This window comes from Silene latifolia, chromosome 11, assembly GCF_048544455.1.
Source record: "Silene latifolia isolate original U9 population chromosome 11, ASM4854445v1, whole genome shotgun sequence".
Lineage (NCBI taxonomy): Eukaryota > Viridiplantae > Streptophyta > Magnoliopsida > Caryophyllales > Caryophyllaceae > Silene > Silene latifolia.
Genome location: NC_133536.1, coordinates 187,352,336 through 187,424,424, shown reverse-complemented (window position 1 = coordinate 187,424,424; position 72,089 = coordinate 187,352,336). Strand labels below are relative to the sequence as shown.

The window sequence follows — 72,089 nt, the reverse complement described above, 5'->3', positions numbered from 1 at the left end:
AGCACCAAGAATGAAATTTTATGTATGATAGTATTGTATGTTAACTTTCCAATATCACTGTTTACTCGCTTGATTGACTCGACCAATAAGCTTGTAAAATTTGCCAATCAATGTGCATTCGTCATTCGTCATTCGACCAATATTTCTTGGAAAATATGCTATTTGACATGAACCATATGTGAGCACCTAAGCATCTTCATCTTTGTAACCTGAGTAGTAATGTATAAATTAGATTGACAAGCAGATCCTGTGAATGTTATTGCATGTATTGATTGATATGAAGAGTGTTTAGATTAATACTTAAATGTCTTAAGTTATTCAACGTGGCTTTTGCTCCGATCCGTGGCGATGTCTTCAGAGCGTGCCCAGAATCGTAGCTTCCTTGAGAGAGCTTGTATATTGATTGTCTTTAGTAGGGATTAGTTAACTTGAACGTGAGTTGTGAATCCTTTATCCTCTTTCAATTGTTAGCAGTAGTTTGAGAACTTTTGTTATAATAATGAAGGTTACGGGGACGTAACCATGTTTAAGGAGGGTAGGATTGTAAAATCTTTATACTTTCATGTGTGATTTCTCAGTTTGGCTATATTGGTTATGCGTTGTGTGGGTTATGTTGGAGTGTTACATGATGTGTTTCTGCTATGGTTAAACTTCGGGACGAAGTTTGTTTTAAGGAGGGTAGACTGTAATACCCGGTATTTTAATATGATATTATATTAGGCCGAGTTACCAGCTGGGTCGTGTAGTGTATTTGTGACTCGGGTAATTATGTGACTCGGGTTTTAATTAATCTAACTAGGCTAGGCCCGTATCGTCTTAATAGCACCTATCCTATATGTATAACCCATCTAACCAAACCCTAATCTCCCTATCACCATATTCATTTTAACCATGAGAAAAGAGAGAAAAGAGAGAAGAGGGAGCCGTGTGTGAAGGGAGCCGCGTGAGGAATTGCGAGGCGATTTCTCAGCCTATTCTCATCCTATTTCGTAAGTAGACTATCCTGTTACCTCTTTATTCAATTATTAGCATAATTATAGTAGTATTGGGATAATTTTCGTAACCCTAGAATTGGTTTGGGGGTTTTTGATTATAAATTGTATGAGATAAATGAATGGAATAGTTACAGCAATTTACAGATTCGTTGGTCTGTGTTATTTGAGTGTTTTACCTGTCTTAAAGCCGTGGGATGCAAAAATTTAAAGAAGAGGCTCATGTTTATTCCAAGCCTAGTTTATGCCTGTGAAAATTGGTAGCATTTCACCGTGTAGTTTTTCCTGAAGAAATTATTTGTGAACGTCTATCTAAAAAGTCCGCAAATCAGTAGAGGCTGAAAGATTAGTTCTAAAACATAATTTAGATATTGAATTGGTGCTGGGTCTTTTTCATATATTTAATTTAAAGAGTTTAGATGAGTTAGGCGTTGGTTTTACTTAAGAATCATTTGTCAAACTCGTTTTATGAATCAATACTTTTTATGCGACGGTTTCTGTCAGTTTTTGGAAATCAGACTGTAAACCCTTGGTAAGTTTGGAATTTGAGAAAAACACGTTAGATATAAATTGTAGCTAAGACTCATGGGGTTCCAATTCAATTGGCCTTGCATCAACTCGAATTTTCTGGAATTAGTTATTCATTTTATACCGAAGTCGCCATGAGCAGGAAAATCGGGAAAAGTCGTGTTTGTTCTTTAAATTGATATTCCTATTAAGTTATGATGAGTCTAGGTTATGTGCATGATTAATTGACTGAGTAGATGGTAATTATACATAATTATGTTATGTAGGTGATGGATAAGTGAAGGATCATAAGTGATTGCTTGTGTGTGCTTGGATTGCGAAAAGGTAGGGAAATACACTTGACTTATTATCGTTGATGTTGAATTGTTTTGACTTGTTTGTGTTTCGTATGACCAAACTGTGAACGTTGACTTGCTTCGTGGCTGTTGATTTACGTTATGATTCATATCTTTGGAAGGTGATTGACTGAATTGATCGTATTGAGTATGTTATCACAACATTTGGTAACCGGCATGATTTTATGATTGATCAGTTCAAAGATATATATATTGTGTTGCATTAATTTCTTTTGAGCATTCATATGCATTGGAGATGGAGGATGTTGTGGTGATGTGGTGTGGTGAAGATGATGTTGTGATAAGGCCCGGGGCGGGTTCTGCAGACTTGCCCTGGTGTCCTCACAAGCGAAATGGGCAGCGGATCGGCTACGGTCGATATATAGTCTAAGGGGATCGGTATGGCTGGGTGTTCCGGGTTATGAGATATGAGTTGAGATGGAGATGGAGATGGAGGTGACGGAGGAGCATGCATATCATATTTTGTTGTTTCATTGTATTCCCTACTCAACCTTGTGGTTGACCCTGTGTATTCGTGAACACCTGTGACGATCCAAATATTGGGGAGCAGGCTTGACAGGTTTATGAGATAGGCTGGGAGCTTGATGGGCGTGAGACACTGGATCAGAAGACTTAGTAGCTAGATCATCATTTAGAAGACTTTCACTTTCATTTATGTTAGTTCCTTGTAATTTGATGTAAAAGAGGTTTTGTAATAATTAAGTTAAAGTAATTATATATTTTGCCTTGGAGTTTAATTTGTTATTGACTACCTCGGAAAACCGAGATGGTAACAGTCCGGTTTATTAGGGAATGCCTTTCATAAATCGGGGTTTTACATGACTACCAAGGACCATTTGTATCATCTCAAGGGAATAAGTAAATTCTAGTAGCCGTTGACTATGTATCAAAGTGGGTAGAAGCAATTGCTACCCCAACCGATGACGCAGAAATGGTTACTAAGCTCTTTAAGAAAGTGATCTTTCCAAGATTCGGAGTCCCTAGAGCAATTATTAGTGATGGAGGAACACACTTCTATGAAAAGAAGCTCACATCCCTTTTGAAAAAGTATGGTGTTCAACATAGAACCGGTTTGAGGTACCATCCTCAAACAAGTGGTCAAGTCGAAGTTTCTAATAGGGAGATCAAGCAAATTATTGAGAAAGTTATTAACAAGACTCATAAGGATTAGAGCATGAAGCTTGATGATACTCTTTGGGCTTATAGGACGGCCTATAAGACTCCCATAGGATCCTCCCCTTATAAGCTAGTCTATGGAAAGGCATGTCATTTGTCAATCGAGTTGGAACACAAAGCCTTTTGGGCAATCAAAGCTCTCAACCTTGATCTTAAGATAAGTGGAGAGAAGAGGATCTTGCAAATTCAAGAGTTGGAGGAATTCCGACTACACTCTTACGAGAATGAAAAGATCTACAAGGAAAGAACCAAATTGCTTTATGACAAGAGGATTAAGCAAAAGGCCTTACACAAAGGAGACAAAGTACTTCTATTCAAATCCCGATATCGACTTTTTCCCGGGAAGTTAAATTCAATTTGGATGGGTCCCTTTGTGATCACCAAGGTGGGAAAGTATGGAGACTTTGAGATAAAGTCGGAGGATGAAAATAAATTCAAGGTCAATGGTCAAAGATGAAAGCCTTACTATGAAGGAGCATTCATAGGTGAAGTTGAGGTCATCCGCCTCGAGCCTCTGCCACCATGACAAAGCCATCAAATGAAAGAGAGTTTGATGGAGTCCTCCCTAAACCACCACTTGTAAATATACTAACCCTTCTTACTTGTATTTTAACTTCAATGCATTTGCACTTTACTTCCTTATAGCATGATTTTGGCATGAGAGTTGGTGAGGGAGTGCTACTAATCTTGTGTGACGAGTGTAGGATATGGTGATTCAAGTGTGGGAAAGCACCCTTGTGAAAGAAGGAAAAAGAAGAGCAAAAAGATGGATCCCCACGGGCTAAGCTCGGCTTGTGAGAGCTGAGGAGAAACTGGATCAAAAATTCTACCTTGTTCTAAAATCCGGGCGTCCTACTGCTGGGACGGAGGTCTCAGATGTTGCGACGGGTGTACTGATACCAATCCAGGCATCCCTGACCGCTTTGCCAAATAAATTTTTCCTTGGAAGAAAATCTGTGCGAACTGACAAAAGGACCCCCATCCCAGCCACCATTCAGATGATGACTTTTTCGCTGTCTCAAAATCCGGGCGTCCTGACTCATGGGATGGGCGTCTTAAGAACCAAGACGGGCGAGCCGACTCTAATACGGGCGAGCCGACTCTAATACGGGCGTCCCTACCTGCTCGTGTAAGTTTTCTACAAGAAGAGATCTGCCCGTCCCGACACCCGTGCCACTCTTCTATTTTCAAAAACAAACCCTTCTTTCCACCACACACATTAAGACACCAAATCCTTTCCTCCTCAATAAAAGAAACAATTCTCTCCCAAAACACTCAAAACACCCTGCATCTTTCAATAAAAATACCCAGAACCTAGGGTTTCAAAAGGATCTACAATACAAAGATTAATCTTCCATCTTAGATAAGCAAAACTTTTGATCTACATTCAAGATGAAGACAAGGGGATCCTTACCAAAGGAAAAGAGAAGAACAGGGTCATAAGGAGCTCTTCAACTTCTCATCTCAACACATTAAGAAGGGAAAACGAAGAAATCATCGATCTTTCAAGGTTAAATGAGTTCTCAAACATCAAATTTGTCAATGATGTTCAGCGAATCGTCTTTTACCGTCTCTTAGGTAAGAATATTCTCCCAACAAAATTTATTTGCCATGAGACATTAAGGAAATTCGAGATATATCACCAAACCGAGGCACTGTTCGAACTTTTTGGTCTTTCAATACTATTCCACATGCATGAGCTTACATATCAACCATTAGTTCTTGAATTCCTAAGTTTCATGAAAATCTCCACCCTAAATAAGACGATTTGTGTTGAATTCCGACTTGAGAACACAACAAGAATGATGACCCTTATAGAATTTGCGGATGTATTCGGACTTGATGTATCTCCTACTCATTCCTCAAAACCCGGGAACTATAGTGTAGCACTGCTTTGGCGAGCATTGACGGGCCGTGATTTGTCCAAATTCAAAGATTGTTCGGCCTCTTTTATACAAAATCCTATCATCCGGATTACTTATCGGTTTATAGCAAGTACTCTACTTGCTCGTCGCGGCCCCTCAACTGTAAACGAGCTTGACCTCACCTTCATGGAATCCTACTTAAAGATACAAGGAAGGAGTGGTTATCATTTCAATGCCGCATTGGTACTCCTAGAAAGGTGGGCGCAATTTCGAAATGGAGATGATAGTGGAATGATTCATATTGTCAATGGTGGGTTAGTGACTAGACTTGCCAAGTACTTTAACCCAAATTTCAACAGCAACAACAAGTATGTACCTCTTTCGGGTTTTACTAAGATCGATGAAATGTTACTCTTCCAACATCATCATTGGATTACATACGAGGGTTATGAACGAAGAATAAAGTGGTTGACCAAGGGAAGCATCCCTCTTTCTCTTCCAATGGAAGGTCTATCAAGGGTTTCACCTAGACGGGGTGCCCTTTCCCGGGTAGCATCCTACCTTGTACCCACTAATTCAAGACAAGCAAACCATGCCCCCACCTCCCACTTAACAACAAAGTGAGCCCCAAGTGACCGGTCAAGAAAAGATTACCATCCAACCATACTCCTTTCCATATCAACCTTACAATCATCCTAACACATTCACCCTTCCCCGAGATGATTTTGCAACGGGTCTACTCCAAACCTTGCACCGCCAACAATACGAAGATTGAGTGGACAGCTATTATGCTCTTTACCCTCAATTCCACCGGATGGCTCATCAAGAGCAGATTAACAAAGAGGGGATGCTCCCCTCTTGGGCTCAAATAGAAATTTTCTTCCCAAATTCGGAGAATGCAAACAGTGGAGCACATGGCAATAGAGATGGGGAAAGAGCGGGGTCAAGTGGTGGCAACACGGTGGAGGTCAATAGCGATGGTGATGAATTTATGGATTTTTATGAAAGTAATGAATCAAGAACGCATTAGGATGACGATCTTGGAGGAGAGGATGACACCTAGTGAAGATGTTCATTGGCTTGGTGGAGCGGGCAAGAGGCACCCACCATGGCTTAGGTGAAGCTCTTCAATTCCCTGTCACTTTTTCATGTTAAAATTCACATGCGTTTCTAACTTAGTTTATCATTAATTGTTTCGGTTCTACCATTGTTCTTGTAAAAATTAAGGACTATTTTCCACCTTAGCAACACCTAGGTGATGATAAATATATTGTTCCCATTTGCAAAATCCAAAATGACAATTAGAATTCATGCATTGCATTCATCCCTTGTGCATGAACTCCCCCTCTTTTAGCACTAGAAATAGTGTTTTGTTTAGTTTGGGGAAGTTCACTCACAAGGAATGCGAGTCAATTCAAATTGGCTCTCCGACTAATCGATAGCATGCATCATATAGGATAGATTAGATTGCAACACTTGTTATATATGTCATAGTTTGCATTATAGTTTAGAAATCATGCATTTTCATATAGATTGCATTGCATAATTTCCTATCGTATTGGCCATTGAGGACAATGCCCATACTAGTGTGGAGATGGGAAATTCTAAGACTCAAAAATAAAAAATGATAAAAATTGAAAAATTCTTAAAAATCCATTAAAATTGAAAAATTTCCTAAAAATCCAAAAACATGTTCATTCCTTTGTAGTGTAGAATTGTATATATTTTACATATATGTGTTTGTTTGTCACTCTTATCACATTGGATCGATTACGCCACATTTGAGGCATGAAGGAAATAGAAGACCACATGGTATGATCTTTCCAAATCTCCTTCCTCCTTTTATATGTTAATGACAATGTGGCTTTATTTTTGTTGATGCGGTATAAACCAATGTGTTGTTAAGAGCTTGCATTTAGTTTATATGGCATACTAGTTTATAGAAGCATTTGCATTAGGTTGTACATATGCTAGTTGCATCATGGCCTGTAGTTGCATTTTAGGAAAATTTTGTGAAAACATCTATTTGGGAAGCTTGATAAGTGTATATAAGGCCCTTGTATATAATTTTTCTTCTTGAAACTTTGCTCATTAGAATACCTCCAAAACACCCTAGGATATGTCATGCTAGTATCCTTTGACCCATGGACTAAGGCCTAGTCAAGAGTACCTTGTGGTGTGATGACTCCTTGGCTACCGTTTATTTCAAGGTGACCCTTGAAACCATGCAACCATCTTCCACTTCTATCATCATATTTTGTCACACAAAAAGGGAATGGGCACAAAAATCTTCAAATTTGAGTTCAAGTATCAAAATGAAAATCAAAAAGTTTGCACAAATTACATCAAAGAAAAGAGGAGTACAAAAATAAGAACTCCTATGCTTCAACAAAAGCACCCTCATTACAAATTAGGGTGACTTTGAAAATGTTCAAATAATGCAAAAAAATCTTGCCAATTATCAAAATGCCAAACATCAAGGAAATGGCAAAGAAATGTCCTTAAAAGTCAAATACCACAAGAAATTGGGGGGAATAACAAATCAAAAGAAAACTACTATTATGAAACTCAAAGTCATACTGATCCCTTTTGATGCGTGTCTAAAATACGATGTTTTACACCCTATTTCACACGCATTTTAGAGCTCAATTATGTAGTTTATGCTACTATTTTCCCTATTTCCGTCTACTTTCGTGTTCTTGTGTAATATTGCAGAAACGCGAAGAATCCAGCGGAAAATGAGCCAAATCCGTCCCTGAGTACTTGGCATATTTTTTGACATAAAGTATTTACTCAAGAAACGAACTTGGTGCGTGTTTCGAGGCCTGAAAGATAAATTTATGAGAAGATGGCAGAAGCAACTCCAGTAGAGGCAGTCGATCAACTGACATACTCGGTCGATCGACCAAGGAAGCTGAATCTTAAGTATCAAGTCAGAAGCTACTGTTCACATCGTGCTTAGGTCGATCGACCACTGTCCTCGGTCGATCGACCGCTATTTTAATCTGACGCAAATTTGGAAAACGAGAAAGCCCAATGTAATTAGGTTTTAGGAATAAAAGTTACGTAAGACTATCTATATAACGTAACCTGAGGTTTCAGAAGAGGATATATCGAATTAATTAGGGTTCAATACAAAGAAGTTGAATTTTGGATTATTTCATTAGTCTAGATTAGTTTTCATCAATAAAGTTTTCTTTTCGCATTGGGTTTTGGTCTTTTCTCTTCAATTCTTCTTTACGGTATTCCTCTGTTCCTTTGTTCAATTTTGTTGCTTTAATTCTTCCGTAGTTTAGAATTGCTAGTTTAGATTTCCCAAAAGCCAAATCCTCGTTTCATGTTAGTTATTTATTTAGTTAATTCAATTATGAATTCAATTGCTTTATTTGTTAATTCTATTGTTGTTATTATCACCATCATGAGTAGCTAAATTCTACGTGCTAAGATGTAGGGGATATGTAGGTTAGACGGTTTCGACAATAGGTAACCTGTTATCGGGCTCCGGTCAATCGACTGACTTCGTTGGTCGATCAACTGGGTCCGTAGGTCGATCGACCGCCCTGCATGGTTGATCGACTGCCACGTGTTAGATTAGCTTGGACTTAATTAATTTAATTGCTATATTTGACGAATCGAGTGCACGCGAATAGTTGAATGCTTAGGAATTGACCGACCCGATAGATCGAAAGATAGGGGAGGGAAGTAGACTACTTAATTAAGACGACTAAGTTAATAAGATCGAGAGATAAGTTAATTTACGCTTTAAGTATCATTAATCAAGAACGAAAGTTAGTATTAGTGAGATTTAGAGACCCATAGCTTAGGCCGAAAGGTTGTTACCTGTTAAATTGGACCGAGAGGACTTTTTATTTTCCCGTCTAACATGCTTAAATCAGTTTACTTAGAGTTACTGCCGTCGAAACTACAGTGAACCGACCATCTTAGCATCCTTTTAATATTTGATTTCATCTATTTTCATCTACTGCTCATTTATTTGCTTTAGTTTAGTTTTGATTTTATTACCTTTAGTTATAGAATCATTCAAATCAAACCCCCCAAAACGGTTACTTTAGACTTAAATTAGACAACTTTAATTTGCTTGCCTCCTTGTGGTTCGACCCTGACTGCCACTATTTATAGTAGTAGTTTGGATTATAAATTTTATTTTTGGTACTCTACGACGGTATCACCTTTTATCCATTTGATTCCACTTTTGTGCATAGTGGAGAGGGGACGACCCTTCTTCTTGCCTAGGAAAGAAGGGGAATTCCGCGATCCTATGGTGTTTCTAACACCATAGGGAGTCTACTCTTGACAAAAGCATTTAGCAATATAATTGTCGACAAAGGTACCCTAGCTTGACACAACTTGGAGGTGATTTGTTGGTATCCTCCTAGGCTTAGTAACTTGAAGAAACCATATCTATAATGGAGTGTGTACCCTTAGATTGCTTCCCTCTTAGATAATTTCTGTCACTTAGATGAGGAAAGTGGCTATTCTTTTTTAGATGCATCCATTACTTATTTTTGTGTGCTTAATGCTTGGATGTATCTCCATTTTGGCAAGCCTCACCTTGCCTTGCAAGAAGGCATCTTACCTCATGGATGTCTTGTTGTGAGTTGAAGGGGCGGAGTGAGACCCGCTAATTATCTCACATCGGCTATATTAGTAGGCTAGTTTAAATACAGGTCATAGTTTTAGTCAACTCTTTACTCGGGACGAGCAAAGGTTCAGTTTGTGGATGTTTGATGTGACTCACATTTGTGCACATTTAGCCCCCAAATTAACCTCGTTCCCATGATTTCTAGCGACTATTAGGGTCATTTCTTATCGTTAGTTTCCCATTTTGCATAATCTTTGAGGTTTTGTGTCCTTGGTAGGAGACGATTGCTAGTCTTGCATTTATAGAGCAAAATGGAGCTAAATGGTTCGCATCTAATGACCAAGCATCGAAGAGGAAACCAAGACTAAAGGCCTAAGCAATAAAACAAGTGAATCGGGGAACGATGAAAGATCCCCATGGCCCTAAGACAGTCCCCACGGATTGTTAGGAAGTCAAAAAAAGGAGAAGGAACCCTGTCCCAGGATCCGGGAGTCCCGAGCTCAGCAAAAGCGTCTCAAGCCAGGTTCCGGGTGTCCCATGGCTTGGCTCGAGCGGATCTTCTCACAGGACCCGAGCATTCTTCAGCCAGGACGCGCGTGTCCCTGAGGGTCTTGCAACTGAGCTTGCTCGTGTCCCTATGGGACTTGCAAATCGTCAACTTCTCTTAGGGTCTTAATCGTCATTTAAGCCCCTGGTAACCCTAATCCTTGTACTTAATTTTAGTATAAATACCCTATTATACTACCTAGATGGGAGGCATCTTGTAATCATCTAATAATCATCTCTTAATCAAGTATTAATCTCTCTTAATTTAGTCTTAATCCAAGTTGTAATACACATTTCAATATTACTCACATCTTAATCTTTCCTTAATCTCTAAAATTCTTCTTAGTTTTAGTTGGGTAAATAGAAGATTATTTGGGGTTTATTGGAGGATTGACAACCTTCCATCAATCATCAAGTTTACTTCTATTATTCTTTGCTTTATTATTTGGATCATCTCAAGTAGGTATAATCCCTTTTACCTTTGCTTAATTATTGTTAATTACATCACTTGTTCATCATGTTTTGCTTTGTTAATATGATTGACATCCTTATTAGCATGTTAAACTTGATCATGAGTGAGTAGTCTCTTAAACTAGGGGTAATGGGGAATTAGGAGAAACAATCATGGGATTAAATATATGCTTAAATTAATATGCTTTTATAATTGAATGCTTGCTTGTTGTGATTTCAACCTATGCACATATTATGTTTGATGAAATGCTAGACTATGAAACCTTGCATTTTCTACCCATCTCTTATCTTTTCAATGAGGCTTGTAAGCTATAAGCTAACTCAAGCCTTGTTAGACCATGCATAGAGTTGAATAGGAAGAGACTAAGTCGACTTGTAGGTGTTGTAAAGTCTTGATCGACTCAGCTCCGGGACCTAAATCTTCCTAGGAATTGTAAGATATACACTAACTCGATTCCATCACAACAATTAGTTGTTTACATCTATTTGAGAACATATTTGTACGATCAATTTCCATAATTCCTATATGAACCCATGACACCTTAGTGCCCTTAATCGATTGTTTACAAAATCCCTTTAATTGCTTTACTTTGTTTTCTTAATTTACATTCATCTTGTTGATTAGTTTAGATTACATCTCATCTCAACCCAAATTTGTGACACCCTAAGACATAAACTACTTGCAATTGAAATCCTAAATCAATACCCGTCCCTTGGGATCCGACCTTTACTTACCACTCCACTAAAGAGTAGTTTATAGAGTTAGAAATATTGTTTTGGTTGATAGCTTTAACGACGGGCATAAAATATCATCGAGCCATTCACAAATGCAAATATATAGATGTTCATGTTAAACTCGGAATAGATAATATTGTCAATTGCTTAGGTCTTATGACAACCATCTCTCGGCCTTATTGTCAACCATAGAACGGGTCCTAACGAGCTCTCGCTACGGCTAGGTCGGTCTACTAAACACTACGCCAAATAAGACATCCAATAACGGTTAAATAATGCAAATTACCGTTTTTAAATAGAAACACGGGACCGTTATTGCAACGACGGTTGTTAAATATATACAATGGTTGTACAAATAACAAGCAACCGTTATATAACATCAAGAACCGTTGTTAAATCTTAAGAACGAGATCAAATCCATTGTCGTAGTTTACTGTTGACAACGTCTTATCGTTCCAAAACCGTTGTTAAATATTATATATGATAACGGTTCATTTCGTTATCTTATTTAATTGAATGTAAAAATTTAACAACGGCTCTATTGGGTGCAAAACCGTTGTAATATTCATCTGTTGACAACGGTATGTAACCGTTATCTATTTATATTGATAAAATTTTGTCAACGGTTCTGCTTAAATAAACCGTTGTAAAATTTTTGAACTCGACAATGGTTATCGTTCGTTATCTTATATTTTTGGCGGTTTGAATGGGAGGGAAATATGTCAACGGTTATTTATCTAAATAAAACCGTTGTCTAATAATTGTTTGCAACGGGTTGTTTTTAACCGTTATCGTTTTTAATTTGTTTTTTTTAAATGATTTTAGCATGTTCTAGCAGCTGCTGAAATGAAATTTTTTCAGCAGCGTTTGTAGCAGCTGTTGAAATGCTATTTTTTCAGTTGCTGCTGAAAAATAGCATTCCAGCAGCTGTGCAGCGCAAAAATTCAATCCTGTATCAAAATATTACACCCCGCAATCAATTAAACCCAGTTTAAAAACAGTACAAACAAGATGATCAACAGCAAAAACACAACTGCTATTGAGAATACAAAAGAAACCAATACACAATGGATCTATATATACACATTCGTACATAAAGCATGAGAAAACTATTGAGACCTCGCTAATGAAACAACATAACTGTCCCACATATTTCTCATCTGGTTGATTTACTCTAGCGAATATTCCGGGGCTTTGTTGAGTATTTGTGGAAACTACAATTCAAAATATACATAATCAAAATAGATGTAATACATGGTGGAAGTATACAGAATTGAACTCAATTTACGTCTGAAATAGTTTTTAAATCACACTAACCCGTATCGGAATGGTAGATAGTTTTCTATGGATAACCTCCCACATGGACTGGCAAACATAAAAATAGCATTGTTTGTCGTCTGGTGCTTTAGGAGACTATTATATAAATCACACATAAATCAGCTGAATCAGATAATCAACCTCTCGCATAAACATTAATTAAATGATACGAGTAATTATTAAGAATACACTTACTAATGGTGTGATAAAAATTGGGAACAACGTCGCTTTCATATTTCCCAAGTGGACATAATCTTTTTTTTGCTTCAAAAATACTAAATTATAAATATACACACATACCATTATTATTTGCATATATATATATCTCTCAAGTCATACAATAACAAATGACATTATTAAAGGTTGTAAACTTACTCAATTATCATCCTTACACAACTGTCAGAGGGTTTGCCTTCGCGAGAGTCAATCTAGTACACTATTTTTGTTTCCACTTGAATTGCCAGTAGCACCCAATGCTTCCTATTCAATTTGGAACATTGAACTGTTAGTTCATTTACACGCATTTAAGCATGTTAGTAATAAATTTATAGAACCGTGATTCATTACAATAATCACGTACTATACATACATATTCTCATTGTAGGGGGCAAGCCATAGTTTTTTGGACGACATCAACCGACGAGCGATACTATTGATTTGTACATCATATGAAATTTTGTGCACAGAGAACGCTTTAGGACTCAAGAATCCGTAGGCGTGAAATGGGACCATATTCTCAACGATCTGATTATTCAGGTACCTATTACGCCACATGGAACAAAGCATGTTTTTGTAATTGATAATTTAAACAAACATCATTATTCGTAAATAAAAATGACTAAATAGTTTTATTAATAAAACTTACTTCATCCAAATCAAAATGTGAAGAGCATCTAAATTGTCAAGGTCGACGAATTCCATCAGTTGTTTCGGGTCCAGTACGGCTACATCAGCTGCGCCCATAATTTCCTGTTCAATGTTAATCATGACTACATCCCCTCTAGGTGACTTCCTTACAGCCATGTTGTGCAAAGCCATCAGCGAAGCAGTTTTCATTTTTTTCTTATAGTCACACGATTCATAATAAGAATCATAAGCAGGCTTGACTGCAACAACTTCTGTTGACGTAGTAGTAATTGCTTTAGCTGCTCCCATGGCTTTGCTTAACTTATGCAAATGTAAAGATTAAAGTACTTACGATGTGTTAATATTTGTACCCTAATATATTTAAAGAACAAGTAATAATTAACGTCTGCATATAGGTACCTCGGGGATGACAAAATTGATGAGGTTGTTAGGCCATTGCACATAAGAGCTCAGGGCTTCTTTCAAATATGTGACCTCTTCAGTAGGAAATGGTACTTGTACTTCCCCATACCCGTCTTTATATAATTGGGACACTTCCACTTTACTTCAATTGTGACGAAGGGCTATACCATGAACCTTAACTTGTTGAAGCCGGTCGTAAGCGAACATGTATCCCCTGGCAACAGCAACTTTCTGTTTTCCCTGTAAATAGAATAGACGACAAGGCACCTTGCAATCGCCCTTCACGAGAGCTTTAATCAATTACTACACATACATTCACTACCTTTAATAAATTTCATAAGTAAAAAACGTGTACTGAGATGAATAATTATAAACTAACAGCTATTACCTTTTTCGGTGTAAATAAGAACGTCTGATCATCAACTACCTCAATCTCTTCCTGTGTCACGGCCTTACTGGCTTCCTCTTCCTCTTCAATTACCTGATATCGATCCTCGGCTCCCACCTGAGTCTCCTTTGTCATTTCCTTCTCCCTTGCCATGTCCTTATCGGCTTCCTTCTATACATTAACACTTGTCCATATACCACGTACTAATTTTCCGAATCATATCACATTGTATATATATAAGACATAAATATTATTACCTCTTTTTCCTCCTCCTCATCCTCCTTCTTCTCCTCCTCCTCCTTCTCCTTCTGCTCCTCCTTCTCCTCCTCATATGCTTCCTTTATAACCTCTTGAACCATACCCAACTCTTTTTCTAATGGATTTTCTCCGGTTTCCAACATTCTCATCATCAACCTGGCTATTTTATGTAGCTGTGTAGTAGGATTAATTTCAGCATATATAGTTATAAATTATGTTGGTTAAAATACAGTATTTATAGATTACCTTCTTGGAATCATCACCACTTCGATTAGTTTTCCCAAAATACTTACTGATACCAACATGCGTCGATACCCCTCTCACACGACCTGAATGCTCTGCTTTGCCGATTGCCCTAGCAAGAATATCATCACGTCCTTCAGGCTTCCATTTTCCTTCCTCTACCTCCTTCTCACAGATCCTCTACATACACATAAAACCATTAAGCAACACACAATTATATAACTCCGACTACCAGTGGTAGGAGTGATATATTTATTCAAACATACAATTTTCTCTTTGATGTCCTTATCATATTCAGTTTTCGCCTTTCCATTCTTAGGAGTGTGACCTTCCACCCAAGCGTCGTGACGACTGAATTTTCCAAGCTTTGCCTACAATTCATTCATCACATTGATATCCTCTCAAAATATGTATGACTGCGATGAACATATATAACATCCGAATAAAACACCTAATAGTCTAATACTATAAGAATTATGTAGTACTTACAAGTTTCTTCTTAATCAATCTATAACCACCTCGGGAGCCGTAAAAGACGGTCTTTTTCTTTGAAATGTTCGCCTTGTTCCTCTCACTCATAGCCTTCATCAAATAAATTGTATCAAGAAACGTAAGCATGACCAAACACTAAACTAAGTATACTTCTTTACTTATTATTATTAAGTTACCATAAACTTGTCAGACTGCCTATAAGCGATATAGTTATCCCAATGGTCTTGACTGACATACGGATACTTCTTTGTTGGTGGGTTCTTGTTCATCTCCACGGTTTCCTTGTTGAACAAGTGGTTCTCAGCCATCTTTAACTTCCAAGAACTGAGGGCTTCCCCTGTCTTTGTTTTTAGGTACTTATCATACTTTTCGGGGACAATGTAAGCTAACTGCATATATGATGAGCATAGTTGGTACAAGTATTTCGGCTAATACACATATCAAGTAGTAACTTAATTTCAACTAAAACATTTATTATTGTATATACATACCTTTATTCTATTTATTAGCATGGTGTTCCGTATTTGACTCAGTTCACAGATACGCGGCATACCGAGAGGCACATATTATCTTACACAACAACCAATCCAACTCCCAAAATACCGGCATACTCACCATATGGCAGCTCCGTATCTTTATCACATTGTAAAGGATTAGGTATCTTTGAATTTATTGATTCTAGGGAAACCCTGTGGCGCATTCAACCCGAAGTGTGTTGCAAATTATTCTCATCACTTGAGTCGTCGCCTAACGCATTTCCATCGTTTCTTTTGTGCTTTTGGACCATATCTAAAGCAGAAATTAATAAACAAATAATAAAAATGCATACTTATAAAAACAAACAAATCTACCGGGAGGAGGTTTATTACTTCTTTAAAGAGGAGAATTCGGATTAATCTGGCGGCGGCATGGCGATGATGATGATGACGATGACTGCGACGGCGATGGGTAGGCTGGTGGTAGAGGGGAAGTTCAATGTTTGAGAATATTATGTGGGGGAGGGGAAGCTCAGAGTATATATGTGTGAATAATACAACACTTCTTGCAAGACCTTGTTTATTGGAAAATAATAAGCACGGTATAAGAAAAACCGTTATATTTTGTTTCCAAACAGACTACGATTTTGTTTGAAATCGTAATTGATTCGTACTATTTACAACACGTCATAAATAACTGTTGTCTGTAATATTTTCATGTTGTTTGATTTTCCCGCAAAGAAATAAAGCATCATTTTTATATACATAACAATGGCTTGAACCGTTATAACTGTATACGTCCTTAACAAAGGTTTGGGTATAACCGTTTTATTTTATATTTCATTGTGTTTGATTTTACCGCCAAGAAATAAAGCATCATTTGATATATTCCAGCTAATTACAATATGTTTCTTAGAAAATCTTGCTTATTTCCATTAATTTAAAGGATTACAAGTTTACACATAAAGAGTACAAACTACCACCATACATAATAAACTAGGTAAATAACAATTAGAAGAAGAAATTTGACAATTAACTTAAGCTATGCCTCATTATTTTTGAGTTCTACGATATACATGGTTAACTTCTTTCATTCTTCTTTTGCCTTCAATATTTCACTGTCATTTCCCCGCTTCGTTTCTTCAAATTGATATAGTATACTTCTCACTTGAGTAATCTCGATATCCATGCTCTTTTTCTCATTCACTAACCTATTTATAACCTTCCTCTACCATTCAGTCATTGGTTCATCAACCCACTTGAAGTAATTGCATCCACGCATTTTAGTCTCAGGATTATAGAATTTACAGGTAAGAAACTTTCTTCCCGTATTTTGCAAAGTCCTAGAAGTCCGCAATGCTACCGTAACTGAGCAATTACATGTCCCTGTTGAAATAGAGGAAGAAGAAGAGCTACCACTTGACATAATTTGAGAGAGAGTGAGTGAGAGAGAGAGAGAGAGAGAGAGAGAGAGAGAGAGAGAGAGAGAGAGAGAGAGAGAGAGAGAAGAGAGAGAGAGAGAGAGAGAGAGAGAGAGAGAGAGAGAGGGGGTTATTTAAAATAATGCTATTCAGCAATTGCATAATTTAACATGGTTCTTATAAGAACCGTTGTAATTATCTTATTAATATCTTCCAATTTCCATTTATTTTTAGAGGTGTTTGTGAACTAACACGGTTTTTATGCACTACCGTAGTCATTATATTATATGTTATTGTTTCATTCATTTGTTTGTTCGCAAGTTATTTAAAATATATGTTAATAAGCATTTGCATGTAATAAAGAGTAGAACAATATATTAAAACAAGCATATTATACAATAGAGTAAAAAAAAATAGTACAACAAGAGGAAAAAAAAAGGAAACACAATAAAAAACAAAACAAAAACACAAAAACAAACAGCTAACTAATTAGTACATTAATCAAACACCCTAACAGGAGTTTGACTAGGAGGTGGGTACTGAGGATAAACATGATTATAAATCATGCGTACTACATCGGCATCAAGACGGGGATCAAAATGAGGCACTTCTTCGTCTTCCCATGATTTCGGTACATTAATAAAATTGTACGGAATGATTCTTCTCATCAGATGATCGTCCTCAGCGGTGGCAACCCATAAGTGAGGCCCAGCGTGAACATAACGATCCCTAGGGTGGTCACTATAATAGTCACTTTTGCCCCTTTGATGGTCACGTGATGCATACCTTGCAGCGAGTTGTTTTGCTTGGCGAAAATCGCCAAGACCATCCCCTCGAAACACGATCAGAGCATGTCTAAGAAACCCACGACTAGAATTCCAAGCCGGGTAGAGTGCCCTAATATTTGAAAACCCATTCTCAATGAGGATGTCCCTCAATGGGATAAGAGACTTAGTAGCTGGCTTCCCAGCAGCATCGCGTATGACTGGGATATTGTGAATTATGCACGTAATCGGGTTGACATAGCGGGTTACCGATTGCTGAGGAAGTACGACTGCGGATGATGAAGACGACGACATTCTTGTAATTATGATATGTATGTATATGTAGATTATTTAAAAAGTGAAGTAGAAAGGGTAGTAATAATAAAGTGATTCTTATTGTTACTGGAAATGTGATGCTATTTATAGTATAAAAAAGCTATAATTAATTGGATTAATTTCCTCCATACGTTACATTCAAACTTGTATTAATTGTGCATGCATGCATGAGGTGAATAATGGTCAAACAACTAATAATAATAAGGCATGCATTGGTAAAACCACAGACTTTTCAGTTTTGGATCTGTATTTAAAATGGTTATAAGAAAAACCGTTGTTTATTGGTGTAATATGACAACGGATTTACAAAAAACCCTTGTTGATATATGAAATATGATAACGGCTTAACAAAGAACCGTTATCTTTTTGTGTTATACATACGGTCAAAGAATCAATACTCCAATATTGAATTAAAAAAAAGTAAAAATTACAGGGCATGCATTAGTCAAATCACAACCACTAGAAAATCACAGATAATTAAACATTTTTTTAAAACGGATTCTGTCCAACCGTTGTTGATATGTGAAATATGATAACGGCTTAACAAAGAACCGTTATCATTTTATGTTATACATATGGTCAAACACGCAATACTGCAACTTTAAATCAGAAAAAGTAAAAGTTACAAGGCATGCATTAGTCTTGTTAAGTAATTGGACCGTTGTGTTTTTACTAATTGGACAACGGTTTTTTGATAACCGTTGTGTTTCTTGTTAAGTAATTGGACCGATTCTTGTTTAGCTTTTACCGTTTTCTCTTTTCAATTCTTAACTTGTTAAGTTTCCAATTCTTATCTTATTATTATACCGGTTCCAATTCTTACTATCTTATTATACCGTTTCCAATACAACCCAAACTCATTATAAGTAGAATTATAATTTTCACAATCTTAACTTGTACAGTTTGCACTTTCCAATTCTTAACTTCTTAAGTCCTCCATTAATTTTCCACATCGATTATGTCGTCAAGTTCATCAACTTACAGTGGTTCATATTAATCATCCGATGATGATGATGATGAAGCATCATATGAACCTCTTGTAGGACCCCAAGTAGATTTATGTACGCTAAAACCTTTACGTGCATCATTCACAATCTCCCATACACAGAGGACGGGCATAGAAAGGCTATACTCTCGTATAGCCTTGACTGGTTAATAGGTTTTATTCGGTTAGCCGGATTGAATTTGGTTCAAACTATCTACCCGGACAATGATGCGCATCATGGCTTCGAGCGGTGTGCCCTCATCGAGTTTGGCGGGGGTGAGGAGCGGGAATGCTTTGGTCAGGCTCGTAAACTTGAGCGGGCATTCTATAACAATGACTCTTCGAGACTCTGGTTTGATCAGGATGAACAGCGGGTAGGCCCATATTTATGGGTTGCGAATGAATCTGACCGTCTCCTACTACTTCCGATTCTGCACCGCCAAGGTCGCATTGTCGAGCAGGGGACAGTGTCGTTGCAATGGGAAAACGACTGTGTCGATTGGGCTTAAGGTGAAAGAGACATATATGGTGATATTGTCTCTGAATTCTAGAGGATGGGATAACAAAAAACATACTCCCTCCATTCAACTCCACACTACACATTTTTTTTTCACGTTTCTCAACGCTTGTTTTAAGCGATTTTTTTTCTTTAGCTTGATATTTTAATGTACTTCTAAAAACCTAAGTCATTATAATAAAATATTGAAATTTTTGTGGTGATATTATCTCTGAATTCCAGAGGATGGGGTAACAAAAAAACGTAACAAAAAAACATAAATAATTAAACTTTAATTCAAACCACCACCATAATCCAAATACAACTTATAATGTCAAATAATAATTAAAGACTTAATTATTAGAATCTGATGAAGTATTAGGATATTCATTATGAATTTTGGTATAGAGCAAGTCGTAGATCGGCCGTTCATTATCACCGAGAAGCGCAGGTGGAATGGCCTCTCTCTCCCATGACATAGGCACGGTAGCAAGAATGTGATGCTTCCTGCAATGTTTCAGCAGATGATGATCAAGATGGGTCGCAACCCATATATAAGGGCCTTGTTGTTTATCATCCGAATAGAAGTCCTCTTTCCCCGCATCTTCCCCCGCAAATCTAGCCCCTAATTCTTTCCTGAAGAAAACTATCATGGCAGTTGCTTCGTCAAACACGATAAAAGCGAAGCCTACAAAACCTTGCTTGTTTGTAGTCACAGGGTACACTTTTTTAACCGCGGTGAAACCGGAGTTATGAAGCATTTCCGTCAACCACCCAAAATTAGGGTTTAAACCCTTTCCATTCACACCATAATGAACCGGAAGATTATGGAGAATGCAAGTAAAAGGTTGTGCATAACGAGAACGTGATTGTAGCTCACCAGCTATATTTTTTTTAGAGATATATTTAGAAAGAAATTAGAGAGTAAATGTTTGATAATTTAGAATTTGACCTAAAACATTATGAAGACATATTTATAGAATTATTTTGGTCAAATTGAATTTTATTAGTCAAATTGAATATTTATTAAAGTTCAGTTTTGAATGCAGTAATCAAATTGAAAAATCTAATCAAATACTGACAACGGTTGAATTGAAATACCGTTATCTCATAATAGACAATAATAACGGTTACAAAAGATCCGTAGCAATAACATAACAACGGGTAACAAAAACCGTTGCTGGTGTTAATTTAGTAACGGTTTTCGAAATGCCGATATATTAAACCGGTAACGATTTTCTAACAATCGTTGATAACAGTGATTCTATAACGAGTTTTTGGAAAACGTTAAAAGCTTTTGACAACGGTTTGTTAATCAGCCGTTGTCAAATTATAATAACAACGGTTTTCGAGGAAAACTGTAATTCCTATTAGCGCGGTCTAGGTTTCCACCAATATTTGGAAAATGGTAATCTAACTGTCGTTATTAAATACATTAAACTGTTGTGATACGCTCCTTATTGGTTGCCAGATTTGGCGTAGTGAAAACATGTTTAGTCTAATTCATTTTCGCGCCTCTCAACTTATAAAAGTGAATTAACAAATTAATCAAAGATAGTGATCAATTATCAAAGATTAGCAAATAAAACAAGCATGTGATAGAAACTATTAAACAATATTATGTCATCCTAATTTAACATTTACAAATATTAAACATGCATGGCATCCCTAATCCCTAGACAAAAAGGACTACTCACTCATGTTGGAAATTAAATTAATAACAATATATGAAATGGTAAACATGATAATAATAGAAATATAACTAAATGAAATTATAAGAATTATAAATATGCTAAATAAATATAACATACGAATTAGTGAAACACTAAATAAAAGGATATGTAAATGAAATGCTAGAAATAAACTAATGATGATAATAGTTGATAATGATATGTAATAACAAACTAATGTGAAATTGCTAATAACTAAGTTGCAAATTATAAAACAACGATAATGAAGAATGTAATAACGAAATAAACAAGAAGTGAAATTACCGTAATCAAGAGAATTGGAACTTGAACAAGAAGAATTCAAATAATAAACCCAAATGACTTTGAATGGAAATAGTATATTATAAGAACCAAATGCTTAAGTAAATTGTTTATGACAAAGGAAATGCTTAATGAAATGTAAACTAATTCTGAAAACTAGGAGAATTTGTGTGCTAAAGTATGTAAAAGGTAATGTAAAAGTGTGTCCTAAGATGACCTACTAATACCCCTTATATAGGAAATGAAGGGTGAAACGTAAAATTCGTGGAGCATGGTCACCCCGATCGGGGACAGGCCACCCCGATCGGGACGCTTAATCTCGGATTAATTGCTTTAAATTCTTGATTAAATGGCATATGACATCCAATGTTGCGTGTTAATGTTTCATAATTTCTCCGGGTTAGAGCATCAGATGACAACCTATGCTTGCTAATTGACTTGGTCTTCTTGGACTTTGCTTTGGGCTAAATTTCATTTCTTTTTCTTGCAACAACCCATGTCAACTTTCATGCTTGGGATTTATTTACTCAGATTTCTCCAAAATGCCCTTCCTTTTGCATGATCTCATCTCTTTTAGCCTCGTGAACTCTTAGTGCTTGCACATTCGATGGGAAAAAGCTATAAAAGCTACATTTCCTACAAAGTACAGTAAAAACAAGCAAAGACACTAGAACACGGAATTAGCTCACAAATACACTAATAAAAGTGTGATATTCAATTAAAATCGAGCTAAAATAGGGGGTAAAATCGTATATAAATTAGACACATCACCCCAAGTCACCATAGTGGTGTAGGAGTGGGGCGGGGTGTAACACCCCTATTTACCAAATAACCTTTTGCAAGACCTTCTCTATCAAACTCGGGTGCTACCATCTCGGTTGCCCGAGGTAGTTCATATCAAATAGACAATAAAAGAACAGTTTAATAGCTTTATTAACTCAATAACAAAAGTACTTATTACAAATCAAATTCAAATCCAAAAGTCTAGCAACAGAAAAATATAAATTAACCAAATATAACCGTCATTTAAACTAAGTGAGACTCAGCAATGTCACGCATCCTCCAGTAACCCCAGCAACAGGTCATGGCAACAACAAGATCACTTGTTCAGACTCACTGCTCACCATTTGTCGGCAATATCAAATGGATCACCGCAGACAAGTAAGTTTAAACAAGAATAACACAAACACCACACAAGGTCAGTACAGATTCAACCACGATTACACAAGATACAATCACATCCACAATCTACACACAAAATCGTCATAATTCTCCGTCACCCCGTACTCCATAGTAACTTGTGTTTAAACCACAACGTGGACACCACTGGCTATCATCACAACAAGATGTCGGTGGTATGCTAGAGTTACATGAAGTAACAGTTTGGTTAAGTAGTGTATGTGCGAAATTTGAGGACGAAGTTCATTTTAAGGAGGGAAGACGTTAATACTCCGTATCTTTTGTAGGAGTACTTGGTCGAGTAATTGGTTGGTACTCGGTCGAGTGAGTGCTACTCGGCCGAGTGCACTTGACCGAGTAAAGCAGTTCAGGTTTGACATTTTTCTTAATTGTGTTTACTCGTGTGTTATATTATATTACGCCTTAAATATACTTCTAAACCTCATTTTAAACTCTAGGTCATCAGTTTCTAAACATATTCTCACACTTTCCCATATTCCTAATCATCTAAAGAGATAGTCTTTGTTCTTCATCAAATCGATTTGAGGGAAATTCTTCTTGCTTCTAATCTAGCCTAATTTAATTGTGAGTAAAACTTTACCTTCTAATTATTCTTAATCATCTTTTAGTGTCTGAATTATCATATGGTTATGTTAGAAGGTTGTGCATAATCATCATTGATTAGATTAATAAAATTAGGTTAAATAGATAAAGGTTTGAGCAATTTACAGATTCATTGGGTTGCCTTATTCGATTGTGTTCGTTATCTTAATGTCTTTGGGTTCGAAAATGTTTTTAAAAGACTATGGTTAATTCCAAGTCTAATTTTGTTGGGGCTGGTGTCCTTTACAGTTAGTGCAAGGACTTACAAATCTCTAAAAGGATCAAAGGGCATACTTTTGGTATTATTATCAGTTGATCCACGTTTATCAATAACGGTTGGCTTGCTAGATAAGTTTGACGTTATTGTCATACAGATGGCGGTGATCAACTGGTCCCTAAAAGTCACACCTATAGGATACGTTTGAGAGATGTGACCGTATGAAAATACAGTCATGTTGATGCCAAATTTGACTAACTAGTTAGTCGGAGTTATTGACTAGTAATTAGTCAAAACGCGATGTTGAGATATTTTATTTAATACGGATTAAATAAAATGGGCTAAGGCGAATTAAGCAGTTAATTCGTAAATTAAATATAAACGATTATATTTAATTAATGTATATTGAATTAATTATACAATATCGTCTTTGTCGGACATGTATTAATAATTCAACTAAATCGTGTTATTAGTTGATGTTTTAATATCCGATAACCGATGACGATTTATAATAAAAACCGCATCATATACATTTAGCAATTTGTCGAGCCGGACCACGAGTTAAAATTAGGAGGAAGTGAAAGCCCACTCCCTCCCCTTGGGCTCTCGGTTTGGCCGAACAAGACAAAAGGAGAGAGCCTCACTCCTTTTGACCTAAGCAATTCATTTGTCTCAGAAATTAGGGTTTCGGAGCATTCTTCTCTGAAATTTCTAGATCTCACATCGAATAACCTCACAACAGCTCTCTCGATATTGCAAGTCAATTAGAGAGCATTTCTAGCACAAGGGCATAGTCTCAGACGGTCTTGGGTGCAACGATTAGGAGGAAATCTCTGTTGATTTCTGTTCTTTACGCCGCGCATCAAAGGACCCGAGGTTGATTCTTAATCTTTATCGTTTTCTATTGTATTTCGTTTATGACCATAAATCACATGTTATATTTACGTTATAATCCCTAAATTTAAAGGGTCTTATACGGATATTACCCTACAAGTGGTATCAGAGCGAGGCCACGTAAATTTTCATTGTGATTTTTCATAAATCGATTTGAAACGATCTTGTTATTGTACAAAATCTACTCGGCTGGTAATTTTTTTTTACACGGCTGTTTTTATATGTTTTGTAAACCGTGCCTTGTGATACACGGATGATTTCTTTTCACATATTGTTATTTTAATCGATCATTATAGCAATATGTTCATGTTTTGCAATTTGTTGATTTAATTTTACTCGATTTTAATCAAAATTGCAATTGTTTTGTTTCGACAAAACTGTTTTCACGAGGGTTTTGTTTTTCCAGAAACTTTTGTTCTCGATCGAGCATGTTCTTACTCGATCGAGAGGTTTTCTGTCTTGTTTTTACTCGATCGAGTCCTTTTTGTATTTCGATCGACCACTTTAAAACCCTGATCGCTCGATCGAGACCTCCTCGTACTCGATCGAATCAGCAGTTTTTTGATAAAGGTCCTCGATCGACCTCGTGTTTAGTCGATCGAGCAATTTCTGATTGGCAAACCCCTCGATCGAATGGCAGCTTCATTCGATCGAGCCTTTTTCTTCCTCGATCGAGAACTTTTGTCCCTGGATCGAGGTAATTCGTTTTGGCAGGGTGTAAATGTTTAACTCTTTTGTTTTAAAATTTTCTTTTGGCCATAATATGTACTTTATACGGATATTGTACACTCGCTATGATTGTGAAACGGTTCACACACGTACCATTGAGTTATTTTAAAGCGTATTTAAAGTAACGGATTGTAATAGATTAAAATAAACTGATAGAAGCGGTTTTATCACATAAATTTTAATCGTTAAAAAGGTGGTTTGGATAAATTTAACATAATTATGGAATTATGTTACGAATAAATTTGTTTTAGATGATGCATTTTATTTATCGTTTTGTTGAATGCCTTGAATGCTTTTAATAACGTATTTATTCATTTTTACAAACGGTTGTAACTTAGTGTGGCCTTAGTAGAACGTGTTACCGTAATGATGGAACACGATCTTGGTTGTATTTTGAGATCTCGTATCTCCGTTTTGGATTTTTCACTTGTAATTACAGTTTTTGTATTTAGAATGTAAATAGGTTTATATTTGTAAATTTTAAATTGTAATTTTGAGAAGACCAAAGACGGAGAACCGGATGCTCACTCATTTGCATGGACAAAGATGGAACATCAAGACAAGCTTTTCGGGTCCAACGGTGGATTCCAAAGTTGTATTATGTTCTTTTTACTAGGATAGGCCACACTAGGAATTTTATTTACGTATTGCATTTTTAATTTATTTTTCGTAACGATAATATGCATCATATTCCGCCTAAAACCAAACCACCTAATTATTGCATGAAAACTGACACATATAGAGGTCACGAGTTAGTTTTCTTTGACATTCTCATGTCACACGATCAATTCCAAGCCATCACCTAAATTAATTCATTCACGCAGACGCTAGTTATTCGTTCACTTAATATGAATTAAAATTAAGTTGATGGGATCTTCCTCGTATAAACAAAAATTGAGAATAGTCTTTATAGGTCAAACTCCAATGAGTCCCTTCTTCGTCGGTAGGCATAATATGACCCCTTCTACGTCGGGTAAGTTGGAACTGATTGACCTATTTTATCTCAACACTATGGTCACTCGTACGATCCTGTGATCATGGTGGACTATAGATAGGATTTACGGAAATCTATCGACCAAGAGTTCTTACGGAAGAATTAGCTAAACAGTTGGCTTATCAATTTACAGAAATTGAGTCTTGGGATCACTTGTATTATTCTTGAGGGAGATCAATTATGCAAGTGCAATGAGTCTACACGTTAAAATAAATTTTAAATAGACTTAAATCACCTCGATGAGTTGCTTATTTCGTTTTCGTTTTTCTTTCTTTTTCAGTGTAGAACACGATCTATTAAACTACTAATAACGAAATGGCTGGTCCTACTAACGACCCAATGCCAAGTGCCACATTGGACCGTGAGTCCTGGCTTCGGATCTTCATGAATCAGATGAATCAGTCTACTCGACTGAAGAATGATGGATCAAACTTCGCGGACTGGGAGGCGGCATTACGAAATGCTGCCGCTGCTGACGGGATGCTCAAATATCTAATAGAGCCCATCCCGCCAAACCCAGGTCCCACGGCTAGAGCTAATGAGATCGCCAAGTTTAACGATTTCTGTATGGAAGCGGGTGCGATTAAAAACGTACTCATTTTTGCAATGGAACCCAATTTGCAGAAACGCTTCATAGCACATGGTGCAAACAAGATTTTCACCACACTCACTAAGGAATTCTCGAAAGCACCGAGAATCGTGACCTATGAGCATACCACTCGCTTCTTTGATGCGAGACTCCAGAAGGGCCAACCGGTTAGCCCACACATTCTCAGCATGATTGAGAATGTCGAGAAGCTGGAGACGCTTGATTGTAAAATCAGCGAGAACATTGTGATTGACCGCATGCTTCATTCACTCCACGATGGTTTTGCGCTCTTTAGAGCGAATTACTATATGAATGATTTGAAGAAAAGTCCCCATGAACTACACTCCCTTCTCGTACAGACCGAGAAGGACATGAAGTTCAGTGGGAGTATGAAACAGGATGTTCTCGTTGTGTCAAACAAGGGCAAGGGTAAGGGCAAAGCTAAAGCAGACCTAGCAGTAGGTAAGGCGAAGTTTAAGAAGTCAGGTTCAGGCAAGAGTGGGCCTGGTGAGTCAAGCACCTCATCAGGCGCGACAAAGAGCAAGAATGAAAACATGGAATGCCATCATTGCCACAAGACTGGGCATTGGAGGCGTACATGTCCTGTCTATCATGAGGACATAAAAGCAGGTCGCGTTAAACCTGTTGGTATGTCTTCTTCTTCTACTTTTATTCATATGATTGAGATTAACCACGCAAGTTACGGAACTTGGGTACTAGATACTGGTTGTGGTTCTCATCGTGTAATCATCATGTGCGGGGGCTCGAAACATCGAACCCCTCGTAAAGGGTGAGGTGGACCTGCGTGTTGGGAATGGCGCACGAGTGGCTGCCGTCTCAAGGGGAACATATGTGATCCAGCTTCCTAGCGGATTTGAGTTATCTTTATATAACTGCTATTATGTACCCAGTCTTTCTAAAAACATTATTTCAGTTTCTGCACTTGACAAACTTGGTTTTTCATTTGTAATAGAGAATAATACTTGCATTTTCTCATTACACGATATGATTTATGGCAAGGCAGTCTCCATGAACGGAATTTATGTTTTAGATCAGACCACCGAAATATTACACGTAATGAACAAAAAGTTAAAGGTTGGTGACAAAGATCAAACGTATCTATGGCACTGCCGTATGGGACACATTAATGAGAAACGCGTAAAACAGCTCATCAAAAATGGAGCTATCTCGGCCTTTGATTTTCAATCATTTGGCACGTGTGAATCATGTCTCATCGGTAAGATGACTCGGATTTCCTTCAAAGGTGTTGGAATGCGCGCTGCTGACCTATTAGGACTCATACATACGGATGTATGTGGGCCTATGTCAATCACCGCACGAGAAGGCTATAGGTATTTCATCACTTTCACGGACGATTTAAGTAGATATGGCTATGTCTACTTAATGAAGCACAAAAGTGAATGCTTTGAGAAATTCAAAGAATACCAGAATAGGGTACAGAACCTACTGGGTAGAAAGATTAAAACACTACGTTCAGTTCGTGGTGGCGAGTATCTTTCTCACTAGTTTGATCAACACCTTAAAGACTGTGGGATTGCCTTACAGTTAACTCCACCTGGAACACCTCAATTGAATGGTGTGTCCGAACGGAGAAATCGAACTCTACTTGATATGGTTCGATCCATGATGAGTCACACCGTGTTGCCTGACTCATTATGGGGTTATGCTCTTCTGTCTGCCGCTCTAATACTTAACCGAAGTCCGTTTAAAGCTGTTGACAAGACTCCATATGAACTATGGAAGGGATCGGTCCCTAACTTGTCCTTTATACGGGTTTGGGGCTGCGAGGCTTATGTCAAGTGGAGACACGAGGATAAGCTCCGCCCGCGATCGGTCAAGACATACTTTATAGGTTATCCTAAAGGAACACTTGGTCATTACTTCTATTCGCCAACCGAACAACGCGTTTTTGTTGCGGCTAGTGCGACATTCTTAGAGAAGGAATTTCTCGAGAATGCAAAGAGTGATAGAACCTTCGACCTGTCGGAGATTCCAGAACCAAATACCGAGCAACCATTGGAGGAAACAGTTCCTTCAATCCCGGCTCCGGTTAATATTCCTGAGGAACCTAGGAGGTCGGGAAGAGTCTCTATTCCCCCGGACATATACATTGGTATGGTCGAGGAACATGACATAAATGACATTCTACTCTTAACGAGTAGTGAACCCGCAACCTATAAAGGTGCCATGACTAGTTCTGACTCAAAGCTATGGCTTGAGGCCATGCAATCCGAGATGGACTCCATGTATGAGAACAACATATGGGATCTTGTTGACTTACCTGCTAAGGTTCGTCCCCTTCAATGCAAATGGCTTTACAAGATAAAGCATTCTGTGGAAGGTCAACAAGATATCTATAAAGCACGACTAGTTGCTAAAGGTTTCACCCAAGTGCCAGGTTTGCACTACGATGAGATTTTTGCACCCGTAGTCATGCTGCGTTCCATTCGGATAATCTTAGCGATTGCCGCTCTTCATGACTATGAAATTTGGCAAATGGACGTGAAAACCGCCTTCTTAAACGGCTTTTTGGAGGAAGAGTTGTACATGGTACAACCCGAAGGTTTCATCAATCCAGAACATCCTAAGAAAGTATGCAAACTTAAGCGTTCTATTTATGGACTTAAGCAAGCATCTCGGAGTTGGAATCATCGCTTCGACCAAGTGATTAAAGAAAATGGATTTACTCGATCGGTCGAGGAACCATGTCTTTATATCAAGTCGAGTGGGAGCAAGATTGTCTTCCTAATATTGTATGTCGATGACATACTCCTGATTGGGAATGACATACCTCTCTTAACTTCGGTGAAAGTATGGTTGAAGAACCATTTCCAGATGAAAGATATGGGTGAGGCACAAAGAATTTTGGGCATCCGTATCTATCGAGATAGATCACGACGGATATTATCTCTCAGTCAGGAGTCTTACATAGACAAAATCCTAGAGAGATTCAGCATGACTAACTCCAAGAAGGGGTTTCTTCCTATGGCTCCAGGGGTGCATTTGAGCAAGTCTCAGGCACCAGAGACACCGGAAGAGAAATAGCGCATGACACGGATTCCTTATGCCTCGGCCATAGGATCAATCATGTATGCCATGATATGCACACGTCCGGATGTGGCATATGCATTGAGTATGACAAGTCGATTCCAACAGCATCCAGGTGAATCACATTGGCTGGCTGTCAAGAACATTCTTAAGTACCTACGGAGGACTAAAGATTGGGCATTGACTTATGGAGGCCCTTAAAAGCTATGCACAACCAGTTACGCAGATGCTAGCTTCCAAACGGATCGAGATGACTCGAAATCTCGATCCTGGATTCGTTTTTACTCTTAATGGCGCTGCAGATCCTGGAAGAGTTCCAAACAAATCTGTTACATAAACAGATTCTACGACCGAGTCCGAGTACTATGCCGCGTCTGAAGCTACAAAGGAAGCGATATGGATGCGTCAATTTTTACATGGACTATCCGTAGTGCCTAGTTCGAATGACCCGATCACCATCTATTGTGACAATAGTGGTGCCATCTTCCAAGCTAAGGAGCCTAAGTCTAGCAACAAGTCTAGACATGTACAACGGAAAGCTCATCTAATCCGAGATTACGTGGAGCAAAAGGAAGTAGTGATAGAAAAGATTGCTACAGATGATAACATAGCAGATCCTCTCACTAAACCATTACGACAAGATAAGCATGAAGGACACGTTAATTCCATGGGAATTAAACGTGTTCCTAAGTTGTAGTACTCTTTTATGGATTAGATTCATTTTCTTTTGTACTCTATACAACATCATCGTTTTGATATTTATATATTTTGTTTTTCATGTGGATTTGTACGACAAATTTTGAACACCACAAAGTGAACTGAACAAACATTATATTTTTGGTCCTTAATTGCCCACGTGAGCTGATAACTCAAGGTAATTATTTTGTGACGTTGGTAGATGGTGGGTTCAACGAGCCATAAGTCAAAAGGTTGACTGACCAATCACAGAGGCGATTTATACGGATATTTCGTAGGACACAATTGTGACATCGACGTGGAGTCCTAAATGTTTTCTAACATTCGGTGCCCGGTCGTGGATAGGACCTCCATGGTGATCCTAAGAGTCGATTCTTTTGACTATCGACTGTCTCTTGAGACTAAGGAAGATTTTGGGTGACTTTGGTTTCTTTCTCACGGTCATCCGTAACAGGGGGCCAAGTAGATTTTTTCTGGGTCATTTCATGCTGTGCTTAGATCGGAAGGAGTCGAGTTGAAGGAAATATTCAGCCTTTATCAGGTACTCGGTATTTCTCAGGGCCACTCGAGGAGTCAGAATCGAAATGCATGGCCATGCTCGGATACGGATTCGTTTTATCAGTTAAATTACTCTCTAGTCGGGGAAACCACTCTTGATACAGATCGATTGTAAAATACGACTTTTGCGGATCCGGATCTGCAAATTGTTTTACATTGAGTAGGAGAAATTTTAAATGAATATGAGAATCGCTTATCGCACATACACTTGTACGGACAAGTGGGAGTTTGTTGGAGCTGTGTCCTCCAGTTAGTGCGGATAACGTCATTGTACATACACTTGTACGGACAAGTGGGAGCTTGTTGGGGCTGGTGTCCTTTACAGTTAGTGCAAGGACTTACAAATCTCTAAAAGGATCAAAGGGCATACTTTTGGTATTATTATCAGTTGATCCACGTTTATCAATAACGGTTGGCTTGCTAGATAAGTTTGACGTTATTGTCATACAGATGGCGGTGATCAACTGGTCCCTAAAAGTCACACCTATAGGATACGTTTGAGAGATGTGACAGTATGAAAATACAGTCATGTTGATGCCAAATTTGACTAACCAGTTAGTCGGAGTTATTGACTAGTAATTAGTCAAAACGCGATGTTGAGATATTTTATTTAATACGAATTAAATAAAATGGGCTAAGGCGAATTAAGCAGTTAATTCGTAAATTAAATATAAACGATTATATTTAATTAATGTATATTGAATTAATTATACAATATCGTCTTTGTCGGACATGTATTAATATTTCAACTAAATCGTGTTATTAGTTGATGTTTTAATATCCGATAACCGATGACGATTTATAATAAAAACCGCGTCATATACATTTAGCAATTTGTCGAGCCGGACCACGAGTTAAAATTAGAAGGAAGTAAAACCCACTCCCTCCCCTTGGGCTCTCGGTTTGGCCGAACAAGATAAAAGGAGAGAGCCTCACTCCTTTTGACCTAAGCAATTCATTTGTCTCAGAAATTAGGGTTTCGGAGCATTCTTCTCTGAAATTTCTAGATCTCACATCGAATAACCTCACAACAGCTCTCTCGATATTGCAAGTCAATTAGAGAGCATTTCTAGCACAAGGGCATAGTCTCGGACGGTCTTGGGTGCAACGATTAGGAGGAAATCTCTGTTGATTTCTGTTCTTTACGCCGCGCATCAAAGGACTCGAGGTTGATTCTTAATCTTTATCGTTTTCTATTGTATTTCGTTTATGACCATAAATCACGTTATATTTACGTTATAATCCCTAAATTTAAAGGGTCTTATACTGATATTACCCTACAAATTTATCCATATCAATTTTCGTAGCCAGATTCCTTGTGATTTGTCCTAGGTGATTTATTTATAAATGTGTCGCCGAAAGGTGTGCAATTCTGATTTGGTTGTGGAGAATGGTTTGAAACCCTAATTTATATGTCGATTCAGCTCTGGGTCTTTTTCATACATCATATTTCTAAAGTCTATATGACAATAGGATTTTAAATTTCCGAAAAATAATGTGTTAAACTCGTTTTATGAATTGATACTCTTTATGCGACGTATTCTGTCAGCTTTTGGAAATCAGTCTGGAAACCCCTGATAATTTTGGAATTTGGGAAAAGTACTTTAGATAAGAGTTGTAGCTAAGAGTCATATGTTTTAAATAAAATTATCCTTGCGTCGATTGGATATTTGTGGAATTAGTTATGTATTTTATAGCGAGTCTGCCTGGTGCTGGAAAGTCTGGAAACATTGAGTTGGTCTTTAAGTTGAGATTACTACTAAGTCATGATGCGTCTAGGTTATGTACATGGTTAATTGAGCATGTAGTGATTATACATAATTATTTTATGTAGGTGATGCACTTGTGAAGGATCAATAATCGACTGCATGTGTTTGGAGTATTGCTAAAAGGTAGAGTTTCCTTACTCAGTACAGTTTATGATTGTTTGCCTTGTTGTGATTATTGTCATTGTGATTGTGTTATTGTGGTGGTGGTGAATGTGCACAATGGTGGTGATGAGGTGATTATCGTGAGCCATGTTAGGAGATGGTTTCACCCCATGTTCACCCCTCGTGGCTCCTGTCACAATGAGGATGTGCACATTAATGATCTGGGTTCGCTCATTGCGATGAGCGGGGATTTTGGTGGCTAGGCTCAGTCTACCACTGGCAGGGGTAGGTTACCTGTTGCGATAGGTAACCTCGCAGAGCTACTCACTGCGGTGTGTAGCCATGTCCGGGTTGCGGTTCAGACACTAGTTCTTGGAGTTGGAGATTGATGAATGTTACGAGAATTGAGTGGATTTCTTAATGTGTTATACGTTGCATCTTTGTAATTGTATGTAACTGTTACTGATCTTGTGTGGTGTTGTGTGTTTTCTTGTTTTCTTTTACTTATCTGCGGTGATCCATTTGATATTGCCGGCAAATGGTGAGCAGGTAGTCTTTTCAGGTGTCTTGGTGGATGGTGTGAGCTGTTGCCGGGGTTCTTGGTGGGCTTCTGTCTTCGCTGAGTCTCACCTAGTTCAGACGATCGATAGTTTGGTCATTTGTATTCTTCCACTATTATATAATAGATTTGGACTTGAATTGTATCAGTATTTCTAGTTTGAATTAGTAAAGTTATAATTGTTCTTTAATTGTCAATTTGATATGAACTACCTCCGCCAACTGAGATGGTTGCATCCCTAATTACCAAGGAAGGTCTTGCTAAAGGCTCTTTGATAAATGGGGGTGTTACATAGCCTGGTTCCCATCGCAACAGGTAACTAACCCCTACCGATGCCAAACCGCAGCACTGGACATCAAAAGTCCCGCTCATCGCAACTAGCGAACCCAGATCCTTAATGGGAAAATACCCCTTGTGATGGGAGTCACAAGAGGCGATACATGGGGGTGAAGTCCATCTCCCGACATGGCTTCACAATCACGACCACAACCTCCGTCACCATCAACAACATGATGATAATCATAATAATAGAAATCACACAAACTTATAATCAGAATATCAGAACCGTCTCATAATTAATCATACAACTATACTGAGTAGGGAAACACTTCCTTTAGTGAATCCATTACAATCACAGCCAATCATGTAAATGATTATGATTACCGACATCGTCCCCTGGAACAATCAACTAGACTCTATTACAATCAACATTTATCATTACATCTGATACCAATGATGATTGCATTGACTTACCTTATCATTACTAGGATACGACGGAGGTCACATTCTGACTGGTCAAACCCGTGCCCACACGCTTATCTTCTAGATATAGAGTATATTTATGGATTAAAGAAGAAGGGAAAGCAAATAGGAAGAGGTCTATCTTTTAGGGTTAAATGAGTGAAAGAAATGGGAAAAGAAATGGTATAAGTTTAGACTTTTGATCTTAAATGTAATCCGTTGAACCACCACACTCAGACGACTATCCCACTTACTTGACTGAGTATCCCTTACTCGTAGTACTCGACCGAGTAACACCAGATAGGTCGAGTAAAACACCGTCAGAACATCTCAACTGGTCTACAAACACTCTCCCCCCATTCAACAATGATTCGATAGATACGGAGGGTCTAATACTACGGTTTTCCAGTCTCAGCTTACTCGGTCGAGTAGGCCATACTCGGTCGAGTAAGTTGTCGAGTGCTTTTAAACAGGCTACTGTTTTGGGTGCACTCGGCCGAGTTGTGAGAAACTCGGTCGAGTAAGGCGTACTCGGCCGAGTACCTCAGGTACTTGACCGAGTACGCGGTCTGACGGGTTAATTTTCCGCGGTTTTGATTAAAATGGTTGGGGAAGTATAAAAGCATGTTAAACAGTTTTTAATCATCTTCTTATTCATTTCTCTTAAACCTAAACTACCTTCAACATTCTCAAACCATTTTAATCACTTCCAAGGCTAGGATCAATCGATTTGGGGTTCTACATCTCTTGTTCGCGTAGTTTTAATCAGTAAGTCACCTTCGTCAATTTGTTACATTTGTTATCGTATGCAAACCCTAATTGGGTGATTTGGGGATTTTGGGGTGATTGGTCATTTGATGTATGGTATATTGATTGATTGTCGCTATAATAGGTGAGGACTTCGTAGAGGAAGCGTTCTAGCTTGTCTTGTGGTGATTACTTGGAATATCTTATCAGGTAGGGTTTCCCTACTCAGTTGATTGTGTAATTGATTATAAGATGTGATATTAATTTATTGGTTGGCATTGTTATCATTGTGATTGAGATTGTATTGCAAATTGGTTGTTGTTATGGAACAATTTTCGGGAGATGGTTCCAACCTCGTGTTCGCCTCTTGTGACTCCCGTTACAAGGGGGATGTGCACATTAATGATTTGGGTTCGCTCGTTGCGATGAGCGGGTATTTGGGGGGCAAGGGTGCGGTCCCCCACTGGCAGTGTGGGTTTCCCGTTGCGATGGGAACCTAGCAGGGCTACACACTTTGGTGTGTAGTCGGTTACTGGTTACTCTTGGAGTTTGGAGGATTGATTGGTCTCAGTCGATTGTATTGTGTTTATTGTGAATCCTTATTCTTAATTGTACAGTTGACTGACCTCGTTTATTGTTTTCAGAACTGTGGTGATCCATTCAGGGATGGTGAGAAGTTGGCTTAGCAGGTTTTGGATGTTGATGTAGCTCGCGGGATATGGACGGGCAAAGTCATCACATGTTTTGTAGTTTAGCTTCCGTTGAGTTTAGATTTTATCACTACTTTTGTTTTCAGGTATGCCATTTGGATTTTTGAGACTTGTATTTCCTTTTTACATAAAGTTAATTATCGCTAAGGTGGTCCTTGTTAAGGCACTTTTGGTATATAGGGGTGTTACAAAGTCGTATCAGAGCGGCAAATTGGAACCTAAAACCAATGATCAAAATGAACATAGGGTGTCTAATTAAAATGAACCTGGGTAGAAATTGTTTGGAGCTACCGCAAAGGTTTGAGAGAAGTCTCGAACCGCAATGTTTCCCACACAAATTAGAGCCGTTCTCAACGGGGTGTGTCTTGGGGATCGGTTTATATTTGTGTTTATATCTGTGTTTAAATAGAGTGAATGTGCATGTTGTGGTTCGAGATGGTATGGCATGAATTGGATGTATATGTTGTGGAATGATTGAGGATGTATATGTTCTAGTTCATGGTATAGAAACATGAGAATAGGCTCTTGATTTGTGTTTTAAGTACTATACTTGCTGGTTGTGTTTTTGGGGGATCATTTTTAGCATGATTCGTCCGAGCATGGCAGGCACTCAACCGAGTAGAGGGTACTCGACCAAGTAACCTATCACTCAACCGAGTGAGGGTATCTGTGTATTCGGCAGTAGCTATAGGAATATGACCACTCGATCGAGTAGAGGCAATACTCGATCGAATGGGGCTTACTCGACCGGGTATATGAGGTACTTGACTGAGTATGCTTTATGTGCATTTTAGATCAACTACTGAAGTCGGAATACTCGGCTGAGTAGTCAGTATACTCGACCGAGTACATTCAGGTACTCGACCGAGTACCTCTTTGGCGGATGTGATCTCTGTTTTGAACCGTAGGCTATGTGCTTACGTTTTTCTTGGTTATATCAGCTCAAAAATGCCGCAAAAGAGATCTACCGCCTATATCCAGGCTTCGGAGATGAGCCTTGATGAGATAGCTAGGATGATTGAGCAGTAAGAAGCGCTTACTAAGGCTCTTAAGAATGTGGGGAAATGGGGGAGAAAGCGATGGATGCATCCCGTTTGAGCACCACCATTTCCCTCTTTAACCCTACAACTTATGAGGGCACCGGTGAGCCTAAACTGCTCGACAACTGGCATCGGGAGAGGAAGAGTGTGTTGGAAGTGGTTCATTATCCCGCAGAGATGATGGTGGAACAGGCTGTGTTCTATCTGAGAAATAAGGCTGGGGTTTGGTGGCACAATGAGAGGGAAGGAGCACAGGCATACTATAGGAATTTAGGCCAACCTGCAATTCCTTGGGAAGGATTCAAGAGGGCGATGGGACCACTTAGTTCCGGAGCACATCCATCCAAAGTTGAGTGCTGAGTTTGATACTTTTGCTATGACTGACAGCATGACCGTGACTGAGTACTATCACAGTGGTCGAGCCCTCTTTGAGAGGTTTAGTTTTTGGTACTTGTCATTAGGAGCACCTAGACCAAAACAATATTTATAACTCCACAAACAACTCTACTATTAGTAAAGAGGAAAGTAAAGGTCGGATCCCAAGAGACGGGTATTGAAGTGAGATTTTCAATTGTAACTAGCGCTGTCTAGAGGTGTCACAATTTGGGGTTGGAATAGAAGATCACTAAACTAAATAGCAATGAAAGTAAACAAGCAAGATGAATAAAAAGGGATGTAAATAATTGATAAAAGGCACTAGGGTGTCATGGGGTCATAGAGGATTCATGGGAATTGGTCATACAAACATATTCTCAAATTAAGAAAGCAATTATTGTTGTGATGGATCGAGTTGGTTTATATCTTACAATCCTAGGAAAGTTTGGGTCCCGGAGCCGAATCGATTAGATTGTACAACACCTACAAGTCAACTTAATCTTCCCTACTCAACTATATGCATGGTCTAATGAGACTCGAGTTGGTTTATGTCTTACAAGTCTCATTGAAAAGATAGGTGATGGGTAAAAAATGCAAGGATTCATAGGCTCGCATTTCATCAAACATAACATGTGCATAAGTTAAGATCACAACAAGCAAGCAAATAAACTATGAAAACATATTAATTTAAGCATGAATCATCCCCATGTTAGTTTTCCCTAATTACCCATTAACCCTAGTTAAGGAAACTACTCACTCATTATCATGTTGAACATGCTAGGAAGGTTGTCAATCATACCAACAAAGTACAACATGATGAATAAATGAAGATAATTAACAATAATTAAAAAGGGATTAAGAGAATTATACCTACTAATGATTCCAATAATAAAGCAAAGAATAATAGAAGTACTTGATGATTAATTGGAAGGTTGTCAATCTCCCAATAATAACCCAAATAATCTTCAATTACCCAAAATAAAAGATGAAAAAAAGAGAGATTAAGGAAATGAGATTTGTATTAAGACTTGATTAAAAGTTGATTACAAGATTTAAAGAGAGATTAGAATGATATAAACTACACTAAAGATTGATAAGAAGAACATGATAATCTAATTAGACTAATGGGGTATTTATAGTGGGGATTAGGTACACAAATTAGGGTTTACTAAGGGCTTAAATGACGATTAAGTCCTTGAGGAATCGCTCCTCTCAGAAAAATATGCGAGTCTCCTTTTTGCTAGTCTTTTCCGAGGTATGCGCATCCTTCATAGAACAAGTAGAAAACGAAATAGCTGTCACACAATCCGAGCGTCCAGGGCACGGGAAGAGCGGATTGTGGGTCTTTTGGACGAGCGGATTTGTGGGGTGGACGGGCGGATTATGGTGGTTTTGGACGAGCGTCTCTCTGAGGAAGACGCTCGGATTCCTTGTGCTGGACGGGCGTCCAGAAGGCAATCCGCTCGGATTCTGAGTCAGCTTCTTCCTTTCTTCTTTTCTTCCTTTTTCTTCATATAATCCTTGGGGATTTCATCGGGGATGCAAGGATCTTTTCTCATCATTGCCCAACTACTACAATATGTACAAAGGCCTTCTAGTCTTGTCTTCTCTTTGATACTTGGTCATTGAATTCAATCAATTTAGCTTCATTTTGCCATGAAAATGCAAAGTTTGCACTCCTTTCCTACCAAGGGATCAAAACCTCAAAGAATATGCAAAACAAGGACTAAAGACAATAAATGATCCAAATATGCACTAAAAATCATAGGAATGAGGCTAATTCGGGGACTAAATATGCTCAAATAATGGTCACATCAAATATCCCCAAACCGAACCTTTGCTCGTCCCGAGTAAAGAGGTGACTTAAACTAGGACCGTTATTTAAACTAACCTAATAGCATAGCCGATATGAGACAATTAGCGAGTCTCACTCCGCCCCTTCAACTCACAACAAGACAACCATGAGGTAGGATGCCTTCTTGCAAGGCAAGATGGGTCTTGCCAAAATGGTGACACATCCAAACATTAAAGCACATAAAAATCAAGTAATGGATGCATCTACAAAAGAATAGCCACTTTCCTCATCTAAGTGGCGGAAATTATCTACAAGGGAAGTAATTCAAGAGTACACAGTCCTTCATAGATGCAATTTCTTCAAACTACTAAACCTAGAAGGATACCAATAAATCACCTCCAAGTTGTGTCAAGCTAGGGTACCTTTGTCCTTAATCGTTAAATGCTTTCGTCAAGAATAGACTCCCTATGGTGTTAGAAACACTGGAGGATCGCGGAATTCCGCCTCTTGCCTAGACAAGAAGAAGGGTCTTCCCCTCTCTACCATGCACAAAAATGGATACGATGGATAAAGGGATCGATAAAATTTGATTTTCATTTGGGAGTTTGCTTTGTTGTTTTTGTTTTTCCCCCCAATTTCTTGTGGCATATAACATTTGGGAACACTTTCTTTTGCCATTTCTTTTGATTTTTGGCATTTCAACACTTGACAACTTTCAACTTTTTGCATTTTTCTTTTGAACATTTTCAAAGTCACCCCATATGTAGTGAGGGTGGCTTATATTTGAAGCTTCAGGAGTCTATTTTTGCTCCTCTTTTCATTTGATGCAATTGCAAACTTTTTCTTTTCTTTTCATTTCTTGCACTCAAATTTGAATAATTTTTGTGCCCATTCCCTTTGATGACAAAATATGGTAGAACATGGATGAATGATGGTTGCATGGTTTCAAGGGTCACCTTGGAATAAACGGTAGCCAAGGAGTTATCACACCACAAGCTACTCTTGACTAGGCCTTAATCCATTGGTCAAAGGATACTAGCATGACACATCCTAGGGTGTTTTACAAATATTCTAACAAGCAAAGTCTTAAGAAGAAAAGGCATCTACTAGGGCCTATATACACTTGTCAAGTTTCCCAAGTAGACGGTTTCGCAAAATTTTCTAACATGCAAACTACATGCCATGATGCAACTAACATATATAAATCCTAATGCATATGATTCTACCAACTAATATGCCAAATAATCTAAATGCAATCCTAGATTCACATTGTTTATACCGCATCAATCAAAATAAAGCCACATAGTCTTTAACATAAAGAGGAAAAAGGAAATTGGAAAGATCATACCATGCGGTCTTCAATATTCTCATGTCTCGGATGTGGCGTAGTCGATCAATGTGAACAAGGATAGACAAACATAATATATACAAGTCTACACTACAAAGAAAATGAACTTGTTTTTGGATTTTCAATTTTTCAATTTTTTTGATTTTTTTCGAAATTTTTGATTTTTTTTTTTTTTTTTTGGATTTTTGAATAAAAGTTAAGTTAGAATTTCCCATCCCCACACTAATATGGGCATTGTACTCAATGGCCAATATGATAGGAAATTATGCAAGTATGATGCATGATTTCTATACTAAATGCAAGCTATACTAATCTACACTACATGATGCATCAGTTTTTGTTTATGACGGAGAGCGTAATTTAGATTACCTCCCGTTGCGTATGCATGTACTTCCCCAAACCGAGATAGACATTATTTCTAATGTCTTAAATTTTGGGGTAGTTCATGCACACAAGATGCAATGCATGAAACTATATATTGTCATTTTGGATTTTTCAAATGGGAACAATAAAAGAAACACCTCAATGGGGCCGAGGTGTTAGTCCTCGTGTTGATAGGACTCTCCAACTATGATCAAGATAAAATAAAGAAAACAAAGAAAGAAGTAGACAAACCTCAAGAGGGTAGGAGCCTCCAAAGTTTGCTCGTCCTCCACCATATCATCATTGTCATCATTTTCCTCCATAGAAGCGGACTCATCTCCACTCCCCTCTTCACTTCCTTGATCTTGCTCACTTCCTTCATCATCTTCATTAGCCTCTTCTTCTTCATCTACCTCTTCATCAACACCTTCATCATCAACAACCTCATCATTGGCATTCTCATCTTCACCCGGTCTTTCACCCCTAGATGTGCTTGGAAAGAAGACTTCCCTATCCGCCCAACTAGGCAAAGGACATGAAGGATCAAGTAGTCCTTGCCTAGATAAATGAAGGAGGGGTGGATATTGGGCCAAGTATGCATCTACTCGATCATTATAAGCTTGTTTGTGCATCTCTTGCATGAGGAGAGTCATGTAGTCATTGCCCACTTCAACATCTTTGGGTTTGAACTCTTGATATTTGAAGGGGTAGCGTGGTGTAACAATGGAGGAGGAGGGCTCTTCAATCTCGCCCCTTTGTTTACGGATGATGTACTCGGCGCCCTTGGAGAGTGGAAGAAGGTAGTTTGTTCGATGAGCACTTAATCGGCATATCTTGGAAAGCAAAGTGAAAGATCTAGCATCATTGGTTAGCCACCCATAGTTGGTGTAAAGAGAGTTATGCTTGACCCATTTATACTTGTAAATCATGGCGTCCATGTCAATGATATGACCCCCTTTGATCGCCACATAGGTGTTATCCTTGTTGAAATTTGCGTCAAAGTGCTTGACCAAGGGAGTAACTAGACCTCCATTTACAATATCAGCGGTGCCTTCCTTACCACAATAAATGGTTAAAGTCACCAATAAGAAGGAAAGGGTTATCAAATGAGCGAATCCATTGACTAAGCACATTCCAAATAGCTTCTCGTTTATGAGTGATCGGTTCTCCATAAATAAGACATAAGTACCAAAAACAACCTTTGCATTGCATGACTTTGATAATAATGAAATTTTGACATGCTATAATACACTCAAAATGGGCATCGGGTCTAAAGCCAAACCAGAGGCCTCCTTTGGTTTCATGAGCATCCACACCAAAACTCCGGGAAAACCCAAAAGCACGAAACATAAGATCAACTAAGTAAACTTTACATTTTGTTTCAGCTAAGAACAGAAAATCAAAATAAGCTTGTGTCCTCCACAAATTAGTGTAATAACATTTGTAAATCTCTTACAGGTTCACAAGGGTATACTTCGTATATTTAATCAGTTGATTAACGTTTACCTAATAACGGTTGGCTTGCTAGAAAGTTTGACGTTATTATCATACAGATGGCGGTGATCAACTGGTCCCTAAAGGTCACACCTATAGGATGTGTTTGAGAAATGTGGTTATAGAAATATAATCACATTGATGCCCAAAATGACTAAAAAGTTAGTCAATGTGTTGATGAGATAATTATTTAATAAAATTAAATAATATTAAGTTGAGACGAATTAACTGTCAATTCGTAAATTAAATATAATGTTATATTTAGTTAAATATACTTAATGTTAGCTTGGACGAATTAATCTGTTAATTCGTAATTAAATATAATCAGTTATGTTTAATATCAACAAGATGAATGTGTCATAGTGGTAATAGTGAGGGTACACATACCAAGAGGTCATGGGTTCGATCCTCACTAGATGACAATTCAACACACTTTATATATTTTTGGAAAGACCACAAATAAGGAGAATAATCTCCTTATTTCGGTCAGAAATTAGGAATGACTTTTCTTTCCTAATTGACTCCAAATTTCGGTCTGTATAAAAAGAAAGGTAGAGAATTATTTCTACCCTAATGCTTTTTCTTGACCTTGCCTCCTCTCTCTCATCACAAAAAAACACAAAAACAACTAAATTTTACGAAAATTTTAGATCGATTTCTAGCATAATCAAAGGGCATATCTCATATCGTCTTGAGTGCAACTAATAGGCGAATATCAATTTTGATATTGTTCTTAGGCCAATTTTGCTAGGACCGAAGGTTAATTCTAAATCCTTATACTTTGTTTATGTATTTTGTTTATGACCTTTAATCATCATTGTTAAATTCGTTATAATCCTTCTAGTTTAAGGGAAGTATACAGATTATTTCCCACAAGTGGTATCAGAGCACTAGGCCACGATTTTAATCTTGATGATTTTCATAAATTTGTATGTGAACAATGAGAATTTTCGGAAAAAAAATTGGGTGCCGATTTGTTTTTTTTTTCTCTCTGCCGTTTTTTGTTCTTTTAGTTTGATGATATTTTTCCATTTTATTTTTCATATTATAGTTTTTTAATCAGTTAATATTATCATATGAAGAATTGGTAGTTTTTGATTTAATGCAGATTAAGTTAAAATTAAATGGAATCGTCATGTTCAAGATAAAAAGTTTGTTTTTGCTATATAGTTTTTGGCATATAAATTAATCATGTTCATTATTTCATATGCTAAATCATGTTCTAATAGCAAAGGTAAATAATGTAGTCATCAAATCTTGTTTTAGGGCATATTGCCGCAAAAGAAAGAAAAAAAAGGGAGGCCGTTTTTAGGGTTTGCCGTATAAAAAAAAAATTTGTTTTTGTTTTTTTTGGTAAACCGAGAAAGAAAAAAAAGGGAAAGTTTTTATTTGCCTTATTGCCGAAAGAGAAAAAATATGGAAAGTTTTTTTTCTTGTTTTTCCTAATTGCCGAATAAAAAAAACAAAAGGGGGGTTGTTTTTCCTTCAGCCGTGTTTGAGCTGGAATTTCAAAAAAAAAAAAAAAAAAAAAAAAAAAAAAGAAAGAAAAAAATTGTTGTTTTTTTTTTTCCAACCGTGTACAAATAAAAAAACGGAGTTTTTGTTTTGTTTTATTTTGGTCAATTAGTTATTGTGAATCGGTTCACAATTTAAAGATACCGAGTTATTTTAAAGCAGTTTAAAATTTTGACGGATAGAATTCATATTACAAGTTTAATATGGATTAAGGATGAAATTAATGTGATTAAATTGCGGAATTGTCACTTAATTTAATTTAAATAGGTGGTTTGGATAAATTAATCAACATAATTAAGGTATTGTGTTATGAATGTTTAATTTATTTTAGTTGATGCTTTTAATTTTGTTGAATGAATCGAATGAATGAATTTTATTTACGTATTTAATTTTGCAATCGGTTGTAATTTGTAATACTTAGTGTGGCCTTAGTCAAATTATGTTTTCGTAATGAAAGAAACATGATTTTTTATGTAATTATGAGATCTCGAATCTCCTTTATTTTAGTTTTGGGTTTTGAAATTAGAATGTAATAAATAGGTCAATTATGTAATTTTATTTATTGTAATTTCAAAGAAGACTAAAGATGAAGATTCAAGCTCACTCCCGCTACATGGATCAAGATGGAACATCAAGACAAGCTTCTCGGGTCCAAGGATGGATTCCAAACTTGTATTTATTGTTCATTTTGATAGGATAGGCCACACTAGGACTTTTACTGTTTTTTTTACGTTTTTCATTTTATTGCTTTTCATTCACATGTTAGTTTATGCATCATTTTCCGCCTAAAACCAAACCACCCACTACTAAAATGCATGAAAATTGACTCATATAGGTTGTATGTTAGTTTTCATGGACATGCAGATGTCTCGGTCTTTAAGCCATCACTTTAGTTTAATCATTCTCGCATGCTAGATTATAGTTCACTTAAAATGAATTTATATAAAGTTGATGGGATCTTCCTCTAAAACGGAAATTGAGATTAGTCTTTATAAGGGCAAACATCTATGAATCCCTTCTTCGTCGGTAGGCCTAATATGACCCCTTCTACGTTGGGTAAGTTGTTGTGTTGACTTAGTTTACCTCAACATCATAGTCCGAAGAGTTTCTCGTGATTATGATGGACTATAGATAAAATTTAAAGAAATTTATCGACCAAGAATTCCAACGGTAGAATTAGCTAAAAGGTTAGCTTATCAATTTACAGAGAATTGAGTCTTGGGGTCATTTATATAATTCTTGAGGGAGGTCAATTGTATAAATGTTTTTGAGTCTTCGCGTTATGACATTAGTTCATTAAACTTAAAATAAAAACGATGCACATGCTTATTATTTTTATTCTTCTTTCGCAGTGTAGAACACGTTTATTATCAATAATACTGTTACAACAAATGGCTGGAAATAACGCAATCCCAATGCGTAGTGCCACACTAGATCGTTCGTCCTGGCTTAAGATGTTCATGTACCAAATGAATCAGTCCACTCGACTGAAGAATGATGGGTCCAATTTTGCGGACTGGGAGGCGGCACTACGGAATGCTGCCACTGCTGACGGTAAGCTCAGGTATTTAACTGAGCCAATACCGGTCAACCCAGGCCCAAATGCAGGAGTCAACGAGTCACTCGCTTATAGTGATTTCGTTATGGAAGCGGGTGCGATAAAGAACGTACTCATCTTTGCAATGGAAACCAATTTGCGGAGACGCTTCATTGCCCAAGGTGCAAACAAGATTTTCATCACGCTCAGTAACTGTAACACCCCCTCATACCAAGGTGCCTTACCAGGACCACCCTACCATGAAAGTGCGTTACCATCTCGGTTGCCCGAGGTTAGTACATACCAAAAGCGTCTGAATTGAGCACTATTATTAAAGTACTGTGAAATGTAAAGTTTACAATATCCAAAACCAAATACTGTTTAACAAAATACAACTGTAAAGTCATAACATTAAAGGAAAATCCACTAAGACTTAGACGGTGATGCTATGACTCGTGGTGACAAATCTCCCAAGACAATCCCCAAGCTCTCACTAGCAATACCTGTCTAGCCTGCTCACCATCCCCGAATGGATCACCGCAGATTCCACAAATAACAACGGGGTCAGTATTACTCAACAAACAATACAAACAAATGCAATAATCGCCTGATCAACGTCAATTCCCAAACATCCAAGCTCACATAGTAACCGACTACACACCAAAGTGTGTAGCCCTGCCAGATTACCCATCGCAAAGGTAATCCTCGCCGCCAGTGGGTGACCGCAGCCGATCCCACCTAGTCCAGCTCCTCAACGAGCGACATCGATCCCTGTCCCTTAATGTGCACATCCCCTCCCGTGGCGGGTTCCACGGAGGGCGAACTAGGGTGTGAAGCCACTCCCGCAAGTGACTCCACCACAATCACAATCACATGACATCACAGTCATCTCAATCCCCTCACACCAACACTGTCACAAAAACCTCCATTCTACGACGATCAACAGACAACGATAATTACAACAACATGTCATGTAAAGCACAGTAAACTGAGTAGGGAAACCCTACCTTAGCAATCAACAGCAGTATGCAACACGAACAATCAAAAAGGCTCCTCTACGAAGTCTTCTCCTATACAATGATCATGCAACACGATTACACTTTGTACAATTCCCAAAATCTTCTTCTCATATAAATGTACAGTAACTCACAAAAGTACAAATAATCACGAAGATAGAACTTACCAACAGTGCAACGAGAACTTATACGCAAGAACCATGACGATTATCCACACAATGACGCTACGAAATGCTTAAGAGGAGGATTAGGGAATGATTTGGGTGTGATTAGGTTAACGTAGAAATGATAACGCTTTTGAAATGATATTAGAAACTGACGCGGTTGTATAAAATACCCTAAACATTCCCTAATGAAACCGTCCAAATAACATTCCGCCAAACCGGACACTCGGTCGAGTAAGTGCATACTCGGCCGAGTGTCCAATACTCGGTCGAGTATTCACTATACTCGGCCGAGTATTCCTCGGCAGAACCAAAATAACACACAACCAGATCACTACTCGGCCGAGTAGGCTCTACTCGGTCGAGTAGTCACCACGGAAAATCCGTAGTGTTACAATCTTTCCCCCTAAAAAGAACTTCGTCCTGAAGTTCACACTCTACTACACAAGCAAGCACAACACTACGTCACAAGACTATAACAATTACATGAGACAACTCCAAGGAACTATACAAGCATCACAACAAGTTACCCCAAAATCATCTCCCGACTCGAACCAAACAAAGAAAAACAAAACAAAACACCATCGCGACCATCTCCTACCCCCCTAAAAAGACAACGGTTACGTCCCCGTAACCAAACATACCTGATCAAAAAGGTTAGGAAAACGTTCTCGCATAGCTTCCTCAGGTTCCCATGTGGCTTCCTCCACATTATGATTAGACCAAAGGATCTTGAGTAAGACCGTCTCACCATTCCGGGTTTTACGAACCTTGCGATCAAGAATCTCCTTAGGAATCTCGGCATAGGACAAGGATTCATCAAGTTCGATGTTCTCCATCTCGAGGATATGCGACGGATCACTCACATACTTCCGGAGTTGAGATACATGAAAAACATTGTGCACTCTATCCAAAGCTGGTGGTAAAGCTAACCTGTAGGCTACCTCGCCAACACGGTCCAAAATTTCATAAGGACCTATAAACTTTTGGCTTAGCTTACCCTTTTTCCCAAACCTCATAACACCTCGCATAGGTGACACTTTCAAAAGAACCTTGTCACCTACGGCAAACTCAATGCCCTGCGGTGTAAGTCGGCGTAGCTCTTCTGGCGATCTTGAGCTGCTCTCATCTTTTGGCGAATCAACTGAATTTGCTCAACCATATCTTGAACCAATTGTGGCCCTAAAACCACTGCCTCGGAACTATCATCCCAACAAACTGGACTTCGGCATTTCCGGCCATACAAAGCTTCAAAAGGTGCCATCCCAATGCTTGTATGATAACTATTATTGTATCAAAACTCGATTAAATCAAGTTTGTCTTCCCAACTGCCCCCAAAGTCCATAACACATGCCCTTAACATGTCTTCTAAGGTCTTGATGGTCCGTTCTGTCTGACCATCGGTTGCCGGATGAAAAGCTGTACTCATTTTCAACGTTGTACCCATCAACTCTTGCAGTTCTTGCCAAAACTTTGATATGAACCTCGCATCACGATCAGAAACGATATCTTTCGGGATACCATGTAACCGAACCACATGCTTTCTGTAACCCAATGCCAGCTGCATCTTAGACCAAGTATCCTTCATGGGAACTGTAGATACCCGTATCCGTCGATATTGGAATTTATAGAGAACCCGACAAACACCCGATGATGATAGGACACATGTATTCTTTAGTTGTCATTGTCATTATTTGGAGCTCGTTTTACGATGTAGAATGGGCGTCGTCGATGAAGTATTTTATTAATTTAAATGATATTTAAATTAATGTTTTTTTAAGTGAGTTCATTTTATTAATTTAAATGATATTTAAGTTATGGCTTTTTTTAAGTAAATTCATTTTATTGTTTTATTTTGAATTTATTTTCTCAAGTTTATTTTATTGAAAATAAAATAAATATTTGATTTGAAAAATCATTTTATGAGTGTATTTGATTTGAAAAGTCATTTATTTGAATGTGTTAATTGATTTGAAAAATCGATTTAAAAATCGAAAAAAGCTCGTTTTAAACATGCGTTTTTGAGCTCGGTTTTAGCTCGGTTTTTGAGCCCGTTTTCTTTACGAATTGGCACGAATCTCGAGTACACTAACCAACCTAAGCCTCTACCCATCCACCCTTGTTCGAACCCCCTATCCACGGCCCAATTTCCATCCCCAAATCGTCCCAAACAGCCCGCGCATAACCAATGCAGCCCCCTGTTTTGGCAGCCAATTCCCAAGCCCAAAACCCGCTCCAAACACTACCAAAACCCGTACCCATTAACCCTAACCCATATCCTAGTATCCTACCCATATTATCCTAGCTTAATCACCAAGAAAACCCCCCTCAAACCCTCACAAAAGCTGCTGGACAGCAGCCATACGGGATGAAGCCCGATTGCCTCTCCCTCTCTTTTAACCTACTTTAACTCCTTATAAATACCACCCCTTCACCATACATTCATTCCTCTAAGTTCTCCATACATCCTACCATCACTCACAAGCTTTAAACCTCAGAAACAAACCCTAATTGCCACCCAAAAACCCTAAACAAAACCGACACACAAACTGAAACTGTTTGTGTGTCCTCCTCGAAAAGCAACTCGTTCCTCTATCAAACCTCCGTCAAAACTCGAGTTTCTTGTTCCTAATTAACCACATAACATCCATCTACACATTAGACAAAGATTTACGAGCCAAATTGCCCTTGAAAGTACACGAAATCCCTCGAAAAACAGAGTGTTATACACTCTGTTTTCGCGGTTTATCCTTGTCTGTCCAGTTCTGTTTGTGCTCGTTTTTCGTGCCCAATAACTCAAAACGAGCAGGGGTTGCTTTAAGATCCCTGTTCTCCTCTCTTTATAGTTTTCAAAACATCTTTTAAATCGAATTTTCGTCGTGAAACGAGGGAGATATCATCGTTTGAAAATCGCTGTCCAGAAAGTTTCAAAAACGCGTGTTTGCTTTGCTCTTCGTCGACGACGGCCTCTCGAGATAAAATCTACCATCGATTACGACCCAAGACGGTGTCAACGATACATGTAGGTTGAGGGTGCATCAAATCCTCCTCTTTTCCCTTTTATTTCGTTTGTTTTATGTTTGTTTTTTATTGTCTCGTTTTATTTCGTTTATCGTTTTGTTTATCGTTTAATTAACTATGAAACTAGTTTAGTCCGAGTATGAGTTAAAGTACCACCATGAACACCCGCGTTGACTTGAGATGGGAAAAGAAACCGCTACTTCAGTCGGTCGTACACCCCCGTCTCATTTACATATCCTCGTGTTCAAGGTGGGGCATAAATAAAACAAGTTTCTAACTTCGCTCTTCGCTTTTGACCCCTTTGTTATTTCGGCCAATTCGACATACCCTAGGACCCGTTGTATGTTAGTTTAACCTCTGATTGTTAACCTATGACGTATTTAGATGACTTTAAATTAATTTAATAACCTAATTAGACACATTAGGGTACATCGACGTAGCTTTAAAAATCAACTAACAATTCTGTAAATAATTGAACGCATCTTTCTCTTTCACCTAATTTCTCGCTAGTATAAGAGTGCGTGATTAGCACCTTCTTATTAACACTCGATGAGTTAACTTAATTTGCAAACTTGGCATATTTCAACCCCTTTGGGCCGTGTGGAACACTCGATCTTAAGCGAAGCTTTCTGACCCTTTTTTATCATCGTTTTCTAATGTATCTCCCGTATCGCCTTGCAAATCCATCCAACTAATGAACCCGACCTAGGAATTAGGGCAGCCGTGTCTGTGGCCGTGGCTTTAGGCCGTGGGGTTGGTCATGTTTCTCTTTGTCTCGTTTGTTTTATATCTTTTGTCCTTTGTCGTTTGATAGCTTGTAATTTATCGTTTGTTTATCGAGTTGTAATCTTTCGAGTTAGTTGTCTTTTATGTGAGTCAAAACCTTTTCAAAAAACCTTAGTCTTGTTTGGTTAGACGGTTGTTCCCCAATCCTTGTAGAAGCGTAGTAAACCGCATGTTGTTTAAAGCAACATGGCCCGGTTTATGCTAATGCATGCTTTGGCGCGTGGCCCTATGTCTAATTCGATGAGATTGGGCGAAAGCACACATTACGAGGAGTGACCCAAGGCCGTGTGTCATGTAGGCCGTGAGTCACCCCTCTTGTGCACGGTTTTCTAGGCCAAGTGGCAGTGTTTTGTGTCGTTTATGGTCACGTATGTAGTAATTGTATTTAGATCGAGTTGTATCTTTAATTTTTTGTTGTGTCGGCATGAAATGCCTGGTTTGTAATAGGTAGATCCCAACGGCTCCCCCATTCCCCCTTAAGCCTTGTTTGCTTTGTTTTGTATGTTGTTAGATCAATCAACCCACATGCTAAATTACAACTTTGACAAAGTTAGTTTAGTTGCATCTAAAACGACATAGAAATTGTTGTCACATGATAGGGTTAAAACAACGTTTGCATATCATACATCGTAGTAGCTATGACCTTGTTTGAAATCCATACTTGACTTAGTAGAGGCCGTTATCGACGGGCGGGGTTGGGTGTCCTTATGGGCTTCCTAACACGTACCCTCACCCCTTACTCAAGATCTATGATTTGTGGATCCGTCTAAATACCATTGGATTACGAGAGTCATTCAAATCGAGTGATATAGGGTACAAGTCTTTATCTTTAATCACTCGTAGTCGATTGGCTTTATGCTTTTCGATGAAAGGTGTAAAGTTGACTTGAACGGTTCCAAGTTCCCAAAAAACTTGGTGGCGACTCTAATATGTCTTAATTCGATTCGAAAGAACCTCGAGTCGATTATGCCGGGTGTGGATCCCTCGGACGCAGTTCCCGGGGGCCTTGTCCATAGGAACGAAATGGGCTGACTTGGTTAACCGATCCACAATCACCCAAATCATGTTGTGACCTAGGTAGTCCCACAATGAAGTCCATGGAGATCGACTCCCACTTCCACTCGGGCACTGTCAAATACTGAATCTTACCCTGGGGTCTCCTTTGTTCACCTTTGACCCTTTGGCAGGTCAAACATCTAGCCACAAACTCAGCTACATCCCTCTTTATGTTCGGCCACCAAAAAGTCTTCTTAAGGTCTCTGTAAAGCTTGTCACCACCCGGGTGAACTGAATAAGGAGTGCAATGAGCCTCTGACAAGATCATTCTCCGTAACTCGCATCGTCGGGGAACACACCATCTCCCATCAAAACGAACACTCCCATCTGGATGTATAGAGAACCTGGAAGCTGCTCCACCCTCTACCTTAGACTTCCACTCCTGGATCTTAGGATCAAGCTCTTGCTTACTTTTGATGTTTTCATACAACTCTGGCTCGATCGTCAAATCCCCGATGGTATCCCCCTCTCGAATCATAAAGATCCCCAATCTAGACATCTCATCTCTCAACTTCAGCAAGGACATAGCTGTACATAGCGAATGAACACTCTTCCTGCTCAATGCATCTGCAACAACATTAGCTTTACCCTCGTGATAGATGATCTCCATATCATAATCTCCAATCAGCTCCATCCACCGTCTCTGTCGCATGTTAAGCTCCTTCTGAGTGTAGATATACTTTAAACTCTTATGATCAGAGAACACCTTAAAAGTTGCGCCATAAAGGTAGTGCCTCCAAATCTTAAGAGCGAACACAAGCGCACCGGCTCCGGATCATGAGTAGGGTAGTTCTCCTCATATTGCTTTAGCTTCCTCGAAGCATAGGCTATCACTCTCCCTTCCTGCATCAAGACACAGCCGAGACCGTTCTTCGAAGCGTCGGTATAGACCTCAAAGTTGTCACAACCCTCTGGCAAGGCTAGGATAGGAGCTGTGGTCAAGCGTTCCTTTAAGGTCTGAAACGCCGTTTCACAACTCTCATCCCAAACGAATCTAACTTCCTTCCTCATCAAGGATGTCATAGGCCGCGCTATGGTAGAGAAATCTTTCACAAATCTCCTGTAGTAGCCGGCAAGGCCTAAGAAACTCTGAATCTCAGCAACATTCTTCGGCGATTCCCACTTGGTAACGGCCTCAATATTACTAGGATCCACAGATACCCCCTTCTTAGATATTACATGGCCCAGAAAAGCCACTTCCTTTAACCAGAACTCACACTTGGATAACTTGGCATAGAGCTGATTTTCTCTCAAAGTCTGCAGAACTATCCTCAAGTGCTCTTCATGCTCTTCCTTAGTCTTAGAATAAACTAAGATATCGTCGATGAAAACAACCACAAACCTATCCAAAAACGGTGTGAAGATCCGGTTCATTAAATCCATAAAAGCTGCTGGCGCATTGGTCAACCCAAAAGGCATCATCACGTACTCGTAGTGACCATAACGAGATTGGAATGCTGTTTTAGGAATATCCTCATCTGTTATCCTCAGCTGATGACCTCAGATCAATCTTAGAGACACACCAGCTCCACTTAGCTGATCGAACAAATCATCAATCCTCGGCAACGGATACTTATTCTTCACTGTGACCCGATTGAGCTCTCTGTAATCAATGCACAGTCTCATACTCCCATCTTTCTTCTTTAAAAAAAGAACTGGAGCTCCCCACGGTGACACACTAGGCCTGATATAACCCTTGCCTAACAACTCATGTATCTGCTTCTTCAACTCAGCCAACTCTTTAGGTGCCATACGATAAGGTGCTTTAGATATAGGACCCGTTCCCGGCTTAAGCTCCACGCTGAAATCGACATCCCTCTTGGGAGGCAAACTCGGTATTTCCTCAGGAAAGACATCTTCGAATTCTTTCACCACGGAAATCTCAGAAGCTGTCGGCGGCTCTACTCGGTGATCTCTCACATGACAAAGAATTAAGGGACACTTTTTCCTTAAACATGACTTTAAGGTCATAACTGCTATAAACCTACACTTAGGCTTTACCACAAACCCTCTATAGGACACCCTAACACCCTTGGGACCCTTTAAAGACACTCTCTTTTGTCTACAATCTATCCTGGCATCATACTTACCTAGCCAATCCATCCCGACAATCACCTCAAACCCATCCTTAGGAAACTCTAACAGGTCTACTGGTAAATCTACCCCTCCAATCACCATAGATATACCCTTATATAACTTGAGACACGACACAGACTCCCCCGAAGGTATGAACACATCATCTTTTACAACTTCAAACTTTCCCAAACCCATAGACACAGCATGACTTTTAGACACAAAAGAATGTGTAGCCCCGGAATCAAACAAAACAAAGGACGGTACATTATTAACAAGAAAGGTACCGGTAACTACATGAGCATCATCTTGTGCTTCCTGCTTGTCCATCATGAAGAGTTTTCCACTGTTTTTCTGTCCTCCACCCTGAACTGACGCATTGGAGGTACTTGGCTTAGCTGCCGAATCCTGGGTGACGTTATTCTGGCGCTGATAAGATCCACCACCACCGCGGTTGTAACCACCCTGGTTACCCTGTCCACCTCTGTTGCCCCATGAACCTCTCGGTCGGTTGCTAGCAAAACTCTGAGTCGGCCCCTGAGAAAAATTTCCTGATCGAGCTCCCGAACCATTGCCGGGCTTGTAGCTCGTGCATTCCCGCCTTTTGTGGCCTATCCCACCACAGTTGAAACACGTAAGGTTGGTGTTGTCACTTACAGTCCGACCCCCATTCTTTCCCCAGCCACGAGAACCTCCAGAGAAACCAGCTCCACTAGAAAAAGCCTTAGCATTGTTGAAATTCCCTTTCTTGTTGGTTGGCTGATTGTTGTTCCCACTATCAGCCTTCCTCTTTTCTGTAGCAGTCCTCTCCTCGATCTCCCTTGAGAGATCCACCATTCTCTCAGCTTGACCCGCTCTCAGATACACTTCTTTGAGGTCAGTAGCAACCCCAGCCGGCATATGACTCACGATCTTAGCAGACAAACCCCTCTCAAAACGGAGAGCCAAACCTCTTTGCCCGAGCTGCATATCTTCCACATAACGAGATAGCTCCAAAAACCGATGATAGTAATCAGTGACTGTCATCTCCTCAGACATGGTGAAAGAATCAAATTCGGATCTCATCTTGTGTCGGATATGCTCCGCCACAAACTGCTCTCTCATAGCACTCATCAACCCAGACCACGGAATAGCCCCTTCCGCCTGGTAGTAAGCTCTAGCATCATCCTTGACATTCTGCCACCAAACTGCCGCTTCTCCTCTTAGGTAGTACACTACCTGCTCAACAATCATGTCCTCGGGGCACTTAACCATTTCCATGAGAGCTTCAATCTCACGGTGCCACTTCTCGAGCAGCTTTGGTTCACCTACCCCGTCATATGTGGGAGGGTGGAAACGAGCAATGTTGATGCTAAGCTGGGTTGCATCCATCGTCTTCTCGTTCCCTTTTCCCACATTTTTGAGAGCTTCAAGGAGAGCCTCTTGTTGCTCAATCATGCGAGCAACCTCATCAAGAGTCATCTCTGAAGCTTGGATCTGCGCGGGAGTTCTTTTGGGCGGCATTTTGAGCTGATAAGAATGAAAGAAACGTAAACACATGCTCAAAATTTAACACTCTTCCGCCATAAGAACACTCGGCCGAGTATACATCATACTCGGTCGAGTAAAGCTAACTCGGTCGAGTATCCTCCCAGATACTCGGTCGAGTATCGACTCCAGAGACAAACGTCAAAATACAAAAACAACATTCGGTCGAGTGTAACAACACTCGGCCGAGTGAACACTACTCGGTCGAGTATACATTCATACTCGGTCGAGTTATCACTAACAGTAGCGACTGCTACTTTCCATCAAACAACACTCGGTCGAGTTCTTTTTCGCTCGGCCGAGTACTCCATACTCGGTCGAGTACCGCCCGCTTCGGCCGAGTTACGCTATAAACAAAGGTTCTGATTACGATTCCCCTATCATGCTCACTATTCCCGCAGCAAATACGTAAGAACCTAGAAACCATGTTATAATCACGTCAACATGCAATGCATATATTAAAACTTTAATACCATATTGTAACCATATCAGCATCCAATTTACACATATGCTAAATCCAACATTGAAATCACAACCCGTTTCATCTACCACTCCTCCCATCACAACAATTAAAAACTTCAACACACATATTTGCAACTATCGACTTTTACCAACATGCATCTTCACATACGTGCACATACAAAGCCTAGTTCTCATCACACTCCCCCATGTTACCGGCTCGAGTCAGTAAGGGCCAATGTGCGACTCCGGGACGTCTCCCGAGTCTTTGCGGTAGCTCCAAACAACTCTCCCCGGGTTCATTTTATTTAGACTCCCTAGGTTCATTACATTCATTTGTTTAGGTGCCGGAATCTTCGGCTCTAATACCACTTTGTAACACCCCCTCATACCAAGGTGCCTTACCAGGAGCACCCTACCATGAAAGTGCGTTACCATCTCGGTTGCCCGAGATTAGTACATACCAAAAGCGTCTGAATTGAGCACTATTATTAAAGTACTGTGAAATGTAAAGTTTACAATATCCAAAACCAAATATTGTTTAACAAAATACAACTGTAAAGTCTTAACATTAAAGGAAAATCCACTAAGACTCAGACGGTGATGCTATGACTCGTGGTGACAAATCTCCCAAGACAATCCCCAAGCTCTCACTAGCAATACCTGTCAAGCCTGCTCACCATCCCCGAATGGATCACCGCAGATTCCACAAATAACAACGGGATCAGTATTTCTCAACAAACAATACAAACAAATGCAATAATCGTCTGATCATCGTCAATTCCCAAACATCCAAGCTCACATAGTAACCGACTACACACCAAAGTGTGTAGCCCTGCCAGATTACCCATCGCAACAGGTAATCCTCGCCGCCAGTGGGTGACCGCAGCCGATCCCACCTAGTCCAGCTCCTCAATGAGCGACATCGATCCTTGTCCCTTAATGTGCACATCCCCTCCCGTGGCGGGTTCCACGGAGGGCGAACTAGAGTGTGAAGCCACTCCCGCAAGTGACTTCACCACAATCACAATCACATGACATCACAGTCATCTCAATCCCCTTACACCAACACTGTCACAAAAACCTCCATTCTACGACGATCAATAGACAACGATAATTACAACAACATGTCATGTAAAGCACAGTAAACTGAGTAGGGAAACCCTACCTTAGCAATCAACAGCAGTATGCAACACGAACAATCAAAAAGGCTCCTCTACGAAGTCTTCTCCTATACAATGATCATGCAACACGATTACACTTTGTACAATTCCCAAAATCTTCTTCTCATATAAATGTACAGTAACTCACAAAAGTACAAATAATCACGAAGATAGAACTTACCAACAGTGCAACGAGAACTTATACGCAAGAACCACAACGATTATCCACACAATGACGCTACGAAATGCTTAAGAGGAGGATTAGGGAATGATTTGGGTGTGATTAGGTTAACGTAGAAATGATAACGCTTTTGAAATGATATTAGAAACTGACGCGGTTGTATAAAATACCCTAAACATTCCCTAATCAAACCGTCGAAATAACACTCCGCCAAACCGGACACTCGGTCGAGTAAGTGCATACTCGGCCGAGTGTCCAATACTCGGTCGAGTATTCACTATACTCGGCCCAGTATTCCTCGGCAGAACCAAAATAACACACAACCAGAGCACTACTCGGCCGAGTAGGCTCTACTCGGTCGAGTAGTCACCACGGAAAATCCATAGTGTTACAGTAACGAGTTCTCAAAGGCACCGAGAATCGTTACATATGAGCATACCTGTCGCTTCTTTGATGCGAAACTCCAAAAGGGACAACCGGTTAGCCCACACATTCTTCACATGATTGAGAATGTCGAGAAGCTGGAGGCACTGAATTGTAAAATCAGTGAGAGCATTGTCATTAACCGAATGCTTCATTCTCTTCACGATGGTTTTGCCCTTTTCAGGGCGAACTACTATATGAATGACTTGAAAAGGAGTCCTCATGAGCTACACTCCCTTCTCGTACAGACCGAGAAGGATATGAAATTGAGTGGGAGCGTGAAGCAGGATGTTCTCACGATTTACAACAAAGGTAAAGGTAAGGGCAAGGCTTATGGCGACCTAGCTGTAGGTAAGCCAAAGTTTAAGAAGCCAGGAAATGGTAAGAGTGCACCTGGTGAGACTAGTGGCTCACAGGGCAAGACAAAGAGCAAGGGCGGTGACATAGAGTGCCACCATTGTCACAAGACTGGACATTGGAGGAGGAACTGTCCCGTCTACCGTGAGGACATCAAGGCAGCCGCGTCGTTCTGTTGGTATGTCATCTTATATTCATATGATTGAGATTAACCATGCAAGTTTCGGAACTTGGGTACTAGATACTGGTTGTGGTTCTCATCTGTGTAATCATTTGCAGGGCCTAAAGAACATCATACCTCTCGAAAAAGGTGATGTGGACCTGCGAGTCGGGAATGGAGCACGAGTTCTGCCTGCCTCGAAGGGAACATATGTAATCCAACTCCCTAGTGATTTTGAGTTATCTTTAAATAACTGTTACTATGTACCCAGTTTATCTAAGAATATTATTTCTGTTTCCGTACTTGCTAAAGACGGTTTTACATTTGCAATAAAGGATAATAGTTGTATTTTCTCTTTTAATGAAATGATTTATGGCAAAGCAGTTTCCATGAATGGAATTTATATCTTAGATCAAACCACGGAAGTATTACACATGAATAATAAGAAATTAAAGGTTGGTGACAAAGATCAAACCTATCTATGGCATTGTCGAATGGGACACATAAATGAGAAACGCGTGAAGAAACTCGTCGATAATGGGACTATTCCCGCATTCGGATTTTCTACATATGGCACGTGTGAATCATGTCTCACTGGCAAGATGACTCGAATTTCCTTCAAAGGTGTTGGAATGCGCGCTAGTGACCTATTAGGACTCATACATACGGACGTGTGTGGACCTATGTCAATTACCGCTAGAGATGGCTATAGATATTTCATCACTTTCACGGACGATTTGAGTAGATACGGATATGTCTACTTAATGAAGCATAAAAGTGAGTCCTTTGAGAAATTCAAGGAATACCAGAATAGGGTACAGAACCAACTGGGTAGAAAGATTAAAGCACTCCGTTCATATCGGGGTGGCGAATATCTTTCAAATGAGTTTGATCAACACCTGAAAGACTGTGGAATCGTTTTTGCAGTTAACTCCACCTGGAACACCTCAATTGAATGGTGTGTCCGAACGGAGAAATCGAACCTTACTTGATATGGTTCGATCCATGATGAGTCACACCGTAGTGCCTGATTCATTATAGGGTTATGCTCTTTTGTCAGCTGCTCTTATACTTAACCGAAGTCCGTCTAAAGCTGTCGACAAGACTCCATATGAAATGTGGAAGGGAACGGTCCCTAACTTGTCCTTTATTCGGGTTTGGGGCTGCGAGGCTTATGTCAAGTGGAGACACGAGGATAAGCTCGGCCCGCGATCGGTCAAGATATACTTTATAGGTTATCCAAAAGGAACATTTGGTAATTACTTCTATTCGCCTACCGAACATCGAGTTTTTGTTGCGGCTAGTGCGACGTTCTTAGAGAAAGAATTTCTCGAGAACAAGTCGAGTAATAGAACCTTCGAGCTGTCGGAGATTCCAGAACCAACAACCGAGGAACAGATGGAGAAAGCTGTACCTCCAACTGATGATACGGTTAATATTCCTGAGGAACCTAGGAGGTCGGGTAGAGACTCTCATCCTCTGGACAGATACATTGGTATGGTCGAGGAGAATGACGTTTTACTTCTAAAAAGTAATGAACCCGCAACCTATAAAGGTGCTATGGCCTGTTCCGACTCAAAGCTATGGCTCGAAGCCATGCAATCCGAGATGGACTCCATGTATGAGAATAACGTATGGGATCTAGTTGATTTACCTAATAAGGTAAAACCTCTACAGTGCAAATGGCTTTACAAAATAAAGCGTTCTGTAGACGCGCAACCAGATATCTATAAGGCACGACTTGTGGCAAAAGGTTTCACTCAAGTGCAAGGATTGCATTATGATGAGATTTTTGCACCTGTAGTCATGTTACGTTCCATTCGGATAATCTTAGCGATTGCCGCATTTCATGATTATGAAATTTGGCAAATGGATGTGAAAACCGCCTTCCTAAACGGTTATTTGGAGGAAGAGTTGTACATGGTGCAACCCGAAATCCTAAGAAAGTATGAAAGCTTAAGCGTTCCATTTATGGACTTAAGCAAGCTTCTCGGAGTTGGAATCATCGTTTCGACCAAGTGATAAAAGAGTATGGCTTCATTCGATCGGTCGAGGAACCATGCTTATATATCAAGTCGAGTGGGAGCAAGATTGTGTTCTTGATATTGTATGTCGATGACATACTCTTGATTGGAAATGACATTCCTCTCCTTTCTTCGGTTAAATAATGGTTGAAGAACCATTTCCAGATGAAAGATCTGGGTGAGGCACAACGTATTTTGGGAATCCGTATCTACCGAGATAGATCACGACGGACGTTATCACTTAGTCGGGAGTCTTATTTGGATAAGGTTCTTGAGAGGTTCAGCATGACCAACTCCAAGAAGGGGAACCTTCCTATGATAACTGGGATGCAGTTGAGCAAGTCTCAGTCACCCACGATGCCTGAAGGGATAGAGCGCATGAGTCGTGTTTCTTATGCATCTGCAATAGGATCGATTATGTATGCCATGATATGAACACGTCCAGACGTGGCATATGCATTGAGTATGACGAGTCGGTACCAAAAGACTCCAGGTGAAACACACTGGATAGCAGTCAAAAATATCCTCAAGTACCTACGGAGGACTAAGGATTGGGTATTGACTTATGGAGGCGATACTAAGCTATGCGCAGCCGGTTATGCAGATGCTAGCTTCCAAACGGATCGAGATGATTCAAAATCTCAGTACGGGTTCGTCTTCACTCTTAATGGTGCAGCGGTCAGCTGGAAGAGTTCCAAACAGAGTGTTGTAGCAGATTCTACTACTGAATCCGAGTACTATGCCGCTTCGGAGGCAGCAAAGGAAGCGATATGGATACGTCAATTCTTACAAGGGCTTTCGGTAGTTCCTAGTTCGAATGACCCGATCACCATCTATTGTGACAATAGAGGTGCCATCTTCCAGGCTAAGGAGCCAAAGTCTAGCAACAAATCTAGACATGTACTTCGAAAGGCTCACCTGATCCGTGATTACATGGAGCAAGAAGAGATAGTGATTGACAAGATTGCGACGGATGATAACATCGCGGATCCTCTCGCCAAACCATTGAATTATGATAAGCATGTAGGGCATGTTAATTCCATGGGAATTAAACATGTTCCTGAGTTGTAGTACTTGATTATGGATTTGATACATTATCTTTTTCATATATTATTTATAACTTCATCGTTTTATATATAATATTTTGTTTTTCATGTGGATTGTACTGACAACATTGAACGCCACAAAGTGAACTGAATTACATCATATTTGTTTTGGTCCGTAATCGCCAATGTGAGCTGATAACTCCGGCTATTATATTGTGCAGTCGATTGATGGTGGGTTCAACGAGCCATAAGTCAAACGGTTGTCGATCGATCACGAGATGCGAGATTATCACGATACCTCGTAGGACAACTTTTTGTGACAACGTAATGGAGTCCTAAATGTTTAATAACATTCGGTGCCAGGTCGTGGATAGGACATCCATTGTGTTCCTAGAGTCGATTCTTTTGACTATCGACTGTCTCTTGAGATTAAGGCAGTTTTTGGGTGACTTTGGTTTCTTTCTCACGTCCTGCCGTGAATCGGAGGCTAAGTAGATTTTTCTGGGTCATTTCATACTTTGCTTACATCTGCAGGATTCGAGTTGAGGAAAATATCCAACCCTTATCAGGTATAGTTATTTCTCGGGGCCACTCGAGGAGTTGTAATCGAAATGTATGGCCATGCTCGAATGTTGATTCGTTTATCAGTTAAGTTACTCTCTAGTCGGGGAAACCACTCTTGATATTGATCGCTTGTAAAATACGACCTTTGTGAATTCGGATTTGCAAATTGTTTTACATTGAGTGGGAGAATTTTTATAGGATATGAGAATCGGTTATCGCACATACACTTGTGAGGACAAGTGGGAGTTTGTTGGAGCTTGTGTCCTCCACAAATTAGTGTGATAACATTTGTAAATCTCTTACAGGTTCACAAGGGTATACTTTGTATATTTAATCAGTTGATTAACGTTTACCTAATAACAGTTGGCTTGCTAGAAAGTTTGACGTTATTATCATACAGATGGCGGTGATCAACTGGTCCCTAAAGGTCACACCTATAGGATGTGTTTGAGAAATGTGGTTATAGAAATATAATCACATTGATGCCCAAAATGACTAAAAAGTTAGTCAATGTGTTGATGAGATAATTATTTAATAAAATTAAATAATATTAAGTTGAGACGAATTAACTGTCAATTCGTAAATTAAATATAATAAGTTATATTTAGTTAAATATATTTAATGTTAGCTTGAACGAATTAATCTGTTAATTCGTAATTAAATATAATCAGTTATGTTTAATATCAATAAGATGAATGTGTCATAGTGGTAATAGTGAGGGTACACATACCAAGAGGTCATGGGTTCGATCCTCACTAGATGACAATTCAACACACTTTATATATTTTTGGAAAGACCAAAAACAAAGAGAATAATCTCCTTATTTCGGTCAGTTTGGCCGAAACTAGGAAAGACTTTTCTTTCCTAATTGACTCCAAATTTCGGCCTGTATAAAGAGAAAGGTGGAGAATTATTTCTACCCTAATGCTTTTTCTTGACCTTGCCTCCTCTCTCTCATCACAAAAAACACAAAAACAACTAAATTTTACAGAAAATTTTAGATCGATTTCTAGCATAATCAAAGGGCATATCTCATATCGTCTTGGGTGCAACTAATAGGCGAATATCAATTTTGATATTGTTCTTAGGCCAATTTTGCTAGGATCGAAGGTTAATTCTAAATCCTTATACTTTGTTTATGTATTTTGTTTATGACCTTTAATCATCATTGTTAAATTCGTTATAATTCTTCTAGTTTAAGGGAAGTATACAGATTATTTCCCACATACGGATGATGTACTCGGCGCCCTTGGAGAGTGGAAGAAGGTAGTTTGTTCGATGAGCACTTAATCGGCATATCTTGGAAGGCAAAGTGAAAGATCTAGCATCATTGGTTAGCCACCCATAGTTGGTGTAAAGAGAGTTATGCTTGACCCATTTATACTTGTAAATCATGGCGTCCATGTCAATGATATGACCCCCTTTGATCGCCACATAGGTGTTATCCTTTTTGAAATTTGCGTCAAAGTGCTTGCCAAGAGAGTAACTAGACCTCCATTTACAATATGAGCGGTGCCTTCCTTACCACAATCAACATTAAGCCATCTTTCCATCAAAAGCCTTAGAGCATTGTAGGGCTTAGTGAATTCCCTTCCGACATTTAAGGCCGACTCAAGTAGAACACAATCGAGCTTTGTAAAGTGATTAGTGCCTTTTCTTGCTATTATAGTATTCCCGATGACCTTGTGCCACACTCTAATGCCCGGATGGTGGACTAATAGAGCGCGATAAGCATGAAAGCTCACAAATTTCTTCCCGGAAATCGCCTCCCAAAAAGGAGCGGAGTCATACTTTTCGGGCATCTTGTGATAATATGGTGTATCACTAAGGCCTAATACCTTACTCAAAACATCAAAGGTGATGCGCCTATTCACATTGGCAAGACGAAACTCGATGTATTCTTTAGTCTCTACCTTAGTCACTTTCAATGAACTTAAGAATTCCAAGGTAAGGTAGGGGTATGTCAATTCTCTTGTAGTAAACAATTTACCCAAACCCATGGCTTCAAAGAAGGCTTTTGTTTGTTCAAGGACACCCAATTTGTTCAAGGCATCTTCACAAATGAATTTGGTGGGCAAAATGGCTTTCTTAGCATACTTGGCAAATGTATCCCTATGGGAGTTAGAAATGAAAATTACCTCCGGATAGTTGGGTAATTGAGCGATTTCCGGAGTTGTTGATGTAGTTTCTTCCAAGGGAGGATCTTGTTGTTGTTGAACTTCCAAGTTTGCAGTAGAGACCACCATAGCCATTGAAGCTTTCTTTGCTTAAAGGCTTTGTTGCCTTTTCGAAAGTGTCTTTGCCTTGAGTGCCTTTGTTGCTCCTTTTGTTCTTCCCATTGTTGATTACACCAAGAAAAGATTAAAAATATTCAATTTCTAATTATACCCAAATCGATTTAAGATGAAAGGATTTGTCTTTGTATTTCATAAATTGACTCAAATGTTGAAGATTTTGGTGTTTGGATTGATTATTGTTGCAAAAGAAGTGATTAATTGTTGTTGTTGGGAAGTTTGAATTTGATTTTGTTGAATTTGGTTGAGAAAATTTTGTTTTTGGTGATGGAGAGGATGAGAGTTTTGGGGTTTTGGGGTTTATGGGTAGTGTTTGAATGAATGAGGGAAGGTGTATTAAAACACCCGAAAAATTCAAAACAGCAGGGGAAGACGAGCGGATTCTTGTCGGGACGCTCGGATTCTGCTCAAATTGGCTTCAGGAAAACTCGCCTAAAGATGAGCGTCTTTCTGTGAAGACGAGCGGATTCTGCAATTCAGGACGAGCGGCTTTCCTCAAAGACGAGCGGATTCTCTTACAGGAACTTTTCTTAATCTGCACTGGCAGAAAGACGAGCGTCTTTCTACAAAGACGAGCGGCCAGTTTCAGACGAGCGTCTTCTCAGCTTGGACGCTCGGATTCTCTTACAGACCAAAATTTTTCATTTTGCAGCTCGTTTAGACGGACGGATTCCTCCACAGATGCTCGGATTCTTATAAGACGAGAGGATTACCCAGAAGCCGCTCGGATTCCTCCTGGTCTACCCAGATTCAAGTCCATCCGTGCACTTGCATATCCCGTGTCATTTTCATTCTTCAAGTCCCGTGTTCTTCATTGTAGGGGAACTACAAAGGCATGAATAGCCTAGGCAATTCCTATCCCCACACTATGTTAAAGCACTACAAATCAATAAAGTCATTAGTCCCTCCCTCACTTCTCTCAAAAATGATGAATATCTTGATCAAGGCACTAAAATCCAAAAATGACAAAAATGCAATGTAAGAATTAAAATGCAAGTTAGGGAGTTAGAGATATTTACAAATGGTGGTTTGGAGAGGACTCCACCAAACTCTCATCCTTAGTGAGATGTCATGGGGGCATGTTCAAGGTGTTGTTGATGTTGCTCAACACCTTGAAGAAGTAGTCAAAAGTTTGTTCATTATCATGATAAAGATCCTCAATGGATCTTTGCACTTGTTGTCCTTCATGTCGGTCTTGATCGATAGCATTACCAATGTAGGGATTTAAAATCCCTTCAAACTCATCGTCCCAATGACCGCAAACTTCGTCTACTTGATCATTAAAAATCTCTTGAGTTGATAAAGACAACTCTCCTCCTTTCTTGTTTTGGCCAACAAGGCCATCCTCTTCACTTGTCATGGGTGAGCTTTTCAAGCTCTCTTTGTTGTTGTTCTCTTGTTCTTTTGATGGAGCATCCTAAACTTTCTTCTTCCAATGGAATTTTGACTTCTTCCTATCATCCTTTCGGCTATAATGATAAACCATAAAACATGGTTCATGTAAACGGGGAGCTCTCATGGTCTTGTCAAGATTGAAAGTTATGCTCTCATCTCCCACTTCTAGAGTGATCTCTCCATGCTTCACATCTATCACCGCACCCGCGGTGTGCAAGAAAGGTCTACCTAGAATGATTGGAATATTGGAGTCTTCTTCCATGTCAACAATGACAAAGTCCACCGGGATGAAAAATTTCCCAACTCTTACGGGAACATCTTCCCATATCCCTAATGGTGTCTTCGTCCATCTATCGGCCATTTGGAGTGTAATATTGGTACATTTAAGCTCTCCCATCCCTAACCTTTTACTCACCGAATACGGCATAACACTCACACTAGCCCCTAGATCACATAAGGCTTTGTTGATCGTTGTGTCGCCAATGGTACACGGTATTGAGAAGCTTCCCGGATCTTTAAGTTTCGGAGGTGAACTCCCTTGAAAGATTGCACTACTCACCATAGTGAAGGCGATAGTCTCAAGCTTCCGGATCGACTTCTTTTTCGTAAGGATGTCTTTCATGTACTTTGCATAGGCCGGCACGTGATTCATTAATTCCGTGAAAGGAATCGAGAGTTCCAAATTCTTCACAATTTTCATAAATTTTCCAAGTTGGTCATCAAATTTGGGCATAGCTTGACGACTTGGAAAAGGAAGTCTAATCACAATGGGTTCCTTCTCCTTGGCCTTGTCTTCACTTTTCTTTGAAACTTCTTCTTTTGATGGTTCTCCATCCTTGGAGTTTTGCAGAACTTCTTCTTTGTCACTAGCTTCCACAACTTCATCCTCAACTTGCTTCTTCGGTGCTTCATACCTCGTACCACTTCTCAAGTGAATGGCACTAACCGTTTCATGTCTCGGTGGATTACTTTGAGGTGGTAATTGCCCCTTTTGTCTTTGAGAACTTGAAGATGCTAGTTGAGTCAATTGGGTTTCCAACATTTTGGTGTGGGCTAGGATGTTGTTGATGGTGATTTCCTTTGCTTGAATATCCTTTTACATTTGAGTGAAAAACTCTTGTTGATTCTTTTGCATTTGGATGACCGCTTTTTGAACATCAAAACCTTGTTCATTTTGTTGATTGTATGGAGTTTGATTTTGGTAACCTTGGTTTTGGTTGTAAAAGGGTCTTTGATTTTGGTTTCTCATGGGAGGTGGGGTGTATGTTGGTTGAGGGTTTTGAACATTTTGGCTTTCGTATGAGATATTTGGGTGGAATTTGGTGTTTTCATTGTAATAATTGGAATAAGGGGTACCACTCTTGTATGCTTGAAAAGCATTCACTTGTTCATTTGTTCCCCTACATTCACTTTGGTCATGTCCCAAAGTTCCACAATTCTCACATATCCCACTTGGGATTGAGGAAGATGCCGTCATGGCATTAACATGTTGCTTTGGTGATTTTGAGGCTTCTTCAAGTCTAGCCATAGCTTTTTCGAACTTCAAATTGATGGTATCAATGTGAGCACTAAGTTGAGCACCCAATTGAGTAATAGAGTCCACTTCATGCTTTCCTCCTCTAGTAGCCTTGCGAGGTCTACTATATTGTGAATTATGGACCGCCATTTCCTCAATCTTGTTCCAAGTTTGATTATCGTCAACTTCGGTGAACATACCATTTGATCCCATGTTGAGAATGTTTCTTTAATCTTCATAAAGACCATTCCAAAATTGTTGTACCAAGAACCACTCACTAAGTCCATGATGAGGACATGAGCGACAAATTCCCTTGTATCGCTCTCAAGCTTCATACAAAGATTCTTCATCTCTTTGCTTAAAGCCCGTAATTTGAGCTCTTAGCATGTTAGTCTTTTCCGGTGGGTAGAACTTTTTGTAGAAAGCTAGAGCCAATTTCTTCCAAGAGTCAATTCCGAGAGTAGCCTTATCAAGGCCTTTCAACCATTGTTTTGCGGTGCCAATTAGAGAAAAAGGAAATAAGACCCATCGAATTTGGTCTTGAGTTACACCGGTTAAGGAAATAGCATCACAATAGTCACAAAAAGTCTCCATGTGAGAGTGAGGGTCTTCAGTAGGCATCCCCCCAAATTGGCTTCATTCGACTAATTGGATAAATACGGATTTCGCAATGAAATTTCCGGTTAACTGTTGTGGTGTGGGAGTACCATTGGGTAAGTTCTCCTCGGTTGGTACGGAATATGATGAAAATTTAGGCATTATGGGTTGATTTTGTATTGGGTTTTGTGTTGGGTTCTCCTCACCTTCTCTTGCAAAAGGGTTGACGAACTCAATAATGTTTGGTTGAATAACTACAACCTCACCAATACCTCTCAAAGTTCTTCTAGCAAGTCTTCTATTGTTTGTCAAAGTCCTTTCAATTTCGTGATCAAAGGGTAACAAGTTACCTTGTGATCTTCTAGACATGCAAAATATCAAACAACTTGAAAATAATTAGAACAAACCTTGAGGAGTTTTACTTCCCCAAGGCAAAGAAAGACACAACTAATAACAATCTAAGAAAATCTAAATCAAGTTAACACCGTCCCCGGCAACGGCGCCATTTTTGGTCGAGCCCTCTTTGAGAGGTTTAGTTTTCGGTACTTGTCGTTAGGAGCACCTAGACCAAAACAATATTTATAACTCCACAAACAACTCTACTATTAGTAAAGAGGCAAGTAAAGGTCGGATCCCAAGGGACGGGTATTGAAGTGAGATTTTCAATTGTAACTAGCGGTGTCTAGGGGTGTCACAATTTGGGGTTGGAATAGAAGATCACTAAACTAAAAAGCAATGAAAGTAAACAAGCAAGATGATTAAAAAGGGATGTAAACAATTTATAAAAGGCACTAGGGTGTCATGGGGTCATAGGGGATTCATGGGAATTGATCATACAAACATATTCTCAAACTATAAGCAAGCAATTATTGTTGTGATGGATCGAGTTGGTTTATATCTTACAATCCTAGGAAAGTTTGGGTCCCGCAGCCGAATCGATTAGATTGTACAACACCTACAAGTCGACTTAATCTTCCCTACTCAACTATATGCATGGTCTAATGAGAGTCGAGTTGGTTTATGTCTTACAAGTCTCGTTAAAAAGATAGGTGGTGGGTAATAAATGCAAGGATTCATAGGCTCGCATTTCATCAAACATAACATGTCCATAAGTTGAGATCACAACAAGCAAGCAAATAAACTATGAAAACATATTAATTTAAGCATGAATCATCCCCCATGTTGGTTTCCCCTAATTACCCATTAACCCTAGTTAAGAAAACGACTCACTCATTATCATGTTGAACATGCTAGCAAGGTTGTCAATCATACCAACAAAGTAAAACATGATGAATAAATGAAGATAATTAACAATAATTAAAAAGGGATTACGAGAATTATACCTATTAATGATTCCAATAATAAAGCAAAGAATAATAGAAGTACTTGATGATTGATTGGAAGGTTGTCAATCTCCCAATAATAACCCAAATAATCTTCAATTACCCAAAATGAAATATGAACAAAAGAGAGATTAAGGAAATGAGATTTGTATTAAGACTTGATTAAAAGTTGATTACAAGATTTAAAGAGAGATTAGAATGATATAAACTACACTAAAGATTGATAAGAAGAACATGATAATCTAATTAGACTAATGGGGTATTTATAGTGGGGATTAGGTACACAAATTAGGGTTTACTAAGGGCTTTAATGACGATTAAGTCCTTGAGGAAACGCTCCTCTCAAAAAAATATGCGAGTCTCTTTTTTTCTAGTCTTTCCCGAGGTATGCGCATCCTTCATAGAACAAGTAGAAAATGAAATAGCTGTCACACAATCCGAGCGTCCAGGGCACGGGATGAGCGGATTGTGGGTCTTTTAGACGAGCGGATTTGTTGGGTGGAAGGGCGGATTGTGGTGGTTTTGGTCGAGCGTCCCTGAGGAAGACGCTCGGATTCCTTGAGCTGGAAGGACGTCCAGAAGGCAATCCGCTCGGATTCTGAGTCAGCTTCTTCCTTTCTTCTTTTCTTCCTTTTTCTTCATACAATCCTTGGGGATTTCATCGGGGATGCAAGGATCTTTTCTCATCATTGCCCAACTACTACAATATGTACAAAGGCCTTCTAGTCTTGTCTTCTCTTTGATGCTTGGTCATTGAATTCAATCAATTTAGCTTCAATTTGCCATGAAAATGCAAGGTTTGCACTCCTTTCCTACCGAGGGATCAAAACCTCAAAGAATATGCAAAACAAAGGACTAAAGACAATAAATGACCCAAAATGCATTAAAAAGCATAGGAACGAGGCTAATTCGGAGACTAAATATGCTCAAATAATGGTCACATCACACATATTCAACGAACTATTGCGCTAACCAAAGTGTCATATGGGGGGTTTGTTGTAAAGCCCAAGATGAAACTTATCACAATGATGACTTTAAAGTCATGTTTGAGAAAGAAGTGTCCTTTTATCCTTTTCCATGTGTGGGATACTTAGGTGGAAGAGTCGTTAGCAACAGATATACAAGTGGTTAGTGAGTTCGGGGATGTTTTTCCGGATGAGATACCAGGGTTACCTGTAACACCCCCTCATACCAAGGTACCTTACCAAGGACTACCCTAGCATGAGAAGCTGTTACCATCTCGGTTACCCGAGGTAAGTATATATCAAAAGTAACAATCCAAGAATACATCTATTAAAGTATAAAGAGTTAGCGATTACATTATCTCAGACCAACTCAAAATAAAAGTACAAGGTCTCAAAACAAATGAAATCTAAGACATCTAAACTCATAACAGCGGAAGCTAGACTTGACGTGATGACTCCCCATGACTGTCCCATAGCTAACATCTGCATTACCTGTCATAATCTGCTCACCATCCCCGATGGATCACCGCAGGTTTTACAAACAACAACACGGGGTCAGTACCGTTCAATCAAGATAAGCCAAACAAATATTGTAACCGGCTGATCATCCTCCATCCCCAGTCTCCCGATCTCACACAGTAACCGACTACACACCGAAGTGTGTAGCCCTGCCAAATTACCCATCGCAACAGGTAATCCTCGCCGTTAGTGGGTGACCGCAGCCCATCCCCACCTAGTCCAGCTCATCAACGAGCGACAAACAGTCCATGTCCCTTAATGTGCACATCCCCTCCCGTGACGGGTTCCACGGAGGGCGAACTAGGGTGTGAAGCCACTCCCGCAAGTGACTCCAGCACAATCACACACACACAGCATCACAGCTATCACAACACCACAACCGTCACAACACAACCACATCAACACCGTCACCACAGCACCCAACCTCCGATGATCAGCAGATAACAACAATTATTAAACATATGCAATCTCAATCAATTAACAGTGCTGAGTAGGCGAAACCCTACCTTTTCGCAATCCGCTTACACTGCTATCAACCATACAAACGCATAACAATTACCACATCGTCACCTACAACAACAATCATATAATTCCAATCACTAACTGCAAAAGCCCGTTTCCCCCAATTCATGAATAAAGACAAACCCTAGAATTAATCATCAACAACATAGGGATAAATACTTACCGGCGAAAGAATGAAAGATTGAATGCGATAGCTACGATGTCCACACACACACAGAGGAGAGATTTGGGAGTGATTAGAGTGTCGTAGGTTTGATTAGGTTTACAAATGACGTTTTAGAAACTGATTATCGAATATATAATCCCTAATTACTCCCGAATCAAACCGCTGAAATATTACTCGCCAGACCGGATACTCGACCGAGTATAGAGTATACTCGGCCGAGTATCCACTACTCGGTTAAGTATTCATCATACTCGGCCGAGTATTCCTCGGCAGTAGCCAAACAGACTACACAACCTACACTACTCGGCCGAGTAGGCTCTACTCAGTCGAGTACAAGCCTAAGAAATCCGTAGTATTATAGTCTTCTCTCCTTAAAAAGAATTTCGTCCCTGAAGTTCCAACCCAACCTATAAAACATGGACCCCTAACACTAACTCCACCAACCACTCTTCCTTCCACAACATGGCTCACGATATCGTCTCAACTATAGCATAGCCTCCCAATACTAACTCCCTAATACTATTGGATACCCACAACCTAAATGTTGCCAACTCTATCTTAGTTCATGACGCTCACTAACATCCTCAATTACCGAGACAATCCACCGGACAAGATCAACCATCAAAACGGAATGTTACATTATACCACCCTTAAAATGAACTTCGTCCTCGAAGTTTACTCACGCACATAAACATCCTCACACAATACGTTACTCTCACTCATAAACATCATACTCCTACGAGCACTGCCATTACCTGTAATAAAATCGGCAATTACACAAATCCATCCTTATTCTGCACCAACACTCAAACTTCCAATTGCAACCTGTATGACCATCAAACTCTCTTGTCGCATCCTACTCCTCTTAAGATAAATGTTACGTCCTCGTAACTCACTAATAATGGGTCATTTGCTATACCTCCCATAATCCTCATTACTACTGCATGACAACGATAACCCACTATAACCTTAACACCTACAACCATTCCTATATCCAGGACTCTCTTTCTTTGACAGGTCTCGTGCCTTCAATTATTCTGCATTCCCATAACAAATATCATAAAATACTCAGTATAACCACTACTCCATCTCTTCTACATTACCACAACACGGCATACTTCTATATACATATACACTCATCTCCACAATCTTATCTCACAATCCTCAAGTGTTACACATACTTACATTAGCTTCTCAAGTTCATCTTCTTTATTACCACTATTCTCTTAACTTGACATGATACTTAGTCCCAAAACTCTTACTCACTGTCCCAATAAAAGGTGCTAAACCACATGTAGTTCCAGTTCAATACCACACATGCTCCACAAACTCTTGCTACAACTATGTCCACCAATGCCTCATCTAAAATAAGATCAAAATTACTCCAACAACCTCTCACTACTGAGTCCCATTAACATAAT

The 72,089-nt window shown here is 39.2% G+C and overlaps 1 non-coding gene across 1 annotated transcript; it reads left to right on the top strand.

Moving 5' to 3' along the window:
* Positions 1-66,836: 66,836 nt before the first annotated feature.
* LOC141615507 (small nucleolar RNA R71) lies at positions 66,837-66,943 on the top strand. The gene has a single exon (XR_012529926.1). It is a non-coding gene; the product is annotated as a small nucleolar RNA R71 (small nucleolar RNA).
* The last annotated feature ends 5,146 nt before the right edge of the window (positions 66,944-72,089 follow it).